A 72,089-nucleotide genomic window follows, 5' to 3' on the forward strand; every position below is an offset into this window, starting at 1 on the left:
ATACAAACAAGTTCTTTTTAGAGTTCCAGTACACTTATAATAACCATAAAATAATAGGATTGTAGCAACCTTTTGTCCTACCTTAGTGACTTGATGTACACACTGGGAATAGTCCTCAGTCTGAGGAAGATCAGTTGAAGTCCTTACTATAAAAGTCCAAATTTTAAGGAAAATGAGTCTCGCAATGAGTTTTCTCATGCTTCAGCCATGTATGGACCAGTCGTCTTCCAGGTATGACTGTTGTCTTCTTCAGAGTCACTTTGCAGAGGTTAGTAATGCTGCTCCTGTCCATCTACCACTCACAGTCTACTGATGTTTAAGCATCGTCTCGGAGGTTGGGCCTGCTAGAATAAACTGAATCCAACACCTCTACACAGTTATGTTCAACTGGGCTCTCTGATACCAGGAGCAAGGTGGTGGGGTTTAGGGTGTTGCAAACTTCGATTTTTATGTGGGGATTTTCACATAGCAAGCTTTGGTACTTGGTTAATCTAGCATTTGTTAACCAATGATGTCCTTTGGTAGTCATTAAAGTTACCACAGCGTGGGGAGCCTTTATATTCAGGTATTGCCTAAGGGTTAGTTTATCTGCTTCTTGTGCTAACAGGGTCATTGCTGCTAGGGCCCTTAGACCTGGGGGCCAGCCTTTGGAAACTCTGTCTAGTTGTTTTGAGAGATAGGCCACTGGCCTTGGCCAAGGCCCCACAGTCTGGGTTAAAACTCCAACTGCCATTTTTTCTCTTTCTGACACATACAGATTAAAGGGTTTTGTCAGGTCAGGCAGCCCCAGGGCTGGGGCCGACATGAGTTTTTCTTTTAACTCATGAAAAGCTCATTGCTGTTGGTTGTAATAGATGTAGTTTATCTAATTAACTGTCACCTACCAAAATATTGACTAAAATCCTGCAGCTATTTGATTTCAAGCTTTAAATTGATCTGGTATTCCTTATGGGACTCCAATTACATCTAAATAGACATGAGAGTTAAAAGTCCCATGAGGGGCTTCTCTCACTTAACGATGTCTTATTTTTTTTCCTTCTGGTTGATGAAATGCCAGGGTGAAAGTGATAGCCAATTGGACTAAAGTACAAATGCCACTCCAGTTATTCAGCAGAGTGCCCAGCAAAGGTCCACCACAATACCACCACACAACCGCTCGGGGATGAACAAGAGCTGACTAATTGATAATGCTCTTGAAAATTCTTAAGCTCACTGCATCCTTTCAGGTCTCCAAGGAACGCTAAGTTTCCTCCCTGTCGTGAGAGACACGAAGTGAACTTAGTGTTAGGAGACGGAGGCTGGTTGGCCCTCAGGGGCTGACCTGCAGAGTGCCGGTCTTTGGGATATTGGCACGACTTAGTACTCCAGGTTGTAGGATCCTGGAAAAGAGCTACCATGCAGCCCACACCTGGTCGACTGAAGGACCACCTTAGTGGAAAGCGGGCAATCTGGGTCTCTGGTCTGCCATGTGCAAAAGCATAACTATTGCTTTTGTTTAACATGCAGATGGAATATTTGATCCATTTTAACCAGGCATTTGCATCTCGGCATCCTGTCTTAATTGCTAAAGTTTGTTTTATGTCTTTAACTTCTATGATCCTCTAGTAAAACTGAATGTATGGTTTTAGGAAATTACAAAAACTGGTTGGGGCAGTCCATCCTTGCTCTTTAGTGGTCCACAGAACGTTGAACCAACCATGGCATGAAAGCTCTACATCGGGGGGCAAGACTCCTGGTTGGCACTGGGGTCTTTATCTAAATCTCCTTGGATTAAATGGTCCTAGTTTACTAATGCCCAGTCTGAGAAGAGTCAGGAGGGACAGAGGTACTTTTCTGAAGGAGAAAGCTGTCTTTGACTAGGCAAGTCCTCACAGGGTATAACAAGGCAAGCATTAAATGCAATAGTTTGAGGCAAAATTGACTTGGTTATGTTAATAACTAGATGGTCAACAATAGAACAAGGAAAGAAGAAAGAGTAATAGAATAGACGAAAAGAGTTAAATTTTTCTTAGCTTTAGTTTGGTAGAGTTTTTGCCTGGGACTATGGCCCATGACTCTGGAGGGGGTGGCGCTTTCTTGACTCGGGTGTGGTGAGTCCATCTTATTTTATTTTTATTTTTACGCTGTACAAACAGCAGCCGTGGTGGTTAGCAGCACAAGGTAGGGTCCTTCCCAGGCTGGCTCGAGTTTTTCTTCTTTCCACCCTTTGATGAGAACGTGATCTTTAGGCTGGTGCTGGTTTACCAGAAATACCAGGGGTGGTACATGTGCCAAAAGACTTTTAGTTTTTGAGAGAAAGGAAAATGGAAGATAAACCAAGTATATAATTTTTAAGAAATTGGCCTTTACACTTTTATACTGTTGGTGGGATTGTAAACTAGTTCAACCATTATGGAAAACAGTATGGCGATTCCTCAAGGATCTAGAACTAGAAGTACCATATGACCCAGCCATCCCATTACTGGGTATATACCCAAAGGATTATAAATCATGCTGCTATAAAGACACATGCACACGTATGTTTATTGTGGCACTATTCACAATAGCAAAGACTTGGAATCAACCCACATGTCCATCAGTGACAGACTGGATTAAGAAAATGTGGCACATATACACTGTGGAATACTATGCAGCCATAAAAAAGGATGAGTTTGTGTCCTTTGTAGGGACATGGATGCAGCTGGAAACCATCATTCTCAGCAAACTATTGCAGGAACAGAAAACCAAACACCGCATGTTCTCACTCATAGGTGGGAACTGAACAGAGATCACTTGGACTCGGGAAGGGGGACATCACACACCGGGGCCTATCACGGGGAGGGGGGAGGGGGGAGGGATTGCATTGGGAGTTATACCTGATGTAAATGATGAGTGGATGGGTGCTGACGAGTTGATGGGGCAGCACACCAACATGGCACGGGTATACATATGTAACAAGCCTGCACGTTATGCATGTGTACCCTAGAACTTAAAGTATAATAATAATAATAATAATAAAATAAAGTCAAGGCATTATTTCTTCTTCTTTTTTTTTTTTTTTCGGCGGAGTCTGGCTCTCTTGCCCAGGCTGGAGTGCAGTGGCCGGATCTCAGCTCACTGCAAGCTCCGCCTCCTGGGTTCACGCCATTCTCCTGCCTCAGCCTCCCGAGTAGCTGGGACTACAGGTGCCCACCACCTCGCCTGGCTAGTTTTTTGTGTTTTTTAGTAGAGACGGGGTTTCACCGTGTTAGCCAGGATGGTCTCGATCTCCTGACCTCGTGATCCGCCTGTCTCGGCCTCCCAAAGTGCTGGGATTACAGGCTTGAGCCACCGCGCCCGGCCTATTTCTTCTTTTAAACAGAGAAACCTTATGGTAATTTACATTTTTGCCACAAGTGAGAATCAATAGGAATAAACTAAGTGTTGATAAACTGACAGTAAATTTTGTGTTAAAGTTATTCTGTCACTATTAAAACAACTTCACATTGGAAAAAAAAAAAAGAAATTGGCCTTTTGTTTTAAATGTGGAGACCTTGGCAGTGGACTTTATAGTCCTTACTGCCTTTTTACTGAGAAATTTCCTTTAGCACCTATTTTTATTAGTTTTTAAACTACAGAGAGCCAAATACCGTTTTACATTTAACAATGCTTCTCGTGTGATTTTTATACCAGATAAGCTAAATTTTATCTTTATATTAGTGTGTTATTAATGTTAAACCTAATTTTAATAAAACCTTGTAGGCATATTTATCTCATTTTTAATGTTTGACCATAAGGTAAGATTTCATAGACTCTTTTCAACCTTTTATAATTTTTGCTAAAGAGCAGGTTGGTGCTTTAAGAAAAACCTGCTATGCTTTCCCTTTAATGTCCAGTTCACAGAAAAACTCGATGATACTTCTTTAACTTTAGCTTATATGTTTACACACAGAATTTTTTTTACAATTAATGTTTTAAAACTTGCTTAAACCTTCAAAACCATCATTTTAAAAATTTTTTAATGTAGGTAAAAATGTACATTCTTATGCCTCCTTATAATCCTTTTACCAAAGGTATATTTTCTTATCTTACACACCTTGCACAAAACTGTTTTTTGTGTTTTTTTTTCTAAAGAGTTTTACATTCCGGAGGCCTAGTTACTTTTAAATTATACAACATTTTTTTTCATAAATTCTTTTTTATAACATTTTTCTCTTTCATGACTTTCGCAGACAATTCTTCGACATGCCTCAATTTTCTGATTACAAATATTTCTTTCTTAAAACAACCAGTTAATTTATTTCAGGACAAGAATTTACTATATAATACTCTTTTTATATAAATTCCGCCCCCCACTTTTTTTCCTTTTTTTTTTTTTCTTAGGATGCTTCTGAATTGGTGAGGTGCGCTCACAATGAGGTTTCCTCTTAAAGTTACTTCTTTTACTTTTTGTTTCTTTGTTTTGGTTTTTGTTAGCAAAGTAGTTCCTGCTACAGACTGAATGCATTTGGGTGCTGATTACTGGGTTAAGGATTTTTGATAGCAAGGCCTCAGTGCTTTCGGGATACACCCTTGTTTACACTGACAACAAAGTGGTATTGAAGTGTTATAGGGTTACGGGTTACGGAGAATACCTTCAATCATCAATTACAGGTTTTAAATTTACCTTGGCTTTTAAAGGAATAGGTAAACTTTTTTTTTCTTAACTTATCTCTTTCTGTCTTTCTTTCTTTGACTTTGTCTCTCTCTCTGACTTTCCTTTTGCCTCTGTCTCTTCCTCTCACTCTCTCTGCCTCTCTCTTTCTCTCTCTCTCTCCTTGACTCCCTCTTTGTCTCTTCCTCTCTCTCTTTGCCTCTTTTCCTCTCTGTCTCTTTCCTTTCTTTCTGTCTGCTGGTCTTTCCTTGTCTCTGCCAGCCGCTTATACTGCTGTTCTCTCAACCACTGTGTGTTTTAGGGGTGGAGGATCTAAAACCAGCTGTAACCACTTGTCTATGTACAGGAACTGGTCTGGGTTCCCTGGCTTACAGGTTACCTCATGCCATACCTTTGAAACAGGGGACTTGTCCAGGCTTCCTTCTAATGGCCAACCTACCTCTGATGCTGAGCAGTCTATCTTACACAAAGTTTTAAGTTTTCCTGGAGTCATAGTACTCCATAGTCTCCTTTAAATTCTTTTTTGAAATTTTTCAACATAGTTCCTAGTAGCGTGGGCTTATTTATGCATGACCTATGCTTCTTCGAGGCAGAACACCGGGCTCACACCACAGGCACACCACAAAACAAAAAACGGCTAAAAAGGCACACACACACTTTTGCAGTTAGCAACAAACCAAAATCAAAACCAAAATCAGAGTATCCAGAAATCCAAGCCAGGTCAAAACCAGAACCAAAGTATCAAGCAATCCAAGTGAAGTCAAAAACAAAAACCAAAGTGCTGGTACAGGCATGCCGTGCGTGATGCGGCCACACATCCGCTCAAATGGAGTAGGCAAATTCCCAAGACCAATCCTGTCAAGCAATTCAAACCAAGTCAAAACCAAAACCAAAGTGCCAATAAAGGCATGCTGTGGGTGATCAAGCCACGCTTCCACTCAAACAGAGTGGGCAAGTTTCAAAGACTAGTCTTACCAAGTTTTAGATGTCCAGACTCCAAGTGCCCGTTCCTTCCCAGTGTTCACATTGATCCTCCACAGGGGTCTGCCACGTACTGCTCTGGTGAGGTGTCCCACCAGGGCAAATGCCTACCTGGGAGCGCTCTCAGGGTCCGCTTCGCTCAGGCTGGTTGGAGTCCCTCCCGGCGATGTTCCACAGGGCAGGCTTAAGTAGTCTAAGGAGCTGCCTCGACCATCTGTCAATCACCTTGCTTTCCCAGTCAGAGAATCAAAAAATGTAGCAGGACAAGCCACAGAAAAACTCCTCAGACACCAAGTTAAAGAAAGAAGGGGTTTATTCAGCCAGGGGCATCGCAAGACCCCTGTCTCAAGAGCCCAGCTCCTCGAGTGAGCAATTCCCGTGACTTTTAAGGGCTCACAACTCTAAGGGGGTGCACGTGAGAGGGTCATGATCGATTAAGCAAGCAGGAGGTACGTGACTGAGGGCTGCATGCACCAGTAATTAGATCAGAACAAAGCAGGATAGGGATTATCACAGTGCTTTTCTATACAATGTCTGTAATCTACAGATAACATAATCGATTAAGTCAGAGGTCGATCTTTAACTACCAGGGTGTGGCACCAGGCTGTCTGCTTGTGGATTTCATTTCTGCCTTTTAGTTTTTAGTTTTTCTTTCTTTGGAGGCAGAAATTGGGCATAAGACAATATGAGGGGTGGTCTCCTCTCTTAATTACAAATGGAGTTCAGAAAATGTGTGACTTCTTCAGAGTTACATAACATATAAATGGCAAAGTTGGGTTCTGAACTGAGATCTGCTAATTCAACATTTTCCTACTTATTTTGCTGAAGAAATCTCTTTTCATAGAACACTTGCAAACATCTTGCAGGACCTGTTTCCTACAGACAACCGTTTGGAAAGCATTATTCTAATTCCAATTCCAATCAACTTCCCATTATACCACAGATGTCCTAAACAAGCTGTGATTAAACTATATTTAAAACAGCACAGAAATTCAGGCTATCAAAATTAAATTAGTCACAGCATTCCATTTTGTTACTTTAGGTGAAGGACTGAGTTAAAAAGATTACTTCAGAAATGTCTATATTTAAACATCCTTAGCTATTTTTATCCCAAACATATTAACTTTCATAATTTGATTCAGAAGTAACTAGTTCTTATATACCTAATTCGTGAAGACTTTAAAAAAAAATTATCTCCTCAGTTACCTCTCTGTTCCCTTAACCATTAGGACCAGATGGTATGGCTGGCAGCCAAAACTAATATGCATCTTTACAAATGTACACAAGATGGGGAAGAGATGATAGTCAACACCATAATCTTAGAATTGTAGTGTCAGAAAACAAGTTCATGAGGGAACACACAAGGACAACAACAAGAGCACAAAACCTAATTTATATGCATATTTTTCCATGTAAATTAATGGAACCTGCCTGAGTTCAGGGCAGGCCTATTGCCTTAGGTCCCTTTAGATTTTGGCATTTACTGTGAAACTCTACTTGTGTGGTGTTGACTGAATGTAATGTAGTGTTTTAAGTGCTTTCTACTTTGTAATGTATTAATATATCCAGGCATTGAAGTAGGTTCTATTATTACCGCTTTTTGACAGGTAAGGATATTAGGACACGGAATACTAAGTAACTTGACCAACATTGCATGATTAGCAAATAGTAGAGTCTGAGTTGAACAATGGCCATCTGCAGCTGGACCCTACTCTCATCCATAGCCACCAAACTGCCTTCCAAGACCTCCAGGAAGTCATTCACACCTTTTTAGTTGTTAATCCCTCCCTTCTCAGAATTCAGATAGATGTTTCTTAAGCTCTCTCTCTCTCTCTCCTATTTTCTCTAGATCTCAAACTTTTTTTTTCTTTTTTGGAGCAGATTGACTAATTTCCTTTTATGTATTTAGCCTGAGCATTATCTCTCACTTAATATGTCTTGAATGAATGGGAGAAGGAGTAGAACTAGAAAGCATGCCTTCCTCATCCTCTCAATGCTTAAAGGAATTTTCTTTTTGCATAGTGAGTTCAGAAGGACAACAGAGCTGACAAATGCAAACAAAAGAACCTATGCAAGCTTTTCCAATTTCTGTAAATATTTCATGTTACATGGACCAAAGCAATGATAATAAGACCGTTTCGATTGATACATTTAGGCATTAGCCTTCTTTTAGTTGACTTAATTCTCTTTTTTCTGGATGACTTAGTACTTTCAAAGCCAAATTTGTCCTTGATAGCCTAAGGATTAATTTTTGCATTGGGAATACCATACTCAAGAATCTAGAAATAGAAGCAGAAAATCTTAAAATTATTGTATTCAAGTCTGCATGTCAACATTTCAATGTTATTTCTTTGATCCATGAGGATTCCAGTATAGGAAGACCATCAGAGATAGCCTCCCTTCCTGTGAACAGTGAGGTATATTCCACTAATCTTTTAAATCTAACCCATAGGCAACTATCTTGGTATTCTGCTCTGATTGAAGTATTTCCTTAGTCTGCTCAGCACTTTCCCAGTGGCCTCTCCCTAGGGGCTCGTAGCTTCAAGGCTATGACTCTTTAGAGCAACTGGTACTCAGTCCCCTTGTTTTCCATTTCTGTGAAGCATCTTATCAAATAGTTTAAGGAAGATATTTTCAGAGATAGTAGCTTGTCGCTAGTTACCTGGAAATAAAGGGCACTTTAAGTATGGAGAAGAAAAGGTGCTCATCTTTATTTCAAGATTATGTCCAGAGACGCAACTCACTGACATTCTGACAAAAGATATTTTGAAAATAAAAGATCAATCACCTTAAATGTGGCCAAGAAATTCCTGCTGCTTGGCTTTCACAGCTAGTGCCAAAATCTAAAGGGGCCTATGGCTTCAGCAGGAAAAAAAGAAAGACACATGCATTTGCTATGTGACTATGGATCCACTGTGTGCAGAATGTCAAGACTTGGGACAAAAGCATTCAGTTATAAAAATGCATTCTTTTGTTTCTCTACACTACAGCCTTGGAGAAAACAATGCTTTATTTTTGTTTGTTTTAAATTTTGTTTTATTTTTTCTTTCTGAGCCAGTATTTACTGAGTGTTTTTACTGGGCTGGGCACTTCATCCAGATTTCTTATTTAATCCTCACAGCAGTGCTCTGAAGAGATAGGCATTCCTATCAGCATCCTCATTACATTACAGACAAGAGAACAGATTTCAAAAGGTTAAATAACTTGTCCAAGGCCACACAATTAATACTGATCCTACCGAAGTTCAGACTCTATCAGCTTAGCACCATGTTATGCTGCTCTCAAGACCCTACTTTGGGACTTAAAATCATTCATCCTTTCTCTCCTCAGAAATTCCTTGGAAGCTCAAGGTGTTCTTCATCCCACTCCTGTCCACTCCTCACGACCACTCCAGCCTTGTTGCTTCCAGGACCTCAGGGCTTACCACAGCTGTTGCTGCTACCACAACAGCCGTTGCTGCCAGAGTGCCAAAGTAGAAGGAATGTTTTCCCTTGAGTGATTTCAGATCTATACTTAAGGCTGCCCACATTCCCCACACGTCCCTCCAAGTAAAATGGTTTCTTCAATTTCACAATCACCATTTTCAAACATACACACAACATATGACCAGCTTCTCAGGACAAATAATCATAATATTATTCTTGAGTGCTTGCCATATGACATTATTTTGTTTAATGTACTCAGCAACTCTGTAGGTTATTTTACATACTAGGAAAGAGCGGGTTGAGAAATGAAAGCAGAAATGGAATATGACCTTATTTTATACTCAACAAAAGCACCTTTCCATTGATTAAAGTCTGGTATTTCCTGTTGGGGATACATTTTCCACTGCCACCTCCTACAGGCTGAGTACCTGCTTTGCCAGGCCGCTTGTCCTCCTCAGAAGTCGACATAAATATTGTTTTCTTCAAGAGTGTCATCTTAATTTTTCAGGAGCCAGTTCTCTGGACTTTCCTAAAAATTAAGCCTATAAAGACCATCTCCTGGTAATATAGGAGCTCCTGGTAAAACAGGGAGCTGCTGACTATTGTAAAATGTATCTATATAGTATCTCCAACATCATAGAATTCGACTACATTGTTCTCAAGTGGATCCCAGATTTTTATATGACCTTGCTGATATAGTTATCAAAATTAGCCAGATGTCTTGCTGTTGAGTTTCTGCTTACTAATCGACTTTCTGATGTTCAGTTTGATTTCTCAAATACCTTAACTATGAGGGAAGTACCCGAATGGTGAATAGGAACACTTCAATCCTTGAAAAGGTCTAGCCTCATTGGCATTCTATTTTGGGGTTTTGAAGATGTTAGTTTTACACCACTTTCATATATTTTACCAAATCTTTATATCACATTTTATTTATTATATATTTAATATTTCATTTTTAATTTACTCTCATATTTGTTTAACTTATATACATATGGCCAAGAGAAAAAAACAAACAAACTTTGGGCAACTACCTAACATCATTTTTTGTGCTAGTTACATTTTTAAAATACATATTTGATACTTAAATACATTTTTTTGAAATGTTTATTAATATACCATTTGAAATCATTCTAGGAACCACCAGTTAGCTGTAAGTACTTATTGCAAAACACAGTTAAAACCTATAAATTAGAAATTAGTCCCTTACTTTATGAACTAGTGTCAGGTGGCTATCAGTAACTTAATGAATTCCGGATTTTTTGGCCAAATTTTGTTTATGCTTATGAAAAGTTTAGATGTAGAGTCTTACTATAGTCAAGCTAAAAGTGAACAGTTATCACTCCATATTTTCATCTCTCTTTTTTCAATTTTATTGAGTTGTTTTCTTACTTAAACTTTGAAAATGTTTTTCAATGTCTATACTATAAGGAAGAACCATCCAAGCTGACTTTACTTCTTATATCTCTTCCCTAACTATCACAGTTTGTATTTTCTCTTATAACTATTCCAACTAATCTGCTATTAAATTACATTTCACATTGTCTCTAATTTCTATGCAATTTTTCACATGTATCAATCCTCATTTTAAAAAATAGTATCTTTCTGATTTTATGCAGAATAAAATTATTTAGTTTTTGCTTTGACAAACCAAACATATACCTCAAAGGTAGCAGCATATATGTTTACCTAGCATTTTAAAAGGCTGTGAGAACTGACGAAAACCATGAGAACTGACATAAATCTATGAAGTTCAACGGTTTGTCTTTCAATTTGAAGCATGAGTTTAGAAGTCAATACTAATATCACCCTGTTTATTTCTTATTTTAGGGTGTTTGTCATTAAATTTCCATTCTCTAGATGGTAATTTATTTTCTTCAAATGACTTAGAAAACAAGTAGTAAATAAATTACATAAATTCTCAGAAGTACAAATAAAGGTATACACATACATACACGTACACACTTGTCTAAACTTAAGAATTGAAAGCTAGAGTTCATGACACTCTCTTGTTATGATTTGCTATTATTATACAAGTTAATCTAATAATTACTAAAAGCCTTTGATTATCAGCATAATTCAATAAAAAAAAAATTTGGCACACTTACTCTGAGAGAGTACCCCATGCAAGCTAGCATTAACATGCTATCAGGACATAATCTGGCTGGATGGATTTTGGAAAAGGAGAATATAGTAATGTAAAAAAATAGCATTGTCATCATTTTTCACATGGGAGGGATTTAAGCCCTTCTTGCTGAAGCACTAAAGCAGGTTAATTGGAGACAGAATACGTCATAGGTTGAGAGGACATATCAAACTGAATTCCTGGAAAAAATTGAGGGTTAGCATACTGGTGTCAGAAATGCTGATATCAGAATGTGGTGTGAAATAGAGGCAATAAGAAGGAATTAAAAGTTAGAACACAGGAGGTATGAATCAGACTGACAAGTTAAACTCATCGTGGGAGTTTCATGATTTCTGACTCTGACCCGAGAAGACAAAACATTTCATAATAGAACATTTTGGCTACTACCTCTAATTCAATAAGTATATTTTGAAATTTGTCTAAGAACTATTCCCATTACTCTCTCTGTTTCCCAAACTGAGTGGATTACATTGTGTAACTCACAGGAGTTTGATGTCTCCAAGGGAAACTCCATTGAATATCAGACCCTGTCTTGTTTTGTGTCTTTTGGTGAACTTGAAAGCTTAGACCAGCAACAACTCCAAGGCCTGTTCTGGGAGAAGAATCTCCTCTCACCCTCCAGAGAGGAGGGACATTACAAGGGATTCTACTAGGGCTTGAAAACAGACACAATTTCCCTCAAATATCTCTTTCCTTCAGGCTTGAGATATCTTTGTCTTCGGTCATTCCTCTATTTTCCATAATTCTTTAAGTTCCTAATGGTTTGGGTCAAATGTCCTTATATGCCCTTTAGACCAAAAGATTGTCACTGCTCAGTACCCTCTGCCCTCTGTAGGCTGGATTCCTGCCCTGAGGCTTGAATCATGTGATGAGAAGCCAATGCCTGAATATATAATTTTACTCTTCCTTCCCATGTGCCACCCAGGGCCGATATCCTGCCTGTTCAAACCTACTTGTTGGCTTCCTTTTCCTGCATGGACAGACCTCCCAGGATTCTGACCTCACACATACTGACTGAATTCCTGGATGTAATGACCCACCCACAGAACTGGTTGACCTTCCCAGTTGTGACTTTTCCTGGAATTCCCCCCTAAACAACACTTTCTGGCCAGATAAGTTTCTTTAACCCCCACGGCTCACACCACCCAATTAAAAATTTCTTTGTTGTATCCCCGTGCAAAGGATCCAGTTTATGGTTGGTGCCAAAACATACATAGACGCACACACCCAACCTGCTGAAAGTTTCTGCTGGTTGTATTTCTAATATGTTGCCGTAGTCTAAAAATCCTAGAAGAAACACCTTATTTGTTCATTTTTTGAAAAACAAAAATAGCTATTTTTATAATCAGTGATTATATAACTTATGTTTATATATTACAAAATTGATCTTATATATTTATAATTATATAATGAATATATAAACATAATTATTTCAAATTATGCAAATAAATTATTTTAATGGGTCAAATTCTTAATTCATTTTAAAGAATAGAAACAAATTGTATTATTGTCACTTGAAGGCTACCCTGAGAGTAGATTCAAGGTGACATGCAGCTTGAGGACTCTACATCACCAAAGAGAGCCCCCTTCTAAATCCTTCTGGATACCTTTATTGGACTGGCAAACAGGTCTCAGCACCAGAAAGCAGGTAGTCTTGGCTATTATTAGAATCCTCTTCTCCAGAATCTGTCAAGAGGCATTGACTCAAATAATAAATCAATCAGTACAAAGTAATTTTTTTCTTTTTTGCCTTCTGCTGAAGCTTTAAGTGAAATATGGCATTCTTCTATACCTATTAGCAGAGAAGAGAAGGAGAGGGAGAGAGATTTCTAAAACAGCTACAGCCTTGCTAATTTAAGATAAAAAGCAATAATATATAATGTAGCTAATAAAATACATTCTGTATTACTTTATTTTATATATTAGATTAGGGACTGACAAACCTTTTCTGTTGAGAGAAAGATGGTAAATACTTTAGGCTTTGTGGGCCATAAGGTCTTGTTTGCAACTAACAAACCATGCTGCTGTAGCATGAAAGCAGCAATAGACAGTATAGAAGCAAATGAGCATGGCAATGTTCCAATAAAACTTTATTTACAAAAAAGATGTGTCTAGCCCTCAGAAGCATAGTGTGATGACTTCTAATATAAACCTATAAAATATTCTACTATATTGGGAAATACATACTTTTAACATACCATGCAATATGTATTTTTACCTGGAAACATAATTTAAAATGGATTCATTGAATAATGTATAATTAGCTATGAAGGAATAGGAATTATATATTCTAGAAAGTATTGTGATTAATTATAGCGTTATGAGCTCTTCTATCCTTCTGTTGTTCTCTACTTCAGTGGTTGAGTGAATTAAATTCAAACCTGTTTGTTTTTTGAAATAAAGCAAACAAACAATAAAGGGACTACTTTATTGGAGATTAGTGCATGCTTTTAGTCATTGCTTCTCTTTTAAACATTTAAATTAACTATGTGATCCAATTACCAAATTAAATAGATAACAATTAAAGGCGTTTTTCCATGTTTGGCTTTAATGGTCTATTTACCACATTCATTTGCTTTTTTCCCTTTTAAACAAAGAGAATAAATTAACTAAACATATCTTAATGGACTGAATATAAACAAGAAACACATTTGTGTGATCATCACATAATGCAAATTAATATACCTTGCAATTTCACATCTGTTGCCCAATAGTCCTCCGTTTTCATGGTACATTCATTCAAGGTCTTGTCTTCATTAGAAGCACTGAGATGTGTCTCAGGCAACCCAAAATAAAATTCTATATACAAAAACTTCCAATATTCACTCTCAAAGTGTTAAATAAAGAGTTGGTCCTTTTTAGTGATCACAATGAGACTGTACAAGCATATGGCTCACAGGATCATGGAATCATAAGTTTTGCAGAGTATCAGATAGAGATGACCTGCATATCATTTGTTCATTTAAGTCTGGAGCCCACCTAGAGTTCTTCAATCCCTCTACCTTCAAAACACATGCTGAAGGGGCAAAGATAGTTATTGATGTTGTGGCTCGGAGAAAACTATTATAATGAGTCACTCTTTTCATTTTTTAATATACACTGCTATTCTTACTTACTGGATCTTCCCCAGTAGGAAAGCGAAGCAAACTAATCTTGAACATTCTTTTTGGTACCAAAATCTTCTTAGAGGAGTTCATATCATTTGCTATCTTCCTTGGATTGAGAGATGCTTACCACCTTGTCTATATTCCTTTGGATTAAAAAAACCGAAAATCAGTTGAAGACCATTGCAAAATTATCCTTATGGTTTTGGAAGTGTTACAGAATAAGAATGGAGTTTAATATCATATTGAGTTTAGAACTGTTGCTACTTTTTCTTTCCATAAATTATTTCCAACAATGTCCTCCATTCATTCTACAACATCACACTTTCAAAAAAGTCTACTTCTCTCACTAGAACTTCAAATATCATATACCTATAAGAATTCCTTTTTGTTCTCTGTAACATACAGAGCAGAGGAGATTAAAACATTCTCACCTCTTGTTCTTCAGAATCTGTCAAGCGGCATTGACCCAAATAATCAATCAATCAATACAAATTATTCTTTCTTTCTTGCCTTCTGCTGATGCTTTGAGTGAAAACATGGCATGCTTCTATACCTATTAGCAGAGTAGAGAGAATGAGAGATTTCTATGTTATTTTAACTTTGGAAGTCACCAACTCTTAATCATTGGAAATCATCTTTCCTCCCACTATACACCCAAACTCATAACTTGAGGGCTCTGAGCGTATCCAGTTCATGTTGGCCAGTTTTAGAGACGGGGTCACTCACTGTTCTACAGTTGCATGTTCTGTCTGGAGCAGAGCTCGGTGCCTACCAGAAGCTGCTTTTTTCATGTGCATAGTTCCCTGCTACAGACAGCATAACGTTGCTGCAGGACACTAGGAATTTTCATTGCATGGCTCCTTCATTTTTCAGACTACACATGGTATCTTTTTGTTTTGTTTTAAACCACTGATACTTCTAGTATCATGAGCGCTATAGGATGATAAGGCTCTATGGGCAAGACTGCTTATAATAGCTGCCAAGAAATATCATTCTCTGGATCCCACTTACAGCAAACGACCTTTTATGTCACATAATAAATGGGTTGGAATAATGTTCCTAAGGACCACGAGAGACCCCTCAGCCCTTCTAAATGTGAGTGCAGCATGAGAAGTTGGTTGTTTATGGAGGAGAAGACCCTTATAAGACACTGAATCTGCAGGCACCTCGATCTTGCACTTCCCAGCCTCCAGACCGGTAGAAAATAACCTATGCTGTTTATAAATCACCCAGTCTATAGTATCCTGTTACAACAGCCAAAATGGACTAAGACAGCAAGCATTGTCTTGTAAGACAACTGACACATTTGAGAGCTCTTAGATGATCTTCAAGCAAGTGGGATCTGGAGGGGTTATGTCTTTCAACAGAGAGAAGCGGGGACACTTGTTCAGGCCCAGGGGTGTTAAAAGAATCTAGAAGTTCAAAAGTTTTAAGAGCATTTCCCACCCAAGTTTCAAGTCCCCATTTATTCTTTATGAGAGGCTTTACTTTGGCAGTATTTTGATAATCTGATTATTCAGCCATCTCTGAAGTTCTACACTCTTATCATTAGGCAATAAACCTAGCTTTTAAATTGGTCATTTCTCAGGCAATAGGGGATGAGGAATTTTAAAGTACTGCCAGTGAGACTCTGACATTCACACGTCTTTCTGAATTTGTGTTTGAGCTCCTTAGGGCCAGTTATTTTCACTTTTCAAATCATGAACAATACTCATCCAATATCACAGTCATCTAGTTACCATTTCCCTCTATCTCTCAAACACCACATATTGCCCAAGCCAGTGCCTCTTTTCCACCTGCATTTTACCTCAGTGATATGGTTTGCCTGTGTCCCCATCCAAATCTCACTTTGAATTGTAATAATCTCCACATGTCAAGGGCAGAGCCAGGTGGAGATACTTGAATCATGGGGGCAATTTCCCTCATACTCTTCTTGGGGTAGTGAAGAAGTCTCACAAGATCTGATGGTTTTATAAATAGGAGTTTCCCTTCACAAGCTCTCTTGCCTGCATCCATGTAAGATGTGACTTTGCTCCTCATTCGTCTTCTGCCATGATTGTGAGGCCTTCCCAGCCATGTGGAACCGTGAGTCACTTAAACCTCTTTCCTTTATACATTACCCAGTCTCGGGTATGTCCTTATTAGCAGCATGAGAACAGACTAATACAGTAATTTGGTACCAGTAGAGTGGGGTGTAGCTGTAAAGATACCCAAAAACATGAAAGTGACTTTGAAAATGGATAACAGAGGTTGGAACAGTTTAGAGGGCTCAGAAAAAAATGGAAAAATGTGGAAAAGTTTGGAACTTTTTAGATAATTGGAGGGTTCAGAAGACAGGATGATGTGGGAAAGTTTGGAATTTCCTAGAGACTTGTTGAATGGCTTTGACCAGAATGCTGATAGTGATATGGACAATGAAGTCCAGGCTGAAGTAGACTCAGATGGAGATGAGAAACTTGTTGGGAACTGGTGTAAAGGACACTCTTGCTATGCAAAGAGACTGGCAGAATTCTGTCCCTGCCCTAGAGATCTGTGGAATTTTGAACTTCAGAGAGATGATGTAGGGTCTTAGGGGAATAAATTTCTAAGCGGCAAAGCTTTCAAGAAGAAGCAGAGTGGCTGGGCGCGGTGGCTCACACCTGTAATCCCAGCACTTTGGGAGGCTGAGATGAGCAGATCACAAGGTCAGGAGATTGAGTCCATCCTGGCTAACATGGTGAAACCCCATCTCTACTAAAAACACAAAAAATTAGCCAGGCATGGTGGCGGGCGCCTGTAGTGCCAGCTACTCAGGAGGCTGAGGCAGGAGAATGGAGTGAACCCAGGAGGCGGAGCTTGCAGTGAGCCAAGATTGCACCACTGCACTCCAGCCTGGGGGACAGAGTGAGACTCTGTGTTAAAAAAAAAAAAAAAAAAAAAGGCAGCAGCAGCAGAGTATAAAAGTTTGGAAAATTTGCAGCCTGACTGTGAGGTGGAAAAAAATCCCATTTTCTGGAGAGAAATTCAAGCTCGCTGCAGAGATTTCATCAGTAATGAGGAGCCAAATGTTAATTGCCAAGACAATAAGGAAAATGTCTCCAGAGCATGTCAGATACCTTTGCAGCAGCCTCTCCCATCAAATGTCTGGAGGCCTAGGGGTGAAAAATGGTTTCCTGGGCCAGGTCCAGGGCCCTCCTGCTCTATGCAGCCTCAGGACAAGGTGCCCTGAATCCCAGATGCTTCAGCTCCAGCAATGGCTAAAATGGGCCAACATAGAGTTCAGGGCATTGCTTTAGAGGATGCAAGAGTCTGTGGGTGCACAGAAGTCAAGAATTGAGATTTGGGAACCTCTACCTAGATTTCAGAAGATACATGGAAACTCCTGGATGTCCAGGCAGAAGTTTACTGCAAGAGCAGAACCCTCTTGCGGAACCTCTGCTAAGGCAGTGTGGAAGGGAAATGTGGGGTTGGAGCCCCAGCACAGAGTCCCCACTGGGGCACTGCCTAGTGGAATTTTGAGAAGAAGGCCACCATCCTCCAGATCCCAGAATGGTAGATCCACCAACAGCTTGTACCTTAAGCCTGGAAAAACCCACAGACACTTGATGCCAGCCCATGAGAGTAGCCAGGAAAAGGGCTGTACCCTCCAAAGCCACAGAGGCAGAGCTGCCCAAGGCCTTGGGAGCCCACCTCTTGCATCAGAATGTCCTGGATGTGAGACATGGGGTCAAAGGAGATCATTTTGGAGCTTTAAGATTAGACTGCCCTGTTGGATTTCAGACTTGCATGAGGCCTGTAGTCCCTCTGTTTTGGCCAGTTTCTCCCATTTGGAACAGGTGTATTTACCCAATGCCTACACCCTCATTGTATCTAGAAAGTAACTAACTCACGTTTGATTTTACAGGCTCATAGGAGAAAGGGACTTACCTTGTCTCAGATAAGACTTTGGATGTGGACTTCTGAGCTAATACTGAAAGGAGTTAAAACTTCAGAGGACGAGTGGGAAAGCGTGATTGATTTTGAAATGTGAGGACATGAAATTTGGGAGAGACCAGGGGTGGAATGTTATGGTTTGGTTGTGTCCCAACTGAAATCTATCTTGAATTGTAACGATCCCCATGTGTCAAGAGCAGGCTCATGTGGAGAAATTGAATCATGGGGGCGCTTTCCCCCATACTGTTACTGTGGTAGTAAATAAGTCCCACAAGATGTGATGGTTTCATAAATGAGAGTTCCCCTGCATAAACTCTGTTCCCTGCCACCATGTAGGACATGACTTTGCTCCTCATTCAACTTCCATCATGATTGTAAGGCCTCCCCAGCCACATGGAACTGTGAGTCAACTAAATCTCCTTCTTTTATAAATTACCCAGTATTGGGTGTGTCTTTATTAGAAGTGTGAGAACAGACTTATACACTCAGTTCACTGTGAACAAAAAATCTTAACAATTTAATTGCTGCAGGATTCCAGGGAATTGTGATTCACAGATTCTCCACCTACCTTCAGTGATGTGGTACTCACTGTCATGTGGCCAGTGATAAATTCAACTCCAAGAGCTATCCTTAGAGACTGCTTGTTAAGGCCACTCCTTGAACCAGCTGTTTTAGATCAGATGTTCTAGAAACAGAGCCTAAAACAGGAATTTTTGGATACATATGTTGTATTGATGGAGTGCTCTTCATGAAAAGGAAAAAAAAACATAAAGGGGTGAGAGAAATAATATAAGTAAGAGAAAGAGCTGAGCAAGGATGAGGTTTCAGGTGAAGTTTAACTTTGACCTGATTCACAGGGTGCTCTGGAGAAAAATCACACCACAGAGTTGACCCACCTTGAGGAAAGGGGGTTGCCTTTGTACCCCATATCAGTATGTCATTTACTATGGGCAGTCATTTGCATGGTGGTGGCATTGGAGTATAACTTTATTTTCCAAGCACTTCCCATGTGGGAAAGGGGTTAAATTTGGCGGATATGCAGCCAACACTTCTGGCAGTGGGGGGATGTGCGTACTAGCCTGTGAAGGAGATCTAGGTGGAACACCAATAGCATCCTACTATACTTTCAAAAAAAAAATGTAAATCAAGCACAATGTTTTTGCACCTATTCTGACTCTAACAGAAATTTTCAAGTAAATGTATATAAAATAATAACATTATGAATTTTTTTTCCTGACAAAAGAAATCAACTAAGAGATCAGATAAGATCAGCTATAGCAGCCACAATTATTCTTTCATGTAATAAATATCCATTAAGTACCTGGCCTGTGTCAGCATTATCTGATATGTTGATTCTGTCACAGAGAAGAGGGTTTTATTACATGTAGTCATATAGCAGGAGTAGTAGATATCCTTGAGCCTGAAATTCTTACGCATCAATAAAATATTTTCCAGAACAAAGTAAGTTTATTGCTACAGTGACCTACATTGAAAATATTCTGTGACATATCTCCATAGTCCAAAATGGAATTATTGAGTCAAATCATCAACATAATACATTTTGCAGAATAGGTACATGACAGAATACATACATTTGTACTTAAAATCAGTGAATGTCTCACAGACTAGCACCAGGACAAAGCAATTCAAATCAGGACTTACTGGAAACAATCCAGAGGTATGTTTACAAGGTGGTCAGTACTTAGAGTCATTATATTGCACTTTAGAAAACTATATGTGAGAAGAAGCATAAATAATCTGAAAGTTGTAAAAACGAATGAACTGCCATTAGTGAATATAGAAGTTTAGCTGAATTCACCAATTTTAGACTGTGGATTGAAGGTAAGGCAGAAAGTTGAAATAGCATTCATTTTTGTATAAAAACAAAATGTTACACCAGTCAGAATTATATTTTGGTAGTATATTACACAAATTTTTCAGATATTTCAGAGACAAAGGGTTAACTCTCATGTGTGCAGTATAATGAATGTGGATCAATGGAGTGGCTGTGAGCTCTGTAATCACTCAAGTTGATGAAAGATTCATCATCCTGTTATGATCTTGAACAGTTTCTATTTCTTGCACTGCAGTAGCCCAAGGAAAATTCTACACTCACTCTTAAGTGCTCGCTCTTGAAAGTGACAAGTGTCATCTTCAGTAAAACCCCTTTTACTCCATCTGTTGACTCCCAAGTCAATAGTAAAGCACACAGAGAAGCATATTCTAGCAGTAGGAGAAGAAACAGAAATATTAATGTTTGTCGGTATGTTCACAGTAAATGGCTTAAGTTTCAAAATTATACTAGTATTCAGACCATGGTCTTTAATAATCATTTTGCACAACACAAGAAATCAGAGATTTTCCAGAAAAGAACTGGTTGAGGTCTCAGACAGGAAATGCACAAAAAAGTCTAGAAAATCTTGCTTTACCAGAAAGCAAAGGAACTATCAGAGACTACTGGGATTTTGTAAAAGGAAACAAATGATATTCCGCTGCCAAATTTAGCATCAATTTAATAAAAACTGCAATAAATTAAAATATATAAAGTATGCCAAAGTCCATGAGTTTCTAAACATACTTAGGTGAAAATAGCTGTTTATCACATTTGGAAGATAGTTTAGAGCCAATTCTCTCTTCTGCTGACTGATTAATAAAGGAAAAATAAGTATTTAACTGCTTTTCTTTTGAGAGTTATACCTAGAGTAAATTAATAATCTGAGGAGATTGTCTTTATAAAAATAGTCCAGTTAATTAAAAGAAAAGTGATGATTTAATTAAAATACCACCATTTTGTTGAACTCTAATAAAATAGCACAACTAGACAATGATCATTGATTGCTCCTAATGTCACAAAAAGAGAAACAATCAAACACTATACTTCCCAATAGAAGACACACGACCACCTGTGGAGGACTGTTACCACAAACTTGGGAGCTGAATCTGAGCAAGCATCTATATCTTGCTAGAAATTTTCAGAAAACACACAAAAACCCCACATATTAATGACTTCACAAGATGCAGTCAGCAAAGTCCAGAATATAAGAAAGTTCTACAGATCAAATGAGCCTATTTATTCGGCAAATAATTTGCAAGGATGAGAAAATGGAAGAGAAAGCATATACATTAAAAAGACTTCAGAGAATATCCATGAGATGCAAAACATGGGCCATATTTTGGAACTTAACTAAAAAAGAATAAACCGAAGAAAAAAAAATAAAATTATGAGAGCAAGTGAAAAAAATTAAAGACATTAAATAATAGATCATATATGGATTGGTAATATTTTCAGCATAAATGCCTTTTGGTTATGTTTAAAACTTTTTTTTATAAAAAGTAATTCAAAATTTCTCTGGAACTAAGGGCTAAATTAAAAATCTAAGGCTTCTCATTTGCTTCCATTCATTGGATGGATTGGTTAACAAAGCTAATAAAAATGTCTCTTTTCTAAATAAGCTCTGTCTGGATTTTAAAAACCTCATTCCAGATTCTGCAATTTATCCCTTTCAGTTTTGATTTTGAAAGATTCCTTGCTCTGCATAAGTTTCATTCTTTCAAAATCTGGTTGCTAACAATTGTAGGAAGAAGTAAAAAGTTTTCATTAATTACCTAAAAAGCATAATACATGCAATTTAATCTAGGTAGGAGGTAGTCCTTTGGACGGTGAATTCCTTTAGCTTAAGGACCATGTCCTATTTACCTTTTTAATCTCAAATAGGTGCTGAAAATATGTAGTCAAAATATGTGACTGGTGTATAGTATGACTGATGAATGAGCAACCAAATAAATAAATAAATAAATAAATAAATAAATAAATGGTTTTAATGAAAGTTCTGCGGTTGACCATTTGCCACAAAACATGACTTCTTAATAGTTGAATTAAATGTACTTTCCCCCTCACCGCACCTCCACTCCATTCCACCTCCGTCTTCCACTTCAAGCAGCCAGAAATTTAATTTAAAAATGACTGACGGAAATATAATTTCCTCATATTGAATTAATTCAGAAAGTTTGAAGAGGAACAATAGAACTCTTCGGAATTACCATGCACATTTAAGAAATGACAAAGAATTATTCAGTCAGTCCAATTTAAGAATGATTTTTAGAAGAATGAACATTTTACTATTTAGTACTATTGTACTAAAAATTGTGAAAGGTATTGTGAGATGTCAGAGGACTGCCAAATCTTAAATGACCTTTATAAAGCACTTATCAATGCCAAACGCATGTAATGGAAAGGACATTTCTTTTTTTCAGGAATATATTTCATACATCTATTATAATATGATAAAGTTACCTATGGAAGTGATTTTATGAAACCAGTAATGCCCACCCTAACATGACCAAGCTGTTAGTGTCCAAGTTACTTAACCACAGGTGACTAAAGCATCAAATCATGATAAGGCTAAAGCCAATGATATGTGTTTTTCTCAATTAACCTTGATTGGTTAGCTCCTCAGGGCTGTTCAGAACCAAGTAATAATGTAGGCATCAAGGATGAAACAGAGAACCATGAAAAGTTCTCTTGTTAAATGGCACAAGTTGTTTCTGATATGAAAAAATGGACATATAAATACCTAACTGATGCATGAAATATAGCATATTTAATGAATAAATGGTGTTAATAAATGGTGTTAATGATGTTCTGTACTGATGCAACATCAGATGCTTCATTTTCCTCCATTTTTATCCATTTTAGTGGAGTGAACACCAGACATATTCCTCCATAAACTATTTAATACTCACTCAGCCTCATGATATTCAACCATACGAAATGTTCATTTCATAATTAATTCAATTGTCAAGCTTTTCTTAATCAGGGAAATCTAATTCCAACAACTCAAAAGATATTTTTGTAACTACACAGATTAGAAAAGTAGGTGATCTTATACATAAAAATCTAAGGTTGATTTGACAAGATGTCGAGTTTTTCTGTCTTTCTACAGAGGCCTAAAATTATTAGCATTTTGTCTCTTAGGCCTGTTGATTAAATGAGCTGGTGACTGCAGTCTAATGAAGAAAAAGATACATTAAAGAGAAGAAACCAACTGTGTTGGCAATCTTAACCTAGAGACTTAACAGGATTGACATACTGAAATCTTCATGTTTTTAGAAGGAAATGGGGTTGGAAAGGTATAAGAAAATGTAAATGTTGGTAGAATATTGCTTCACTCCTAAAAGCAGGAATTAGGCTTACATAAAAGTGGTTTCCAATGTTAATACTCTTTCACCTGAGAAATAAAGATTAAAAATATGGAAACATTGAGCTATTTTAAAAAATGACTCTTCTCCATCATAGCATTAGGTTGGTGCAAAAGTAATAACGTTTTTTGCCATTTTAAAAAAGTAATGGCAAAAGCTGCTATTACTTTTGCACCAACCTAATAATTAAAGTTTTATGTTTGAAATAATAATTAAAAATAAACTTAGGTAATTTCTATAAAAAAGGGAGAAGAAACATTAGATAAGAAAGCACAAGTTACTGTTATGTGTTGAAACAAAATTAACATCAGTATCATAGACAGAAAACATAAAATAAAGGGTATAATCTTATAAAAATAATTAAAACATATATAGAGAGTGATAAGTATAAAACAAAATGATAATTCTGAATAAATAATTGAAAGGAAAAGAGAATTACTAACTCCTGTCATTGACGCACAGATATTTGAAATTCTAGCCATATAATAATCTGATTAAGAGTGCTACTTTTTCACATTTATATTACTATTCTCTTCCAGAACAGCTATATTTAAGAAAATAATGAAATAGAACAAAGTTAAAAATAAAAAAATATAGCGCTCATCTCTTTCCTGTTTAGAAATACAAAAAAAAGCTTAATCATATTAATCAACCTGCTTATACCTCTTTATATTAGTATTCCAGGCCCTTAAAAGTATACGTTAATTGTGTTGATAAATTTTCGATGTTCTTCTATTTCCTGATGCTCATCTCACCCATCACCACAAGTCAGTTTTAGATTTACTTCAAATTAATTCCAAAAGTTTAACATGAAATTGAATTTCAACATGCACTTCAGGTAGGAAAAATCAGCCCTAAGAAAGATCATGTGTATTATTCTTCAGTGAGTGAAAACACAATGGAACAAAACATTAGAGCAACACCAAAAGCTAAAATCAAACTATGCAAATATGCTCAAAGCCACAGTTTGGAATAAGCATTTGCATGTGGACAACACCGCAGAAATCAATTTTATTTGAAAGTTTTTGCTAGAACAAATCTGTACTCTAGAAAGGAGTGTAAATGATGGGCTTTTGCTGGGATGTGTTTTCCGAAGAGCTTATGAACAGTGATGAAGGCATTTAGATACAGGAGTGATACCAATAAAAATAATGACCGAGATGGTCAATACAGAGCTGCTGTCCTTGGAAATATTAGAGACAGAGAGCTGAGGGCAGACAATGTTTTTACAATCTTGCTCAGAGATAATGAGAGCCTAAACTAGAGAGTAATCGAATAAATGAAAGGAGAGGATTTTCAGAAGGTATTACGCAGGAAGTAGAACTACCTACTTGAATTCCAAGTCTGCATAAATCCAGCTCAAATGCCCCTTCCTATCCAATAACCTCACTTTCCAGGTTATCTCACAGAGCACTCATATTGAATTTCTTTTAGTTCATTTTTTTCACAAACAACAGAATTCTACAACTGACCCAAAACGGAATTCATTAACAGGGCTTGGAATAAGTCATAAACTCAATGGCAGTCATGCGTCATGAGATTACTTGATTGCGACTGTCTGTAACAGATTATTTTTTCCCCAGAAGCAGTTCTTACTATGGAAGGAAGAATGAGATGAGTCCATGATATATGTGTAGGGAATGACTTAAAAATCCCGAAAAGGATCCTGAAGGAGAAAATAGGATAAAAAGGGAGAACGATGCCCTGTTGGTCAAGGTAATGTATTTCAAGAGATGGAAGAGTTCAAGACTGCCAAATGCCCTCAAAGTAATCTTGCAACTTGGGGGACTGGGCGCAGTGGCTCAGGCCTGTAATACCAGCACTTTGGGAGGCCGAAGCAGGTGGATCATAAGGTTATTGAGACCATCCTGGCTAACACAGTGACGCCCCGTCTCTGCTAAAAAAAAAAAAATACAAAAAACTAGCCGGGCGTGGTGTGGTCTCAGCTACTCGGGAGGCTGAGGCAGGAGAATGGCGGGAACCCGGGAGGCAGAGCTTGCAGTGAGCTGAGATCGCGCCACTGCACTCCAGCCTGGGCGACACAGCGAGACTCCGTCTCAAAAAAAAAAAAAAAAAAAATTCTTGCAATTTGGCTTGTCACTACCTCATTTATCCATTTCAAAGAGATATGCTTGACTTGATTTGAAAGTGTGACGTACATTTTGTTCTTCACAAATTTTAAATCACATTGTTATATATGTTTCCTGTGTTACATATAAAAATCCTGTGATTATAGGAACCTTCTTCATTTTATAGAAGAGGAAAGTGAGTTATATGGATGGTATAACTCTAAGATTTGAGTGCCGAGCTAGTCATTTCAAATTAATTGCTTTTCCTACTATAATCATCTCTTATAATTTTTACAAATTTTCCTTTAATTATCAAAAGCATGTAGTAAATCTTAATGAATAATGTGTACCTTCAAGACACTTAACTATATGCTAGGTTTTATAAGTTTTCTGGAAGCTGTAGTGGAAGCAGCATGTTCTCTTACAGGTTTTGACTTTCAGATAGAATATACTCTTCATAGAAAAGAATTAATGTAAGATTGAAAAAAAGCTAAAGGGCAGATGAAATGATGTTAATGAAAAGGAGTCAAACGCTAGACTGGAGAACTGGAGTATAAGAAACATTTGTCATTTGGTATTTCTAATAGGTTCTGGTGGTCTGTGGAGGGTTCCCCCAGAGTCCTGCTATTACTGGAGAGAAGAATTTTCTTTCACTGAAGAGCTCTTCATAAAAGCCTCATGGAATGCCCTCGCTGTACTCAAAACTCTGGGGAACAAGAAAAGCAAAATGAGCTCCTTGTTCTCAGGGAACTTAATTCACATGGAGATAAGGCATGCTCCATCTGAAATTGTGAGATGAAAATACGCAAATAAAGGCAAAATCAAAAAGCATTTGTTTTACTCAGTCGAGCGAACAATCAGCATAAATTGCAAAGGGTGGGAACGCTATGTGTGTGAAGCGGGGTGCTTCAGTTGGATATTGATAACAGAGTAGCTTTATCATAGCTGATAATGAGAGCAAAAGAAACACACTTTTTAAAAATATATACTTTGCAATCTTTGACCATGGAAACGTAATTTAATTGCTCTGAGTCTCAGTTTCCTCTTCTGGAAACAAGTTTTGCCCAAGTTCTGAAACAAACAAACAAAAAAGCCTCATGTGAAGCTGGCATAGTTATATTTTGGGGGGAGAGAGGAGATATAATCTCAGGGCAACAAGCATGGAGGAAGAAGGAAAACAAAACACAAAAGGAAAGAAAGTAAATAAAAGGTAGGAAGTTATTGGACTGGCCACAACCTTCAAAGAAAAACAGTCCATTGCTTAGACATTACAAATGTCTCCAGGAGATCATATTGTATGTCTAGATTTCAAAAATCTATCACGTGAAGAAAGGGAGGGGAGGGCATCTTCAGGCTCCTTTCAGTTCCTTCCATCTCACTACGAAAGCTTGTCCCAATGGGTGTTAATACTTCTGCACTTTTAGGTTTTCCATCCAAGTTTCTCTGGTAGGGAAGCCATATCTCACCCTCCATACTGATTCTTTGAGCCCAGCAGATTATGGAAAAAGCACAACCAATGCATGTGCAGTTGGGCCAGACCGGGGGTCCAGAGCCAGTTCTGTTCCTGCATCAACAGGCACAGTGCAGACCCTACTGAAGGGGCAGAGCCCAGAGCCAGAGGCACGCATGCTTACCTTGGGTCGGATACAGTCAAGATGACGACTAAGGCTTTTACCAGTTTTAACATTCTGTGACCATGTAGATCTCTTTGGATGGTGTCTCAGAGGGCCCAATAATTCATCAGCTGAGACTATTCAACAATTACAGAAAAGCTCATTAATTTTCCATTGGCATCATTCCAGTGAATAGCAAGAATTGATTATGCTTTTTTCCCCCTGCAGCAATTTCTGAGTTCCTGAAATCAAGTGGTGAAGTGACATGTGGAATCACGTGCTGAAAAAAAAGATGCACTACAGAAGCAAATCTGGCCTCAGTCCTGAGTTCCATAAAAAGCATCTTATTTCTAACAGCTGTGCTCATTTGGGTTTACAACAGAGCCCCACATTCTCCTATATGTGTAGTGCCATAAGCTGCAAACACATAGCTAGGGCTTTCTTCTATCTACTGGACATTTTGCACCCATTCCTCAAAAAAAAGGTGTTCTTAGATGAATAGATTTTTGATTTTTTTTTTTTTTAGTTTTATAATCCTGCCCTAAACAGTCTTTATGGCTCGCTGTAAATCCTCAATTCTAGGGAATCCCCAAGAGCCATTCCATTTAAGGATTAAGTGGTAAAAACAGAAAGTAAATCCTCTAAGTGTGGTTAATGTCCTCTGTTCTCTTGATTGCTTTTGGTAATGTGCATAAATAATTTCCATAATAGGCCATACTTCTTAATGCAAGGAAAAAGTGGCATATCTACCAAAGGATCTCACATGTGGTTACTTAACTCACTCCTTCATGGATGAAAAGAAGGAGAAGCTGTCAGCCCTGCCGAGTGCATCTATGTGAATTGCACCACTGAGTTGTGCAGTGCTCAACCTGGACAGCCTTTTGGGCAACCTTGTGAAGAAAGTTCACAGGTCCGTAAGGCCAGCATTATTTCTAAGATAGAGATTACTCAGTTTGCAATTGAGGAGACTGATATCCTGAAAAGGCTGAATGATTTGTTCAACCAAAAGCAAGAGAATAGGGAATAGCCCAGGTCTTCTAATTCTTGTCCTGACATGATATTGTGGCTAAATCTTTGGAGAAAAGGAAATTTAATGAAGGGACGTGTATCAGTAAAACATGCAATAGGGATTAGAATTAGCTACTGTTAAAGAGAAGGAATGTCCTGTTTTTCAAGTACACTTTTGATATCTTGTAATTTATATGTATATAATAAATATATATTTTATAATTTTATATCCCAAGTCTTAAGGATCTACCACAGATTACAGTGTTTTATTGATGTCAGATTTTAACATCAAACTAATTGAACTACAGGAATATGAAAGAATTAACAAAACATTGAGAAGAAGAAGCAAAGATAGAAGGTAGCCCAGTTCAATTAACTTGCTCAGGAAAATTAACTTCATTAAAGCATTTAGCATAGGGGAGTTTGGAACCATTAACACAAATAATAATCATGAAAGTAGTAAAAATGCCTATTAATAATTAAAAGCAAACCCAGATTGAATGTTCATTTATTACCTAGCATGGAGCTTTAAGTACATTGTTTTACACAATCACTTTGAGAAACCTGTAAGATGTAGATTATTATTACCCTTCTTTAATAAAGAAGAAATGAAAGCAAAAAGATATGTGTGCATGGGAGGGGGGTGTCATTTCAATTTGATCTACATTTATTGAACGTCTACTATAATACCATGTGTGAGACAAAGAGAAATGAGACAGATCCTCAAATGATTTTCAGCCTAGTGGTGTAAAAAGCTACACACATAATTACAGGACTGTGGATTTAATTTATTCACATTCTCACAATCTCTCTTTATTATAGAAAATGGATGATCTGAATATAAATACTAAATGAATTGTAGTTAAGCCTGATGATAGTTAGAGAAATAAGTAAAATTAATGAACCCATTAAGGACAAGATTTAGAGAAAATTCCACTGGTGCTTTAAATGAAAGCATGCTAATAATTACCCTTTTCTCCTCACACAAAGAAGCAGAAAGAAAAAAAATGTAAAAAGGGAAAATTAAGATGTTAATTTCTCTTAAAGTCATTTCCTATTCCATTACCCAAGAAAAGTTATTAAATAAATGGAAAGCAGACCTAAAGAGGGAGTTTAGGACACATTATATTGAGAAAAACCAGTTTAGTCACCAGTTTGCCGTATCACATATCCTCTAAAAGGTGTTAGATGACTGATGATGACTACTGAGAAATCCTCTTTGATTGACTTGAGACTGTAAGTCTCAAAAAGGTGATTGAGGAGGGAAATGACTCCAGGTTGAACTCTATTCCATTTCAGCTCAGAGTTGCATATATCTGATGAATATTCTTGAGTTCTTAAATGTCTAGGAAAACATTGGCATCTTGGGCTTAGGGCATTTACCACTTTTTGACAGTAGGATAAGAGCCTGTCTAATGTGAATCAATCATCAACAGCCTTAACAATCTTGTTGCATTACCTCATTGCTTTTGATATTTACTGAGGGTGAGACAACTTTACAACTTTTTAAACTGGATTATTTTAAGATTGTATTACTAATTTTGGAAAAAGCAAAGCATGTGTGTAAAAAAGTGGAGAACACTGAAATAGGATTGCAATAATACTAGTGAATAGTAGGATTTTTTTATTTAAGGGAGAAAAATTTGACTGATTCACTAATTGTTTCAGTTAATGTATGCTGTCATAGCTAAACTTTTTTATTTAGCTAGTTTGACTAAAATATATATGTTTTATTTAGATAATCTCATTTATAACTGAGTAGATGAAGCTTATTTCAGTTAACAGCAAATAGCAAGAATGGCAGTTACTGTTTTAGATCAGTGGTTTTCAAAATGTGCTTCCTGGACCAGCAATACCAGCTTCACCTGGGAATTTGCTAGAAATTTCCAGTTCTACCCCAGCCCTTCTGTATCAGAAATGCTGGGGAGGAGGTTTGGATTCGTGTTTTAACAAACTAGCCAGGTGACTTACATGTATGCTAAAATTTAGGAGTCACTGTTTTAGACATTAAACTTTAGAGCTCAGAATTGCAAATTCAAATACTCTGAAAGACCAGGAAGGGTAAACAAATTATTTTGTAAAAGACAATTAAATTGTTAGGCCAGTGGCTCTCTGGAATGTCAGGCCCCATTTAAAAGCACTCACATTCATATTTTGTAAACTTCTATGTTGGTCAAACAAATCATAATTGTGGGCTTAATTTGACCTACTGACCCTTAGTTTGAAAGGCTGGTTCTAACAGCATAAAAATTTAGCAAAACAATTTTGTAAAAGATTTACAATTTTAAGAAAGTTTTATTACAATTTACAAAAGAAGAAAATGTTTTGTTTGTAGTTTACCATCCTGGAATGCACCTTGAAAGCTTACTTTATTCCTTAAAACTTTCAAAACTGTTGATGCCCAGCAGATATTTATAGTGGTTGCATGGTCTGATGATTATAAAGAACTGGAGGAAATGATGGCTCTAATAACCTGTGTATTACGTGATTGATCTAAAAAGACATAATTTTTGGAGGTCAGTGGAAAATAAAATGTGAAGTGTCCAATCCATTGTCCAGTCAAATATCTCTTAAGAAACACAAGTTCAAGGGAAAAATAAATAAGCTTTTCAAGATGGTGACAGCAGAGTGGGGTCTTTCTGAACACAAGACCTGGATGCACATCTGTGAAGTCAACCCTGGGTCCAGTGGTCTTTGCTTTACCTCCTGTGTGTCCTATTTATCTATACCATCTATATATCCTATTTATCTATACCATCTATATATCCTATTTATCTATACCACCTATATATCCTATTTATCTATACCAAAATTAATGGGCAAGAACTAGGGAAACGGTTGTGGAAAGGGCAACTGAAACAACAATTTTATACTATGAGATATATGATAATGTTGCTTGGAGCTTAAAGAAAGAGTCCAAAAATAATAATGAACAGGAAACATAAAATATAGCTTAACACTTACTTCTAATAAGGCTTGCTCTTAGTAATATTTATGTATAGATTACTTCAGGATAGGAACTTTCCTACTCTCAACCATTTCTGTGATATGACTGATACTAACCTATACAGCATTATGCTGAGAATGGCTTTTAGTAATCAAATTTTCCAAATGAATTAATTAAAATTTTTGGAAGCTAATATAAAATTTTCAGGCTATGTCAAGGCCACAGATATCTCTGACAAAGAGTCAATGCATGTTCCAGATTCCTAAAATGTTTCTCAAAATATAGTGTTTGGGAGGAAAAACTATCAAGGGACCACCCCTCATTTAGGTAAACTAACCACGTGCCTACTTAATGAGATTTAAAGGAACATTTTTAACAGACTTACTATAACTTCAGTGTGAGACATAGCTTTGCATGTTGCCTGATATTTCATTCATGGTAGAACCACTAATTTGATCAAGGCAATGCACTGTCAACAAAGAAATACACCCAACTTTACACTATTAGGTAAAAACATTATTTTAGAATTGTCAAACCACTGATTTTGCAATAGCATATCACTGCTCTTAGGACAAAATCCAAACATCTTACAATGGCTTTAAGACATTCTTATAAGTAGGATCCTCCCCACCTTTTTATCCTATTCTCACATAATTTGATCACATGTAGACCATTCTCTGGAAACATTTCTTGCAACAGGTTGAGCCTTGTTCACCCCTGATTTTAATGCAACTGGTTTTTATCAGATTTTTAAATCTAAGCAGAATAATATCTCAGAGAGACCTTCTCTGACCTTCCTGTCTAATACACTGCCTCCATCACCCACCACCAAATCTAGTAACTCCCCATCATCACCATGGTTACCTCCTTCAAGGCAACCACCACAATTAGTGAATCTCTTTTATTTTTATTTGGCTATTTATTTATAAAGAATATAAACTTACTTTAGTCAGGGATCTACCATCTTGTATATTCCTACATCCTCAATGCCTATGGTAGTGTCTAACCCAGAGTAGACATTGAGTATATATTGATAAGTGCTGAGTGAATGAATGGTGAATAAAATATCAGAAAATTATATTCGAGTGGTTCTTTGGAGGGGGAGTTGAAAGTGAAGGGATGTAGGTGAAAGGGAATCATGGAAAGAAAAAACTTGGGAGACATTGTACATCCAGAGGCAACATTGTTAAGGAAGAAAAAGTCTCAGTAAGACTTTCTAAAAGAAGGGCCTGGGATAGCAATGGAAGAGCTGGCCAGGACCTTTGGAGAGAAGGAACATTAAAAAGGACAATTGAGACGAAGCCAAAATGATTGATCTTCCTCACAATATTTTTATGAGTTCAGCCTTATTAAAGTATGACAGTGTTTCTGAGAAAGCATTTTCAAACTACTTTTTCATGTTCAGAGTGTGCATGATGTATTTTCTTTCTTTTCCCTCATTTATTTGTTTAGTTGACCAAAACATTTGTATTTATTTATCATGTACAACACAATATTTTGAGAGGTATACACTGCGGAATGGATAAATTGAGTTAATTCATATGCATTCCCTCACATATTCTTTTTTCTGGTGAGAACACTTCAAGTCTACTCTCTTAGCACTTTTCAAGAATATAATAAATACATTGTCATTAACTACAGCAATCATGTTATATTAAATGTGGACCTCTAGACTATATTTCTCCTGTTTAAATGAAATTTCCTATTCTTTGACTAACATCTTCTGGTGATGTACTTTCTCAGGAATGTGTGCAAATCAAGCACTTTGAACACTGAATAATTAAAAATCAGATACACTGACTAAGGCTAGTAAATCAATAACAAAATCAGGTTTTAATATTAATAGTTGCTCACAGACCTAGAAAGCACTGGTAGTTTGGGGTTGCAGTTATTTTCCAGAAAAGGATATTTTTGTGAGGGTTAAATTTCAAAAGCAAAAGTCATTCTTCATCCACTTTCTTTACACTCAATTAGGACTTTTTAAAAAGCAGTTTTAAGCAGAAATTTGCCTTGTTTAGTCATTACTTGAAAGAATTTATTTTTAGTTTCAACCTAAATCAAATAGTGTTGAACCATAAGCATGTTTTAAGTGGGAGGGGAAATGGAGCAATAATTTTCCCTATTTTAAGAAACTTGAACTCTTTGTGCACTCGGAAAAACAAAATCCCCAATAACCTGAACATGCAAAATTCAAAACTTGGCAGTGTGAGACTCTCATAAAGGAAAAAAACAACCAAAGCCAAAGCCGATGAAAAAAACCCGTCTCATACTTCAAAAGTCACCAGATTTAAATAACATGCCTTGACACGAGGGAGATCATAATTTCTTCCATTAAAAAAAATGTTATCTTTATATATAATGGTTCAGTGAGTGGCAATGAATCCAGAAAGCTTGGTTTAGCATGGTTAAACCATGGTAAATGTTTGTTTACCGTGATTATGACTGTACGAATCAGAACGCTAGAGTTAGGATGCCCAATGGCACTCACACCAAAAAATATTCTCTAATAAGCTTCTCCACCATCCTTTCCCATGATCAACAGGCAACAATCAAGATATCACTTTGATGTTGATTTTGAATGTTAAAGTCTGACTTCAACTGTTAAAATCCTTAAAAATTATCACTACATTGATTGACATTTGGGAAAATCTACCTACTATATCCTGTACTTTATTATCACAAAATTGTGATGTGTTCCAAGAGCCAGTGACTGATTTTTTTTTCACTCTTTTTACAGTTTTTACAGTTGATTTATAAATTGGTATTCTACAAACACTACTGAAAGAATCAAGAGTGGAAATAATCTGCAGTCATATGATAGTTCCTTTCTCAGTACCTGAGAATATAATAGGGCACTTCAATTTGTTGAACAGATTCAAATACCCGTTTTAAAATGTAATCAATATGGGAGAATACGTCCTCTTTGGTTGATGGTGTATTTACTGGCAAATCTTTATAAGCTCATATGCAGGCCACTTTGATAATAATTAAGAATTCAACCTTGGGGGACCCGGAGCAAGATGGCCGAATAGGAACAGCTCCAGTATCCAGCTCCCAGCGTGAGCAACACAGAAGACAGGTGATTTCTGCATTTTCAACTGAGGTACTGGGTTCATCTCACTGGGGAGTGCCAGACAATCGGTGCTGGTCAGTTGATGCAGGCCGACACAGACTGGCAAATTGGATAAAGAGTCAAGACCCATCAGTTTGCTGTATTCAGGAGACCCATCTCACATGCAGAGACACACATAGGCTCAAAATAAAGGGATGGAGGAAGATCTACCAAGCAAATGGAGAACAAAAAAAAGCAGGAGTTGCAATCCTAGTCTCTGATAAAATAGACTTTAAACCATCAAAGATCAAAAGAGACAAAGAAGGCCATTACATAATGGTAAAGGGATCAATTCAACAGGAAGAGCTAACTATCCTAATTATATATACACCCAATACAGGAGCACCCAGATTCATAAAGCAAGTCCTTAGAGACTTACAAAGAGACTTAGACTCCCATACAATAATAATGGGAGACTTCAACACCCCACTGTCAACATTAGACATACCAATGGGACAGAAAGTTAACAAGGATATCTAGGAATTGAACTCATCTCTGCACCAAGCAGACCTAATAGACATCTACAGAACTCTCCACCCCAAACCAACAGAATATTCATTCTTCTCAGCACCACATCACACTTATTCCAAAATTGATCACATAGTTGGAAGTAAAGCACTCCTCAGCAAATGTACAAGAACAGAAATTATAACAAACTGTCTCTCAGACCACAGTCAATCAAACTAGAACTCAGGACTAAGAAACTCAATCAAAACCACTCAACTACATGGAAACTGAACAACCTGCTCCTGAATGACTACTGGGTACATAACGAAATGAAGGCAGAAATAAAGATGTTCTTTGAAACCAATGAGAACAAAGATACAACATACCAGAATCTCTGGGACACATTTAAAGCAGTGTGTAAAGGGAAATTTATAGCACCGAATGCCCACAAGAGAAAGCTGGAAAGATCTAAAATTGACACTCTAACATCACAATTAAAAGAACTAGAGAAGCAAGAGCAAACACATTGAAAAGCTAGCAGAAGGCAAGAAATAACTAAGATCAGAGCAGAACTGAAGGCGATAGAGACACAAAAAACCCTCCAAAAAATCAATGAATCCAGGAGTTGGTGTTTTCAAAAGATCAACAAAATTGATAGACCACTAGCAAGACTAATAAAGAAGAAAAGAGAGAAGAATCAAATCGACGCAATTAAAAATGATAAAGGGGATATCACCACCGACCCCACGGAAATACAAACTACCATCAGAGAATACTATAAACACCTCTATGCAAATAAACTAGAAAATCTAGAAGAAATGGATAATTTCCTGGACACTTACACTCTCCCAAGACTAAACCAGGAAGAAGTTGAATGCCTGAATAGACCAATAGCAGGCTCTGAAATTGAGGCAATAATTAATAGCCTACCAACCAAAAAAAGTCCAGGACCAGATGGATTCACAGCTGAATTCTACCAGAGGTATGAGGAGAAGCTGGTACCATTCCTTCTGAAACTATTCCAATCAATAGAAAAAGAGGGAATCCTCCCTACTCATTTTATGAGGCCAACATCATCCTGATACCAAAGCCTGGCAGAGACAAAACAAAAAAAGAGAATTTTAGACCAATATCCCTGATGTACATCAATGCAAAAATCTTCAATAAAATACTGGCAAACCGAATCCAGGAGCACATCAAAAAGCTTATCCACCATGATCAAGTGGGCTTCATCCCTGGGATGCAAGGCTGGTTCAACATACGCAAATCAATAAACGTAATCCAGCATATAAACAGAACCAAAGACAAAAACCACATGATTATCTCAACAGATGCAGAAAAGGCCTTTGACAAAATTCAACAGCCCTTCATGCTAAAAACTCTCAATAAATTCTGTATTGATGGAACGTATCTCAAAATAATAAGAGCTATTTATGACAAACCCACAGCCAATATCATACTGAATGGGCAAAAACTGGAAGCATTCCCTTTGAAAACTGGCACAAGATAGGGATGCCCTCTCTCACCACTTCTATTCAACATAGTGTTGGAAGTTCTGACTAGGGCAATCAGGCAAGAGAAAGAAATAAAGGGTATTCAGTTAGGAAAAGAAGAAGTCAAATTGTCCCTGTTTGCAGATGACATGATTGTATACTTAGAAAACCCCATCATCTCAGCCCAAAATCTTCCTAAGCTAATAACCAACTTCAGCAAAGTCTCAGGATACAAAATTAATGTGCAAAAATCACAAGCATTCTTATACACCAGTAACAGACAAACAGAAAGCCAAATCATGAATGAACTTCCATTCACAATTGCTTCAAAGAGAATAAAATACCTAGGAATCCAACTCACAAGGGATGTAAAGGATGTCTTCAAGGAGAACTACAAACCACTGCTCAGTGAAATAAAAGAGGACACAAACAAATGGAAGAACATACCATGCTCATGGATAGGAAGAATCAATATCGTGAAAATGGCCATACTGTTCAAGCTAATTTATAGATCCAATGCCAGCCCCATCAAGCTACCAATGACTTTCTTCGCAGAATCGGAGAAAACTGTTTTAAAGTTCATATGGAACCAAAAAAGAGCCCACATTGCCAAGACAATCCTAAGTCAAAAGAACAAAGCTGGAGGGATCATGCTACCTGACTTCAAACTACACTACAAGGCTACAGTAACCAAAACAGCATAGTACTGGTACCAAAACAGACATATAGACCAACGGAACAGAACAGAGTCCTCAGAAATAATACCACACATCTACAGCCATCTGATCTTTGACAAACCTGACAAAAACAAGAAATGGGGAAAGGATTCCCTGTTTAATAAATGGTGCTGGGAAAATTGGCTAGCCATAAGTAGAAAGCTGAAACTGGATCCTTTCCTTACTCCTTTTACGAAAATTAATTCAAGATGGATTAGAGACTTAAATGTTAGACCTAATACCATAAAAACCCTAGAAGAAAACCTAGGTAATACCATTCAGGACATAGGCATGGGCAAGGACTTCATGTCTAAAACACCAAAAGCAACGGCAACAAAAGCCAAAATTGACAAATGGGATCTAATTAAACTAAAGAGCTTCTGCACAGCAAAAGAAACTACCATCAGAGTGAACAGGCAACCTACAGAATGGGAGAAAATTTTTGCAATCTACTCATCTGACAAAGAGCTAATATCCAGAACCTACAAAGAACTCAAACAAATTTACAAGAAAAAAACAAACAACCCCATCAAAAAGTGGGCAAAGGATATGAACAGACATTTCTCAAAAGAAGACATTCATACAGCCAACAGACACATGAAAAAATGCTCATCATCACTGGCCATCAGAGAAATGCAAATCAAAACCACAATGAGATACCATCTCACCCCAGTTAGAATGGCAATCATTAAAAAGTCAGGAAACAACAGGTGCTGGAGAGGATGTGGAGAAATAGGAACACTTTTACACTGTTGGTGGGATTGTAAACTAGTTCAACCATTGTGGAAAACAGTATGGCGATTCCCCAAGGATCTAGAACTAGAAATACCATATGACCCAGCCATCCCATTACTGGGTATATACCCAAAGGAATATAAATCATGCTGCTATAAAGACACATGCACATGTATGTTTATTGTGGCACTATTCATAATAGCAAAGACTTGGAATCAACCCAAATGCCCATCAGTGACAGACTGGATTAAGAAAATGTGGCACATATACACCATGGAATACTATGCAGCCATTAAAAAGGATGAGTTTGTGTCCTTTGTAGGGACATGGATGCAGCTGGAAACCATCATTCTCAGCAAACTATCGCAAGAACAGAACACCAAACACCGCATGTTCTCACTCATAGGTGGGAATTGAACAATGAGATCACTTGGACTCGTGAAGGGGAACATCACACACCGGGGCCTATTATGGGGAGGGGGAAGAGGGGAGGGATGGCATTGGGAGTTATACCTGATGTAAATGACGAGTTGATGGGTGCTGACTAGTTGATGGGTGCAGCACACCAACATGGCACAAGTATACATATGTAACAAACCTGCACATTGTGCACATGTACCCTAGAACTTAAAGTATAATTAAAAAAAAAAAAAAGAATTCAGCCTTAAGCACTAAATTTAAAAAAAATTGAATCTCAACTCTATCACTTATTTACTATGTAAATTTGGGCAAGTTACTCTGGTAGCTTTTGTTTTGTCATCTGACCTTTTGGATTATAAAAATCCATATATCCCTATATAAAATTCTAAAATATAATAAAACAGACAATATCATGAAGTGTGTAGCATAGTTTCTAGCACCCTATAGAATTCAGATGCTCATCTACTTACAATGGGGTTACATTCCAATAAACTTATCATTAAGTTGAAAATATTGTAAGTCAAAAATGGATTTAATACACCTAACCTACAGAACATTATAGCTTAGCCTAGCCTACTTTAAATGTGATCAGAACATTTACATAGGCGGCAGTTGGGCAAAATCTACACACAAAGCCTGGTGTTGAAGATCTCATTAAATTAGTTGAATACTGTAGTGAAAGTGAAAAACAGAATGGTTGTATGAGTACTCACCACGAATATACACAACCGAAAGCACACCAGGCATGAAGAATGTTTAAAGCATTGAAATAAAATTAATTGCTAGATGATGGAAACACTGAAGTGACAGGGTCATCAATTTCTCTTTATTCTGATGAGGCTTGAGAATAGCTGGTAGGAGGCACTGGGTCATCAACACTTGTTGATGGTTGTTGATGACAGGTGCAGTGTTCTTAAGGAAGACATCAGGTAAGAAGTATCGGTTGTTTATCCTTGTGATTGCGTGGTTGAGTGGGAGCTGCAACTTTCTCTGCTTGCCGGCATCATGAGAGGGTATGGTAACATATTTTGCTAGCCAAGAAAGAGGTCAAAATCCAAAATTCGAAGTATGGTTTCCACTAAATGCATATTGCTTTTGCACTATTTTAAAGTTAAAAACATGTGGCCGGGCACGGTGGCTCGTGCCTGTAATCCCAGCACTTTGAGAGGCCGAGGTGGGCAGATTACTTGACGTCAGGAGTTTGTGACCAGCCTGGCCAACATGGTGAAACCCCGTCTCTAGTAAAAATATAAAATTAGCCAGGCATGGCTAAGAACCCACCTCCGTCTCAAAATAAAATAAAATAATAAAGTTTAAAACATGCAATTTGGAAACCCGCTGTAGCAACACACTGATGATAGTAGCAGCAAAAAGTGATCAAGGTAACGCTGGTGGTAGCAGCAGCAATGGTAGAAAAACCTTTTCATGCTACTAATTATAATATATAACATAATTACAAAGTTGTCTAGATTTTCTTCAGGTTGCACTCTACTAAAAATATCTCTTATTATTGAATATTTCAGGGATGTCATTTGACTAAAGTAAATTATACTTTAAAAGACATTTTAGGTATTTTTGTTGTATTCTGATGCCTTGATCGTATCTCCCTTAGGACAGTTGCTTATCTGATTCGTAGGAATTCCATGCATATTATGTTAGTAAAACAGTTTCTCAAACATAGGATGAGAGTTAAGTAAAAGATGTATCATCTGCTATAAGAGATGTAAGGATGAATGAAACACAGTATCTGCTACCCAGAAACTTCCAATACTCAGAATGTGGTGATAAAAAAACTACATAAACAATGAAAAAGTGCAAACTAATATGTGTCTTAAAAGAGAAACACAAAATACAGCAAGGTTAAAAGGAGGAAAATGTACTTGACTGGTGGAGTCCAGAAAAATTTCATGAAGAAGTAGAATTTGAGATGCATCGGGAAAGACTAAGCAAGGAAACAGAAATAGTGGTTAGGGAGGCAATTCTCATGGGTTTCTTACATTTCTGCTTGTCTTTTGAGCACAGGCACCAGCTAGCTTTGTTCCAGATACACTTTTTAAGGATGTTAGCAAGCAAACAGCTTTGGAGGATATATTATCTCCCTATGGACCAGAAGGTAGTTTGGTTTGCTTTCCAATAAAATAAAGATATTCTCTCTCTCTCTCTTTCTCTCTCTCCCCCTCTCTTTCTATCTCTCTCTCTCTCTCCCCCCCTCTCGGGCAAAGCTCAAACAGATTACTTGCAGCCCAAGAGAAGATTCAGATTTCTTAAACTTGGGGTTCTTCGGGTATGGTGCAAACCAACCATGTATGCACCATCCACCCGGGCCTTTCCACGTTACCTCCATTGAATTTGGGGTACAAAAAGAAGCAACACAATGGTGCTTGCTGTGCCGTAAGTAATGCAGTCCTCTGTCATAATTACAGCCTCTCATGCCATATTCCTAGAAGCTGAACATTGCCCAGCAACTAAGTCAGTGCCTTATGTTTTAGAGTTTTTTTAACAGTGCCATACTAACTCTAGTTCTAGTGTCTGAATTAATCGGAATAACCTAAATCATGCTGTAGTAGCAAAACAGTACACAATCTGAGTGACTTAATCCCTTTATAGTTTGTTTCTTGTTCATAGAAAGTTTACTGTGAATCGCAGTGACTATCCAGGACAACCTATTTCCATTTGGTGACCTAGAAATCAAGGATGCTTCAATCTTGTGGCACCTCCCTTGTAACATGATCTTCCTCTACAATTTCCAAGAGATTGCTAGAGTCTCACATAGCAATTAAATGGCTCTTCCTGGATGTGACACACATCACTTCAGCTCCATGTAACTAAAAGGAGACAGAGAAGTAGAACCTTCAAATGTACAATAAATGAAAACTTAAAATGAACAAGTACTAATGTCTCTGCCACCCTGTCTGACCTCAACTTAAAGAGAAAAAAAAAATGGAGATGTGACCTTGGAAGGTATTTGTGAGGGTGGTAAATTTTAGCGTCAAATGACTTGGTCCTTGTTCTGTAGTTTCAATTAGTGAAAGAGCCAGATCTAGTTACTCTCCGAGTTGATTGCTCTTTCTTTTATAAATACCAAGGTTTATTCTACTTCCTTTTGTAACTCTTGATGGATTGGGAGTTGTGTCAGCTTAAGCAGCTGACTGCTTAAGGCGTAGTATTTACTTTCTATTTTGGCATTAAAACCTTGGAACATATTTTCTAAGAAAATCAGAATGCTCTGTGTTAGAAGGAATTTGGCATGATATAACTTAATCATAAATAAAACACTTAGATTGTTTAAAAATTGATCAATATTTTTTGTTTTATAACATGTAAAACTCTACCTGATTGTTTTATAACATGTAAAACTCTACCTTATACCTGATATAAGGACAAATAGTAATTCCAAAAGTCTGTTATCATTTAGTAGAACGTAGTATAAAGCTTGAAGTTGCCTTATTTACTTTATACATTCTAATCATGCACTCCTAAACAATTTTAGTAATTGATAGATGATTAAAATATACTTTGAAGATATCACTTTATATCAAAGGTTACTTAAAATCTTTTTGCAAATCATATGTTCCGACATAATAAATCTATAAAATAGTATTGTTTGTGGAAAAATAAATGTTATGTTTACTCCAAGAACAAATAAATATATATTACATGATACTCAAACACTAGGTTAACCTTAGTAAATATTTTAATTGTGTTTTGAACTTGAAATCAAAGTTCTCTAGAACTAACAGAAATGGATGACAGACACTTCGATTTAAAATGCTGCCTTGGTAGAATTCCAACAAGGGAGATAGAAGAAGGGGGAGTTAATTGGAGTTAAAGAAGCCACAGTTTTTGGCAGTTTGTCTTCACCAGTCTATACAGTTGCCTGGGCAGTAACTAAAGGAATCTGTCAGATACATTGACATCTCTTTCTTTGCAAGAAATTAGAAAATAGTAACAAAGACATTACTGCCAGCAGCTGCCAGCATTTTTATTTCCCAAGATATCTTAATCAGGCTCTCTTTAATGTTTGATATTCTTCATTGTCAGTCTTTTTTAAAACATATTTATTTAGCATGACTATGAGTCTCCGTGTCCATGGCAGTCTTGGAGAAAACTTGAGGGAAATGTAAATACTCTTTCTACATTGCCTGGTATGCTTTTCAGCCAAGAGTCACTAAACAAACGTGATGACTAAAGTATCCATACCTGGTCTCCAATTTCTTCAGTAAATGTTCTTCTCATTTTCCATTCTTCAAAATTAAGATGATGATGATATTGTTCATTGCTGTGATGGGTGTAAAAATTGTACAATATAGAGACGTCCCTGAGTCACTGGGCCATATCTTGGTAACTGGCCATACTGATGTTGGTAGTTGCCATGGCAACAGTGGCTACATCGCCAGTGAATTATATTTGTTTCTAAGGTAAAGTTAGATTTGTTTCTAAGGTAAACTCTAACATAAATCAAGAGAAGGTTGGGGATGGATATATAACTATTTTTAAATGTTACTTCTTTTGATATTTCAGAAATTAGAAATATAATTCCTATTGTGGGAAGAGTATTATATCATTTATCATTATTTTATAGGTTTTAGTTTCAAATGTTAATGTGCATTGGACTATTTTCTGTTCTTGCAAGTATCATGCGGGGATAAGGACAGCAATAGTGTGCTTTACTTGAGGGTTATCATAGGCATGATTAACCAAACCTAATGTTAGTAAAATCTTCACTTTGTTTTATATCCAGTTATATATTATTTAAAGAAAAGTAAATTTCTAAAGCATGCTAATCTACATATATATGTGTGTGTGTGTGTGTGTGTGTATATGTGTGTGTGTGTGTGTGTATTTATTCTTAACTCATGTATTCTGTAAACCTTTTTGAGTATCTCTGTGCCCAACACTGGTCTAGGGTTTGGAAATGAGACAGCAAACAAAGCGAAGTCCATAATGTCATGATGCTTACTTTCTGGTGTGGACATGGAGATGGGAGATAAATAAAAAATATATATATATATGCCATGATTAGAGAAAAACAAGTTTTTGTTTATTGTAGTTTGTTTGTTTTTTTTTTTTCCACAAACCATTCCCTCTACCAGAATGTTCTTCAGAGATCCTCATGGATCATTCCTTGCTTTCCTTTGGCCTTTATTCAATGCCACCTTATCAGTTAAGCTTGCTGATTGCTCATATAATATGCAGCCACATTCACTTCAGCTCTCTTATCTCCTTTCCCCTTTTCACTTTTCTCTGTTACTCTTACCATCTTGGACAAGGTATTTATTCACGCATTTATGCATTTACTTCCCAACTCCCAACTCCATTCATGAATGGAGTTTATGCATTTATGCATTTACCTCCCAACTCCCTCCCAACTCCCAACTCCATTTATGCATTTACCTCCCAACTCTCGGCTCACCACAACATCCGCCACCTGGGTTCAAGCAATTCTCCTGCCTCAGTCTCCCAAGTAGCTGGGATTACAGGCATCCACCACTACACCCAGCTAATTTTATATTTTTAGTAGAGACGGGGTTTCTCCGTGTTTGTCAGACTGGTGTTGAACTCCTGACCTCAGGTGATCCACCAACCTCAGCCTCCCAAAGTGCTGGGATTACAGGCGTGAGACACGGCACCTGGCCGCACTTTCTTTTCTCTGGAGTTTACTTCTGTCCTCCATGTTCCACCTAACTCTTTGTACCTACATATGTGCTTCATGTGAGCTTCAACATACTTGATTAGTTCCCTGTTACCCTGACCATAAGGGATTAGTCTAGTGATCACCTCATCGAAGATTGGCAGGGCCCTTTCCAAGATTCCGGGCCTAGATACAGTTGGTTGTTCAAGGGTGAATATCAGTCCTAAGCTAGAGTATTTAGGGACTATAACAAATAGAGAGACTCTGTCTCTTCTTGTGTGGTTAAAGTTTAGAGAGCCAAGGCTCCAAATATATTGACTGCCCTTTTTTCTGCAGAAAGCTGGGTCAGCTATGAAAAAAACGCGATGAAGCCAAAGACCTAGAAAATACACACATTGGAATCTTGAATCAAAATCCAGAACCTTCATTTTCTCAGGAATACCACAAGCAATAAAAATAGTTTTCCACAAATTCAGGGAAAAAAGACTTTAGCACGTAATTTTTGAGCTGTGAAATATTAAAACATTACTTCATTTGTAATGCTTCCAGTATTTGTCTATTTAGAGGTAAGAGCAACGTGTCCATTTTAATATGGGTATAATTTTTTATACAACTCTCTCACTCTCTCACTAGTTCTAGTTTTAGGTCAAAAGAATTTGGTCTACTCTCAATGGGAATATCAGGCTGTGTATTTTACTGTTGTTGAGAAAAGACTTTTGAAACAACATCTGATGTAACCAGTTGAATGCCAAACATAAGAAGAGAGATTTCATTTCATAGTGATCAAGTTATTTATGGAATTTTGTTTAATCATACCCTGACTTCATGGCTGGAAGAAATAGCTTTAAATGACTATTTCCTTATCTGGTAACAAGACAAAAATACAGTCTAATACTCTTTACCTATAGTGTATAGTAATATGTACTACAGCCTAGTAACCAAGTCCTAGAAGGGTAAGACTAAGACAAATTTTTAATTGGAGAATTTACAAATTAAAATTGGTGGAGAATTTTAAAAAAATTCCTAACATCACAGTAGAGGATGCCTCAATACCTATTTTTCCTGCTCCATAACTTTGCCAAGTTCAATCCATATTGTTATTGCCACTGGCAAATTTACCTTCCAGCCATTTTTATCCATTTTATTTCACTTGACATAAGTTAATCTCTGACCAATGTGCACATTTGCACAACTTAGCCACTCTCCCTTCCCAGCTCTTACACGGAGGTGTTATGGGGTAGAATCTTGTCCACTCAAAATTCATATGTTGAAGTCCTAACCCCCAATACCTCAGAATGAAACCTTATTCTGGAATAGTCTTTACAGAGGTAATCAAGTTAAAATGAGGTCATTAAAGTGGGCCTTAATCCAGTATGACCAGTATTCTCACAAGAAAGGAAACATGGACACACACAAGTAGAGAGGGATGATGAGATGAAGACATAAAAAGATGATGGCCATCTACAAGCCAAGAAGAGAGGAATGGAACAGGGTCTCCCTCAGAAGACACCAATTCTGATGACCCCTTGATCTCAGACTTCTAGCCTCTAGAACCGTTTTTGTTGTTTTTCTGTTATTTAAACCATCCACTTTATTATTGCAGCCCTAATGAACTAATACATTAATCCTTCAAGTCTCTGCATGAGCAACCATTTCAGGCCTCTCTCCTGAGCTTCATGTCCATAATCTCCAGTGCTGAAAACCGTTGGAAGGACCCCACTCTTCTCAAGATACAGACTCTTCCATATTTCATGGCAAGTTCTCCATCAGCTGACCACTTCCTGCCTATTTTGTCTTGCTGTGTGCCATATTTCATTATTCCTGACTAGCATGTTCTACGAGAAACAAACTACTATAACTTTCATTCCATAAATGTTCACTATTCTCGTGGCTCTAAGTTTTTAGGTGGGATTTTTCCTCTACTATGAATCACCGCTTTCCCAATCTTCTCACTCCTTTGTCAGACAAAATTCTAATAATCATTTGTTTTTAGTTTATATAGCTTCATCTTAGAAGGTCTCCCTGGTGCCTAATGACTGACTTACATTTACACAATTTCACAACACAAACAACTTATTCTTCTAGTAGCACTATTGGCTTGTCTTTGTACCTCAGAAGATGATAAGCTCCTTGTAGCCAGGGATGTGTTTTCTTTACCATTGTATCTCTACAACTTAGCACAATGCTAGGCTAGCAGTACACAATAGATGCTCAAATGCTAAAGCACGTACACTTTCATGAAGCCCTAACAGACTTTTTCAGGGCCTACCTTACTGAATACAGCGTAATTTAAATATTTTTGCTTCTACATATTTTATTATTGGTCAAAACTTTGTACAGTATCTCACTTTTCATACACCACTGTTGCTCACATATTTAGTTTATTTATATGCCTAACGCCACTTAACAGTTTTATGAGAAAATGATATAGGCTGTACCTTTTTCATGTTCTGTTGCACATTTTAGTGCACTTCTTGGTACATTATAAGCATTCATGATATTCAATAATAATAAGACAAAAATAATTCCATAAGGAAAACTAAATTTGTACCTTAGTAGGAGGGCTGAAATATCCTTGGAGTGAATCTCTTCTGGATCCACTTTAGCAAAACTTAAAAATATACATCAAGGTGATCGAACTAATCTGAAAGTAACTTAACTGCATACCAACACCAACTTTATACTCTGTAAAGAAACACAGCAGAATCCAGACACTCAACAATTTCACTTGATCCAATCAAAAAATACTAAACATTCTTAGAAGCAAGGGTATGTTATTCATAACAAAGAGAAAAATCAATCAGTATAAACAGACATAAAGATCTTGTAGCTGGGCACAGGTGATCATGCCTGTAATCCCAGCACTTTGGGAGGCCAAGGCAGGTGGATTATTTGAGGTCAAGAATTCAAGAACCGCCTGGCCAACATGGTGAAACCTTGTCTCTACTAAAAATACAAAAATTAGCCTGGCATGGTGGTAGGCACCTGTAATCTCAATTACTCCAGAGGCTGAGGCAGAAGAGCTTGAACCTAGGAGGCGGAGGTTGCAGTGAGCCGAGACTGTGTCACTGCACTCCAGTGTGGGCAACAGAGTGATACTGTCTCAAAAAATAAATAAGTAAATAAAAAGATCCGGTAATAACTACATTTTCTAGCTTCTGTATTTGATGCTTTGCCCTCTTGAGGCCTTGCTGAGTCTGAGGGACTGCCCCTCCCAGAGTTGGCCAATTCCTAGAGTAGTACAGTGGTACAGAGTAGTACAGTACTCTCTGTAAGCATGCCTTTCATATGCAAAATAACCAGTCCACAGGCAATACTCCAACTGTCTTTTTAACCAGGTAGTCACAGGTCTCTGTCATTTAGGGCCACTGTTCCTCTGCCTTAACCACCCCAGGTCAAGTACCAGGTAACTAGGGATAACTGATGTTTTGTAGCACTGTGGAATTATTCAAGCTAGCCAATTTTAAATCTGTTTATACAGCCTCTTCCATTCCTTCCCATGAAAACCACAATAAAAGTTATTGCCCACATTTTCCCCTTGTTCCTTCTGCCTCCAGACAAATCCTGGCTTCACCTCCTCTTGGGATCTCTGAGTATAATAATCTACCTTTTCCATTCCAATTGTCTCCTCATCTGTTGGTCTTGAAATATCTGAATAATACAAAAAGCTACATTTAAAAACAAAGTCAGAGACAATGTAATTAGCAGTCAAGCATGTCAAAACAGCTTTTATAACTTATATTTAAGAACTCCAGTAAAGGAGAACAAGCATAACAAGAAGAAGAGAGGAGAGGAGAAAAGAAGAGCAGAGATTTTAAGAAATGGAAATACTAGTAGAATATATCTGAACTGAAATACAGAGAAAAGCCTAATAAAATGTCATTGAGTCTCAGTGACTTCTGGAACATTAATAAGGTCTAACATCTGTGTAACAACAGTCCCTGAAAGGATCAGGAACCAGAAAAAAATATATAAAGAAATATTGGCCAAAACTTTTCTAATTTGATGAAAACTACCAACCCACACTTGCAAGAATCTCAACAAACACCAAGCAGAGTAAACATACCTGCACACAGAAAAAAGAAATAAGATACAGTTATGCAAATCTGAAGACATCTTTCTGTGTGCATGCATGTTTATCCTGCATACAGAAAAAATAAATAAGGAGGAAAGAAAAGAAGAGAGGAAGAGACCTCCAAGTTTTGTTCTCAAATTACTAAAAACAATGACAAAGAATAAATGTTAACATTAGCCAGAGGAACAAGGACACATTACCTTCAGATGAACGAACATGAAAATATTTGCATACTTTTCAGCAGACAGTACTGAAGACTATGAGTAACATCTTTAACATCCAGAAAGTAAAAGACTGAATGCAGAATTTTATATTCAGTCTTCCATACTGATAAAAGTCAGGCCCCCTAACATTTCCCTGAAAGTTAAAAGGCAAGGGATTATGGCAAATGAGGGTCTCATAAATATATAGTGGAGGAAGGGTAGAAAATACATTTGAGAGCAAATAGCCTACTAGCTTTCAGACAATGTTTTATATAATATTTCCCAAGTCTTTCGTATCATTATGATAATTTGCACAGCAAGTAGATAGAGCAATTTTAATATATTTTCTAGTCTTTGATTTACTCCAACAACAAATAAGCCAACACATCAACTGTGGCACAGTACTTAAATAGCCAAATTTATCACCGTTTTGCATGCCATCAGTTTTTGAAACTAGCTGGGAAATAAAACAACACAAAATCAATGAAGTCATCGGGCGAATTTTTAGTAACTCAAGTCAAAGTTACCTTAACCAGATATCAAATTATTAGCAATAAATAGAGCAGACACATTTAAAAGTTATTATCCATTTTGACTCAAATTTTAAATAAAGCCTGTCTATTATTTATATTAGATAGCTTTAGCACCAGAACAACAAGTTTAGATAAAATGTTCAATATCACTCATCACCAGACAAATGCACAACTGATGGCTATTACCAAAAAGAAAATAGGTAAGTGTTGGCCAGGATGTGCAAAAAAGGAAACTCTGATACGCCTTTGGTGAAAATGTAAATTGTTACAACCATTATGGAAAACAGTATGGAGCTTCCCCCCAAAATTAAAAACGAAACTGCCACAATATCCAGCAGCCTTACTTCTGAGTATGTATCCAAAGGAAATGAAATCAGTATCTCAAAGAGATACCTACATTTAATGCTCATTGCAGCATTATTCACAATAGTCATGATATGGAATTGACCTAACTATTCATTAATGGTTGCGAAACAAAGCGTGATTATCTACCTATCTGCAATAGAATATTACTCAGCCTTCAGAAATAAAGAAGTTCTGTCATGTGCAACATGGATGAAGCTGGAGGACATTATGCTAAGTAAATATATCAGACACAGAAAGACAAATATTCCATAATCTCACATATATGTGAAATCTTAAAAAGTTGTTATTAGGCCCTGGGTGAGGGGGAGATGGAGAGATGTTGGCCAAAGAGTACAAAGTTTGTTAGACAGGATAAATAAGTTCTGGAAATCTAATGTGCAGCATGGTGATTGTTAAAAAAGTACTGTATTTTATACTTGAAATTTTCTAAGAGAGTAGATCTGAAATTCCTCATTTGAAAAATAACTGGGGGAGATGATGAATATGGTTCTTTGATTGATTGCGCTAATCATTTTATAATATATGTATATCAATCATGCTGCGTACCATGAATATATACCATTTTTATTTTACATTAAGCTGGGGGAACAAAAACTTTATTGACAAAAGAAGAGAGAGAGAGAGAGATTCGGTGCCAGACAACTTGACAGAGCCCTCTAACTGCCACTGTAAAATAGTTATATCAGTTTCCCCACCTTTAAATCAGTATTCTCTCTAATTTATGTGATTGTAAGAACTAAATGAAATAATGTTTTAAAATATTAGCATAGTTTTTGTATGATTGTGTAGGATGAATGCCTGGCAGATTACATTTTACTGAAAGCCACGAGCTGTAGACTACATCTTGTGTCTAAAGGGAACTTTGTGTAAAGACTATTTACTCAAGGGGCATTGGTTTTACCAACCACTCCTGTATAGAATTGCATGCAGTATAAGAGTTAAGAAGAAATAAGAGTATAATATGTACAGACAAATAGGAGAAAGAGAAATGATAACAGACTTCACTTTGGATTTCCGGTCATCTAAAAGAAAAGTGATGCACTCTTTACACTTATAAACTGTGACAAAAATGAACCAGAATTGTAAGGAAGGAATCTCAACTTCAGTTTATTTGTACAAACTCTCTTTCAGCTAAATACAGAGGTATTAAATACTTCTTGACTTTTCCAATTCTATTTTAGAGAGGGAAAGAGGAGACATTAGAATGATTATATCAGTGTATATAATTTTCATCAATAGGGAGTAACTGATTGATTCCTGGACAGAATATGATTGTGGGGACTTAGAGAGAAAAAGCCTATGCCACCTTATTGTTTGTAATAACAAGAAACTAGAAGGAAGAAATGACCCAAAATAATTTGCCATCTTTGGGAAGACTAGTTGTAAAATACTCAGAAAAAAAAAAAAAAACCAATTTCATAGCATGAAATTCTGAAAGATAAGATGGTCCAACATATGTAACAAACCTGCACGTTATCCACATGTACCCTAGAACTTAAAGTATAATTAAAAAAAAAAAAGAATACATTTAAAATAATATAATCCTAACTGGAATTACAGGCACTGTCAGTCCCAAATTAAGGGAAAATAGTTTTTTTTTTAAATGGTGTCTCTACAATGAAGTTATAGAAACAAAGTAAAAGGGTGGTTAAGAGTTTCGGCTGTGGAACCCAGCTGCCTGAGTTTGAATCCCACTTCCTTTCTAAATTTAGCCACTGGGTGATACTGCCAAGTTACTCAACTTCTTGGTGCCTCAATTTTTTCATCTAAAATGTAGGGAGCATAATCTTATCCACAGTTTCTTCCCCACATTTTAGGGTTTTATGAGAGTTAAATTAATACATTTAAAGAACTTACCAAACTTACTAAAGTTTGGAATACAACAAGAAAATAAATTCTAGGAATTACTTAAAGGGAAATGTGTAGACTATGGGTAGCAAAGGCTAATACAAACTACTCTACATACACTAAGATCATCAAAAAGGGGTAAATATTTCCCATTGAGCAGAGTCACACAAAGAATATTTTTTATCATTGTGTATAGTTATGCAATACTGATGGATATAATGTAATTTTTCTTGTGAATCATCTGATAAGAATGATCTGCAGATAGAAAGGAATAGAAATGAACATCATTTAAACTCAAGATTCATGAGCAATGGATAAGCAAACAGCTAGGTTGCCTTAAGCAAGTGTTAAGTTGCATGCTTAGAATAAATAGTACATGATTTGATTCAGGTATTTGTGAAAATGTGGATATTGAAAAGGTTCTGGAAAATTAGAGGAAAGCAAATATATTCCAGCATTCCAAAAGGGAAAAAGAAGTGAATTCCACAAATATAGACCAATGATAGCAGTAGTAATAGTAGTAATAGTAAATACCATGTACTTATTACAGGCTAGCCAAAATACATGTTAAAATGGTCAGAGTTATCAGAAACCATCAGAAAGGAAAGTCCAAAACGTTCTCTTGCATTTTAATGATTCTGCTCACAAGGGGAATGTCAAAGTAAAGCCGAAGAGAGAAGAGAGTGATGAACCCTGTAAGCAGAAACAGGCTACAAAGAATCCAGTGGTTTTTTGATCAATTTTAAATCTTAGTCAAAGTTAGCAAGAGAAAAGGCAAAGAGGAAAGACAAACTTTTCAAGAAAGAACTCCGAACTTCCAAGAAACAGATTTGAATACCTAACTTATTCAAGAGAATCATTAAGAAAAAAAAAAGAACAAGTGGAATGTTTACTTTCACCCTTTTCAGCTTATTTCCCTGACATGCATATTAATATGCTCATAAAAAGACCAAAAATATTTTTCTAAAAATGTAATTTACAAAATCACATTGAAGATAATTTTTAAAACCATATGATGTTTGTAATAAAACAAGAATTACAGCTGTTTCCTAAGATTAATTATATAATTGCACAATCCAATATTATGCAATTTTCTATCCTCCATTCTACCAGTTCCCATAAATCTGCAGGTATTACAAAGCACGTGCTTTTTAATTTTTTCTCTGACTCTATTTTTTTTTTTTTTTTTTGAGACGGAGTCTTGCTCTGTTGCTCTGTTGCCCCGGCTGGAGTACAGTGGTGTGATCTTGGTTCACTGCAACCTCCACCTCCCAGGTTCAAGCAGTTCTCCTGTCTCAGCTTCCCGAGTAGATGGGACTACAGATGCAAGCCATCATGCCCGGCTAATTTTTGTATTTTCAGTAGAGACAAGATTTCACCACATTGGTCAGGCTAGTCTCAAACTCTCGACCTCAGGTGATCCACTTGCCTGGGCCTCCCAAAGTGCTGGGATCATAGGCACGAGCCACTGCGCACAGCCCTCTGACTCTATCTTAAAAAGACAGTTGATCTTCCCAGTTAGGTTAGCAGCAGAAGAAAAAAATAGGTCATAAGTCTACAAATCTAATACAAAACATCACTATTCTTAAACCTAACATGGAGCATATTATCTGCTCCAGTACATATAGGGCAAAGATTTCCTTGGGTGATTTTACTGAAAGAGTGTACCTGAAAACTTCAAAATACAAATTTGCAGGCACCAAACCAGACCTACCAATTCAGAGTTTCTCATAGTAGTGCCCAACAAGTCCTGTAGATAATTCTTATACATGCTAAAGATTGAAGATCACCATCATATACTATCCCATAGAGCTACACGAACTTGAAAAGATGAAATAAAAACAAAAACAAAGGAAACGTCAATAGAAACTATTATCTGTTATTTTGACTTTCACTAACCATGTCTAACCAGGTCTTCAAGCTCCCTCTTATTACAGATGATTCACCAGACTGCCTGTGTTTTAGTAGCTCTGGGGGAAACTCTTGGGTATAAAGAAATTTCTAATTAGCTAAAAATTATTTTTCAGTCAACTGGTATTTGCTTGGTAGATTGCAGTGATGATCGGGATAACAATAATTTGTTGGGTTGTTTTTAGTCATTGTTATATGAACTACTGAAAAACCTCATTTAAAACATATCCATGGTCTTCCTGGAGCCTTATCCATTAGGCTAAAGCAATTCACCCAGGTGTCCTGTTCGTTTGCCTATTGTTTATGGCCCCTTTTGAGTGACAAAGTTGAGTGATAGTGGCAGAGACTATAAGGTCCACAAAGCCAAATATGTTTATCTGGCTCTGTGGAGTATAAGTTCGCTGATTGCATTAAATCCGACATACCCAAGAACAAACTGTCTAATTATAATTTTATATTTTTCCTCTAAGGAGAAAACCAAAAGTGCATTCCTAGCCTGGAGTAAATTAGTACAAGATTTAAACTCCAGCAGAGTGAGATTTAATTCCCAATATAAGATTCCAGCTATTTATAACAAACCAGGTAGATTCTATTGACCATTTCTTGTGCTATTTTAAAGACATGAGTAATTTAGGGCCTGCTGGGTGGTGGTCAGAGAGGGCTTGTTCCTAAGAGGACTGTTATTGTTTTGATAAAAAGTAGATGTTTCCCTCTAAGGAAATTATCACACATATTTAAAAACCAGTTTTCACCAATATCAAGCTGTGTTTACCCTACTATCAAAGAAAACACTGAACTTACAAACAAGCATGATAGATTTGATAGATATCAAGTTTCACATTCTCCTAAGATTTGACAAATATGAAAACAAAACATTTTTCCCAAAAAAGTCAAAACCCACAAAAATGGAAAGAACAGAGGAGGATAAGACGATGACAAAATCTGAGAAATTTGAAGGCTCTTGGACAAACGCTATTGGAATTAGCAGACAATAGAAAGAAGACACCTGATCTGGGGTGTCCCCCAGCAAGCCTGGCTCCAATAAACCTGAGAAACTAAAGCCACAGGCAAATAGAGGAGCTGGTGAGGTAGCAATCAGCTGGAATTTTGTTTGCATTTGTTTACCATTTGGGGAGCATGTTATTTATTATTTATCTGATATATATAATTCATAGAAGTCTGAGTCACATCTATTACACCAACAAATATTTTTATAATTGTGAAAGACTTATTAACCCACATTAACGATACTTATTTCTAGAGCTAATCCTTTATAACTTTTACAGATGATAAAATATTTGTGACATCAAATCAGAAACATCACATCCACTTGAATTTATTCTATATGGTGTGATCATTCAAATATGTTACATATTTCTTAAAGTCCACAACAACTTCACATTGCCTTTTAAAATTTCATACGTAGCAAACTGATTTTGCAAAGGGAAAGTTAATTTTACCAGCCAGAGAGTACCAGGGAACTACTTCTAGTTTAGGGGACATGCTGAGAAAAACAGACCCTTTAATTGTGGGTCTTTGCTCCCCGTGTGCACCGAATGAGCCTTAAGACATCTTTACTTATCTGATCTGTTTTGTTTGATGACATCAAATATACTTAGTTGCTTTGAGAGCATCTCAGTTTTCTTTGCTTCCTTATTCTTTTTTCTTCTGTGTCTAATCTGTACCTCTTTTAAGATTCAATAATTTCTAGTCATTTTAATAAATATTTGAATAAAAATCTTGACTTAATATTAAAACATTTTTATTTAAATAATTTTTTGATTAAAATATTTGATTAAAGGACCTCAGATTTTATTTCTCATTAGTAGAGAAAAAGAGAGATCAGAAATAATATATGTTTCAGTAAAAGTCTTCTCCTTCCCCAAATTAATGACCACACAACTGTGTAAATTAAACAGTTAAAAGAAAATAATCTTGCCGTTCATATAACTTCATACTGTATATTCAGATCGTATGGTGATATCATAAAGCAGCCAATTTCTCACTGGTTGAGTGATAAAATAAACATATATAACAAATATAAACCAATAACTTGATAAAGTTTCAAAAATTTGCACAGTGCATGAATAGCTCCTTTAATAGAGGCATTTTTTGCATTAACTTCATAATATTTTTAAAGGTATAACTTTATAATTTGTGTGTAGATTTGGAAAACTAACTAAATGAGTAAAAGCCAACTAAAATGTAATAGGGACTTATTGTACTAAAAGTGGATCCAATACATTAGTGAAAAAGAATGTACGTTTGATCTGTCAAAATTAACAAAAGAAAGAAAAGTGTTTAATGGACAAGAATGCTAGGCTTCTTGAGGGATGCTGCATTTAAACATGCTTTAGCAATCTTAAAACATATCAATGAAATGAGCAGTGTTTTAATTAGGATAACACTAGCTGCAGTAATAAATCAAACTCAAGAAATCATTGGCTTAATGTAGTAGAAATGGATTACTTTGTCACATAGTAGACCAATGCGTGTGTCCCTGGAGTTGTAGACATCTGCTTTAGCCTCTCCTTAGGGAACCAACTGAATTCTATTTTGCATTTTTAATTGTTTACTTTCTAGGTTGTCTATGCATTAAAATCAGGTGATGAGACAGGAAAGAAAATGTGAAAATGGCACACTTTCATGTTAAAAGTGACTTACTCTGCTCACGTTTCATTGGTAAGAACTAGTCACATTGTCCCACAAAAATGCAAAGGAGCCTGGGCAAAAAACAAAAACAAAAACAAATACAAACAAAAAAGAAACCCTAGCTAGGAAGCTGCTTCCTACCAACAACTCAGTACCAAGAATCAAAAACTATAGGCTTGGGTCAGATCCAGCCTCCTGCCTATTTTTATATGACCTGCCAGCCAAGAATGTGTTTTACAGTTTTAAATGGTTGTTATTAAAGTACCTACATAATGTCCCCTATTTTACCTCTTGGTCTGCAAAGTGTCAAATATTTACTTTTTGGAACTTGACCGAAAAATTTGCTGACCCTTTCCTACACAAAGGGAAAAGAAACTGACTTGAGAGGCAGATTACTGCAATATTCAGCCCTTGTAGCCTCTCAGTGCCTATGTGTGGACTCCCTCCCACACACAGAACTCTTACACTTCTCTCTAAGGAACTACGTTAAGTGTTATCCCATTACAGCATCCAGCTCAGAGTCTAGGATCTCTGTCCTCCAATCCAGATAGCGTTCTTGATAAACTAGAAAATAATAAATTATGTTATCACCCACTTCTATGCATTTGCTCATAGTCAATATAAAACAATAGAGCAAGGATAGGTGCCACAAACATCATCATCCATGACAAGGAAAATAGGAGATTCAGTAGCAACATACACAGAAATCATGGAAAACCACAAGAAAGTGCAAATGTCCTAGCACTGGGAGTACTTGAGTAGATCCTAATTCTACTTCTAGGAGAAATATCCTTGTTCATTGTTCTCCGTAGCCCTTAACTCTGCCTTCTGGAAATTTCTTCCTTAAATGTTATTCTCCATGCCACATCTGAAGTAGACATTAGGAAGTAATGCCCTCTTAGCAGGCTTCTCAGATTTCCATGCTCACTTGTTTCTTCTGAAATTTTGGGAGTGGACCCAAGTGTTATTTAAAGATTTTAATGCTCAGAGTATTGAGCTTATGGCTTCTTTGTAATATAGCTCCCTTCAAAATCCTCATGGACCGTGAATTGTGGATGCCAGATAAAACAGAGTGCCCACAGTTAAATTTCAATTTCAGATAAACCACAAATAATGTGTTAGCATGAGTTTGCCCCACATATTGTATACTGTATTTGCTACAGAATAGATTAAAAGGGACATACCTATGCTAAAACATTATCTGTTGTTTATCTGAAATCCACATTTAACCAAGTTTCCTATATTTGTATTTACTAAATCTAGTTGCCCTACCACGAATTCTTTGCATCCATGTATCAAGAATAATACCCTAAGTTCTTTCCAGGTACTGTCCTCAAACCCGGTCTTCTCCTTGGTTTCACTGCAGTAGCTCTCCGTTTCAAGATCATGGTGACTACACTGCTATATAACCATCAGATGGATGAGAAAATCCACATTTTATACCACCTTTGACACAGTGTTGAGTCTTAATGGGCCTTTGAGACTGAAAGCTTTTTAGGCCTTAGGTCTTCTCATGTTGGCAATGGAAGCTTTTCCAATCCCGAGAGGCCCTGATTCCTGCACTGTTTTATTCTCATCTCCGTAAGCTCTCAGTCACACCAATGATTGCCTGAGCTCATCTCTTTCCTTGTAATAACTTGCTCAACTCAGCAAATGACAACCAACATAAGCTATTAATACCTGACTTTTTCCAAACTTTTCCCCCTACAGGCTTAGTAAACAAGTAGTCAGTCTTTCAATGTATTACAGGCCAAATTTTACCAAACGTTTTGCCATAAAAAATGTGGTTGTGGCCGGATGCGGTGGCTTATGCCTGTAATCCCAGCACTTTGGAAGGCCAAGGAGGGTGGATCACCTAAGGTCAGGAGTTTAAGACCAACCTGGCCAACGTGGTAGAGCCCCAACTCTACTAAAAATACAAAAATCAGCCAGGTGTTGCGGCGGGCGCCCGTAGTCCCAGCTGCTTGGGGGTTGAGGCAGGAGAATCGCTTGAACCCTGAGGCAGAGGTTGCAATGAGTCAAGATCTCCCCACTGCACTCCAGCCTGGGCGACAAAGGGAGACTCCATCTCAAGAAAAAAGAAAAAAAAAAGTGGTTCTTTGTGCAACATGCTTCTTCTTTGGTTGCTGCCTGACTGCTAAGCCACTGCCATATATTTTAGGTTTTTATTTTAGCAGCATATGCTGCATATAAGCATGTCTATACAGCTTAGGGTAATGTTATCTGCTCTACAAATGAGACATAGCATCTCAGTGGTTAAACACAGGAGAGGTTATTTCGCATTTACGTAACAGTGCCTTAGAGATGCCTCATCAAGGAGGTTACATGGGGTGAGGAATGCTTCTGTTCTGTTCATTCTCTTAGGGATTCAGGAGGCTTCAGAATCTTCAGTACCGGATTGCCTTGGGCATTCACATCCAGGAGGCAGAAAGGAAAAGAGAATGAAGAAGGCACATGAGCACCTTCCGTGCTTGGCCACAAAAAAAAAAAAAAAAAAAAAAAGCCGCTTGCCAATCATTCCCTGTCATTCTCTGATAAGGAGAGATGATCAAGTGGTCCACTTACATGCAACGGGGCTGGGAGGGACATCTGAATTACATTGCTCTAGAAGTTGAAATATGAACTTTTGATGGACTTTGGGGGGTCTATGCTACAAAGGATAAATAAATCATCTTCTCTCAATCCAGATAGTTCTATGCAAAAACAGAAATATTTTTTGAACATCTGTTATTTTCAAGGTACAGCTATCAATGCTAAAAAATCAAAGGTAAACGAAACCCATGTCCATGCCAAAAAAATTGTTGTGTGATGTATTAGTTTCCTAGGGTGGCGATAAAAAAAATACCACAGAGTGGGGAACTTGAGCCACAAATATTTATTTTCTGACATTTCTGGTGGCTAGAAGTTCAAGATCGAGGTGACAACAGGGTTGGTTTCTTTTAAAAGCCAAGAGAGAAGGATCTGTTCCAAGCCTCTCTTCTTGTTTTGCAGATGACCTTCTTCTCCTGTGTCTCCTCACATGCCATTCCTTCTGTGTGCGTCTGTGCCCTAATCTCCTCTTCTTATAAATGCACTCTAGGCTTAAGGCCCAACTCAACAGTTTTACTCAATCCCTTCTGTAAAGATCTTATATCCAAATATAGTCACATTCTGACCTACTGGAGTTTAGGACTTCAACATATGAACCTGGGGGGAACACAATTCAATATATAACACATCTTAGAAAATAGTTTTCTTATTCCTTTTCTTCTATGGAAAAATTTATACAAATTATTCCTCCAGTTTTATTTTAAAATTATTTTTTGATACGTTGTGAAAACAGTTCTTTTTTCTTTTTCTTTTTCTTTTCTTTTTTTTTTTTTTTTGAGATGGAATCTCATGCTGTTACCTGGGCTGGAGTGCAGTGGCACACTCTCGGCTCACTGCAACCTCCGCCTCCCAGGTTCAAGCAATTCTCCTGCCTCAGCCTCCTGAGTAGCTGGGACTACAGGAGCATGTCACCATGCCCAGCTAATTTTTGTATTTTTAGTAGAGACAGAGTTTCAATGTTGGCCAGGATGGTCTCGATCTCTTGACCTCGTGATCCGCCCACCTCAGCCTCCCAAAGTGCTGGGATTAGAGGTATGAGCCACCATGCCCAGCCAAAAACAATTCTTAAGAATAGTCTCCCTAGATCAGAATGATTGAGTTATAATTAACTCAGAAAGGCATAACAACTATAAAGTTATTGTTTACATACCTTTAGGGTAAAAATACTACTGAAAGATTGCAAACATGTAAAAATTCTCCAGAAACAATCTTTTACTTGTCCACATAGAAAAAAATAAACCTCAGTAATATTAGGTTAGTGCAAAAATAATTGCGATTTTTGTCATTTTAAAAGTAATGGCAAAAATCACAACCACTTTTGCACCAACCTATTTATTAAAATTACTCTTTAATGGGATTGATTTAGTCTTTTTTTTAGTTGGTGCTATATGTAAAGAGTAGACATTCTAAGATTTTATCAGGGGTGATAAGAGATCCCGATGTGTACAATCCCTCTCATGTTAAACATTTCAGATGTTGAAGAGCCTGAGAAACCCCAGGTTGTGTAACTTTCTCTGCAGTCTTGAGTTCTAGCATGTGTTTAAAATGCAGTCATTGTAATAATATCATGAAAATCACTTTTTAAAATTAGAATGGATTACAAAGTTCAGACAACCAATATGTAAGCAATTTGAAAGCAGAGAAATGAGACTGAGAATCCATGACTACACTTAAATTTGCTTTGGAAATAATGTAATTTAATAGCAGTTAGTCCTCAAGTCTTTCCAGAAGAGCGATAAGGAGTATTCATGCCACGTGGGAAGAAACATCGGGCGAGAAATGTAAAAGAAAACTCCAAGGTCTAAAATTTAAATTTAAAACAACGCTGCTGGCTTTCTTGCACAAATGGGCTGTGATTGTCCCACAGTAATTAGGTTATGCATTTTCAGTTATTTTTCCAGTTATATTAATGAGTCTGTCCATTTCCCACCACCTGTTTTCCTTTTACATCCTTGGTCATACTTGTCCACATTTCTGACATGACCCTTAGGTGCAGGTGATAGATCTGGGGCCATAAAATAGTTTTCCTGTGACTGAAGCAACTCTGTTTATTACATAGGGAGGAAACCCACAATGTTGGTCCATGTAAAATAATCTTTAGGGCAAAAGGCTGTTTAACTCAATATTTATAACCCACAAAAAACAAATGAACACAACAACAGAGTAAATAGCTGATAGGGTCCCGTTTATACGGTAAAGCATTTATTCCAAAAATCTTTAAGAAAATCCTGCCTTAAAAGTTCATTGTTCTAACCTATACATGTAAGGGAACGAGATGGGGTTTTTGTTTTTTTTGGTTTTTTTTTTTCTGAGCTAATAGGAAACTGACCCAGAGGTGAACTATAGCAAGGAGTGTGATTTGACACTTAGAAGCTTTTCTGATCATTCAGCCAGAATCCATCTTTTCATTGCCAGATTTTAAAAATAAGGCTTATAAGAGTTACACAGGTGCTGCTGGTGAGCTATTTATAGCTGCCAAGTCAAATGAGTCTCCTCTGGCATCCATTAGGTTCAAGTTTATGATACCTCGACTCAGTTATAAAAATACATCCTCCCATTAGCAAGAATGCCATGTAAAATGTGCAACAGAGAACTAGATGGAGCTTAATCCTCCAGAGTTTGCCAGTTAACCTTGCACCTTCCCAGATTTGGTAACAATAATATTGTCCAAGGATCCACAGATGGATTTATTTTTATTAAAATATTCTAAATAAGGGTTTCTACACCTTAGCACTATTGATATTTAAAATCAAGTAATTCTTTATTACGAGGCTGCCACTTGTGCATTATAGGATGTTTACAGCATCTTTTTTTTTTTTTTTTTCTTTTTTGAGATAAAGTCTCACTCTGTTGCCCAGGCTGGAGTGCAGTGGTGTGATCTCGGCTCACTACAACCTCCGCCTCCTGGGTTCAAGCTATTCTCCTGCCTGAGGTTCCAGAGTAGCTAGGATTACAGGCATATGCCTCCATGCCAGGCTAATTTTTGTATTTTAGTAGAGACAGGTTTTCACCATGTTGGCCAGGCTGGTCTCAAACTCCTGACTTCAAGTGATCTACCTGCCTTGGCCTCCCCAAATGCTGGGATTACAGGCATGACCCACCGCGTTCAGCCAATTATAGCATCTTTGGGCTCTATGAAATAGATGCCAGGAGCATACACCAGCTATGACAATCAAAAACAACTCAGACATTGTCAAAAATCCCACGGGCAGGGAGGTGGGGTGACTGATTCAAAACCACATGTCTATGATAGGCATGCTACACAGGACTGCCTACAAAATGCCCAGGGCTCAATGCAAAATAAGCATGTAGGCTCCTTGTTCAAAAATATTAAAAATTTCAAAGAAGGCTCAAACCAAGCACCAGCTCCTTCTAAACACAAGGTCTTATACTTTTACATAGGTCATAATCTCAGGAAGTTGGCCCTGAGGCTACATTTTTCCAACCCATTGCTCAAAAATCATAATGCTAATAATACACAAGTGTATAGTTTATAAACTCTATTGGCCCAAGCTCACTGCTGTAGACACTTCACATGCTTCTTTCATGTTGTGTATTAGGGAGTTGCTTTCATCACCCTGTTAGTTCCAAACCATTTATTCACATTCCATATCCTGTTTGCCATTCTCCCAGGTACTAACATCTTTACTAACCCTGTCATTTCTGTACTTATGTGGTCATTGGAAAAGACAAGGCCTTCTTACTTAACAGCTGGCTTTCCTTCAACCAGGACTCTGCTGTCAACTCTGTACCCACTACCAAACAATCATAGGCTGTCTTGGACAAATTCTACCCCACTCAGCATACCAAACCCTAGCATCTCCCACAATAGGCCATGTGCATCCCTACATCCCTACCACAGTCCTGCTCTAGGGACTCCAAAATGCCTCTTCCCAATCAGCTTGATAAACGCAATTCCATTAATGTGACATGTTTGTTTTGACCAAAATTGCCACTTACAGAGGATTTTTCTAAGGTGGTAGACCTCAGTGTTTGAAATACTACATCAGCATTTTGCAGATGAAGAAACCAAGGTTTTGAAATTTTTAAAAAACTAAAAAACAAAGCCTGCCCAGGATCACACAGTCAAACTTAGGACCTGAAGCCCTTGACCTTATCCACGACTTTACCCCCTCCTAATGCTTCTCCAGATCACGGAGTATTATTATGATTCTTTCTCATCACAACCATTAGCTGTGAAAAGCATCTCAAAACCAAAGGGACACCATAATTTTAGTAGTTGACCATTCGAAACAAGAAGAAAATAATGTGTCAGGAAAGTCTGACATTAATTCTCTAATATTTTACCATTTCTCAAAACAGAAGCCAAAAGAAAATCAAAGAATGTCAGGACTCGCTTTTTTGAAGATATCATCTTTCTTTAACACAAAAAGTATTTGCATTTATTTTATAACCAATCAGCATTATTATTTACTTTCCAAGTGTATGTTATCATGATCTAACCCAGGATTATTCAAATACTATTAATAGTGAAAGATATTTGAGTACTAGAATTATCAGACTGCCTAAGATTATAATTTACCATCTATCTGATTACAATATTATTTTGGCTGGTCATGGTATCACGTGCCGGTGGCTGAAGCAGGAGGATCACGTGATCCCAGAAGAGGGTTACAGTGAACTATGATTGTACCACTACACTCGAGCTTAGGCAACAGAGCAAGATGCTATCTCTAAAAAATAAATAATATACTTTAAAAAAATTTAATAAAAGTGTTATTTTATTTCATATCTCCATTCTCAAATCTAGAACTTCTCTAAGTAATTTTCACTCCAAGCCTTTCTATTGCCAAAGGAGACCTTTTCCATTTGGAAGTATATATAGATCAATGCTGTGCTAAAATTTATGATTCCCCTGCCTCTAAGTGAACAGCATTTTAGAAATCATTTCTGCTGAAATAAAGTTCTGTATAGCGAGATCCTGTACCACCAATCATTTGTGCTAAATGCCAACCACTAAATTTAGCCATTGTCAAACAATCCCATGAGAAGAAAAAGGGAAATGTAGAATAATGTAATAATGAGCATCTTTGTGTTTTGTTTAGTTTTTTTCATTTTATTGAATCTGCCATAGCCATCTGTAGGTCACAGGCCCTGCACAGGAAAAACACTGCATAGTCCAAGAATGTGTGAGAAAGTAGAACCATTCAATGTCCAGTGTCAGTAGAGTCATTTGTTTTATGCATGTAGCCATTCCAGTATCCTGAGCAGTTGGGAAAATGCTATGGAAAAAAAAGCAATTCTTTTGTCAATTGAAACTGCTAAGTGTGAGAAGAATCTATAACCTTTTGATGAAAAGATGTCGACTCAAAACCTCTCCACTGTAACAAAAAAAGCACAGATGTACGTGTAGAAATTAAAAAATTAAATTTGGGAGACAACTGGCCATGCACTATGTTTTATGAATAAATCATTATAAATAACAAAAAATGCAGTCATATACATCATCATTCACATGATTAAGAATCATGAGAAAGAAAAAAGCAAAAAACTAAAGTGGCCAAGCTATTTCTAACTCTTTTAAATATGTAAATAGAGTTTGAATACAGAAGAAAAATTTCAGTATCACTCTCATGGTAGGGATGTTATTCCATTCACTTTTCCTCTGAATTTTATCTACTTTCATTTTTCAGAAATTGTTGACATTTTTCTCTGAACCTACTTTCTGTTTTGTTATCCCTCTATATCCATGCGGGACTGGTTCCAGGACCCACTGTGTATACTGAAATCCACAGATGATCAAGTACCTTATATAAAATGGTATAGGATTTGCATGTAACCTCTACACATCCTCCTGTACACTTTAAATCATCTCTAGATTACTTATAGTACCTAATACAATGCCTACATATTACTTTATTCATATGGATTCAAAGTAGTATTTGAGGCCATGCATGGTGGCTCACACCGGTAATTTCAGCACTTAGAGAAGCCAAGGTGGGCCGATTGGGTCTCCTGAGATCAGGAGATCAAGACCAGCCTGCCCAACATGGCGAAACCCTGTCTCTACTAAAAATACAAAAATTAGCCAGGCATGATGGCATATGCCTGTAATCCCAGCTACTCGAGAGGCTGAGGTGGGAGAATCGCTTGATTCCAGGCATCACTTGATTCCATAAATATATATATATTTATGATATACATAAATATATATATATTTATGATATACATAAATATATATATAAACATATATATGGAATATATAATATAATATATATAATATAATATATATTATATTAAAATATATATCTATTTATGTATATCAAATACTATATATATATAGTATTTGATACAAAGCAAATCCAAGTTTTGGTTTTTGAAATTTTCTCTCTTCCAAATATTTTCAATCCAGTGTTGGCTGAATCCGCAGATGTGGAACCCATGGATATGAAAGGCTAACTGTAATTGCATTTTAGTTTGCATAGCCATTCAAAAAAAGTTTTCAAAAAATAAGATAAAAGGCCTCCCTCTCTTCTTGTTTGTCTCCTTTGTGGCCTCCTCTGCCTTTGTGGAATAAAATCTTCAAGTTCACCATGGTTCTGACCTTGAGCATCTTCTTTCCTCTCTGTCCACACTCTTCCTGGCCACATACCTTCTAAATGCCTCGACCACCTCCTGAATGCTGATAATCCCTACACTGATATCTCAGCCTCAGCCTTCGTTCTGAGGTCTAGATCTCTATATTCAAACAGACTGATGGACTCTCCTCCTCAGTGTCCATGGGCTGCTTAAACTTAACATGGGACAGAAGCCATCCTCCCGGCCCCCTGCCCACTAGCAGATTATGCACTGTCGCTCGTCACTAGTACAGAGAATGGCATCATCGCCACCCTAGTCACCCAAAAAGAAATATGTTGGTGGTGGAGGGTGATTGTCATCCAAGATTTCTCACTCTCCTGCAAGTCTCCAAACCAATACATTATCTGAGCCACTCAGCCCTCCTTGTGACATATCTCATCTCTCCACCCAGCCTGCCACTCTACCTCCGCCTCTCATCAATCTGGCCCAGATAACTGTGCATTCTATCACCTGTTTACCTGTCTCTGACCTAATTCTCCTCCAGTCTTCCTTCTCTCTAGCTACCAGAGTTATTTTTCTAAAATCCAAATCAGATTACATAATTTGCCTTTTAAAAAAGTTTAAATGTCAGCCAGGCACAGTGGCTCATGCCTGTAATCCCAGCACTTTGGGAGGCCGAGACGGGTGGATCACAAGGTCAGGAGATGGAGACCATCCTGGCTAACACAGTGAAACCCTGTCTCTACTAAAAATACAAAAAATTAGCCAGGCGTGGTGGTGGGCATGTGTAGTCCCAGCTACTCGGGAGGCTGAGGCAGGAGAATTACTTGAACCTGGGAGGCAGGGGTTGCAGTGAGTCGAGATCGCGCCACTGCACTCCAGCCCGGGAGACAGAGTGAAACTCCTTCTCAGAAAAAATAAAAAATGAAGAAAAGTTCAAATTTCCTTTCCTTCCAAATGATGGTGTAAAAAACAAAGCCATTTCTGGCCTAGGTCCTGTGAATCTGTCCTTCTTTATTTTCTCCCACCCTCCAAGCTCAAAGATGATCTCATCTGTGAAACTTGATTCATGCTCATAGACTTCAAACTGCTCATATGTTCTGTATCCCGCAGCTGAGATCAAAGTGTCTAAGAGGCTTCAGAACCTCGGCTGTAAATACTAACCAGCTACTTGACCTTAAACAAGTTCCTTAATCTGTGTCCTATTTGCTCCTTTGTAAAATTGATATAATAATAGCACCTGTCTCGTAAAGTCATTCTGAGGTGTAAATAACATAATTCATGTAAAAGGATTAGCAAAGAGCACAGCACTTAGTAAGAACTCATCAAATGTTAATTGCAAGGATTATCATAATGATTTATGTATGCATCTTTCCACTAGAGAATTCTTCATGCATCCTCTGCAAGTTACACACTATCTGATATATAATTGTGATTCATTTAATGTTTGTTGAGCTAATCAATGAGTGAATGGACAAATGAATCATTCATTTGGAATGATATTGATTCATATATATTGATATGTATATAAATCAATATAATTTCTGGGTCAATAAGTAAGAAGTCAGGTATTTGGCAGGTGCCCAATAAATTATTCTTACACTTCATTATTGACTCCTAAGACTTATTTGAGTTCAGGTGTTCATCCAGTTTTGCCTCCTTTCTGACATCAACTGAGGATGTAAAAATGAATAATGGAAAAAAAGGTAGCCACCATCCTTCTCAGACATTACAAATGTGACAAAATGAGGGTTTAATTAAGATCTGTCAAATATCAGTGATCTTGCTTCCAAAATCTGTATTAGTTAGGGGTCTCTGAAGAAACAGACCAATAGGATGTGAGCGTGTCCGTGCATGCGTGTGTGTGTGTGTGTGTGTGTGTGTGTGTGTGTGTGTGTGTGTGGAGAGAGACAGAGAGAGAGAGAGAGAGAAGGAGCGAGAGAGAGAAATATTTATTTTAGGAATGGTCTTATGCAATGATGGAGGGGATTAGCAAGTCTAAAAATCTACATGTTAGGCCTGCAGACTTTAGACCCAGGGAAGAATTGATGTTTCAGTTTCAGTTCGAAGGCTGTCTGCTGGCAGGTGCTCAGAAGGACCTTGTTAGGGTCTCTATCATCCTTTTATTACGGATGAGGACATTCAAACTAAGACCAATCACAAAGCTGTTGGGCTGGGATTCAGTGCCCCATCTCCCTGATCACTAAATCTTTCCACTGTCCATTAAAGCACAAAGCAATTCTCCAGTGATTTCTAAACTCTCCTAAAGAGAAAAATATATGCAAATAACTTTCACAAATAGCTTTCCAAAAGCAAAGAGACCGTGTGCTTTATTTCCTTTATATAGTCTTTGTTCCTAAGAGAATGGCTATAAAGTGCAGGTTGTGCCTGAAAACAAAGAGAAGCAAAGGAAATATTCCTTCCTCTGAAAGCAAAGGGGAGATGTGTAATGTGTGTCCTTGTGTTTCTGGCATGTGGCATATTTTCTTTAAAAATTCTGACCAAGAATATTCTCAGTTGTGCTTACATGTCCCCTGACTCATCTTTTAGCTTAAGATCCTGAAGAACATTGACCTTCAAACACTGTCCAGAAGGAGAAATTCATTAAGCCTTTGCTGTCATCCAAATGTTAGCATATCAATTACAGATCATGATCCCTTTGTGATAGAAGACAGGGACAAGGCGAGAGTAGAAGCAGTTGAGGAGAAGTACAAGATGGAAAAGTTCTCTGTGTGAGCATTTTGTTGAAGGTCTTATTTTTCCAATCTTTCTCAAATTATGAGGTTTATTTGTACCAACTTCCAATAATGGTTTAAGCCACATTGTTCAAAGCACGACATAATCATACCCCTTCAGTCAACTTGCTTTTCAGCCAAGTCAAATATTTCTGTCTCTACGAGGACTTGGAAATGAAAGCTGGGTAGAGTATTTCAACTTATATTTTACATAGAATAGTTCACCTGTGTATAATATGTCTTTGCCTTTTTCCTTGTGCTTTTTTATCTCTGATATTTGAGGATAGAAGGCTTCATTCTTCTAGCTAGGCAATGTTCTCTGGAAAGCCATTGTTATTCTCATTGACATGAATGAGGAACCATGCAGAGTTTAATCATGAGGTGCAAACTTTAATTCTGAGGTATAAACTAGAATTCAGACTACTGAAGGTGATAGATATCAGAGATAATTACATTTATTAAATGATTAGTCTTTCTAGCAAAATCTTTTCTCTTGCTATTCAAGGGTTCTATGGTTAAGGTTGCTTCCTTGCCACTCAGTTTATGAGTAAGAGCAGAGATTACAAAATATCTCTGAAATAAGCAACTATGTCTGGAAGGGAGTAACAAAAACACAAAGCAAGCATCCAGCTGACCTCCCAAACTTGCAGCCATAATTTGGAATTCTGCACTGAGGGCTGAAAATTAGAAGGATATTAACATAAACTCCTTTCTCCTTTCCAGAAACCTCAGAGAATTTTATTTACATCACTTATGACGAAAGGAAAACCAGGATAGAAAGAGAACACTAGGAAATGAGTAGATAGGTTCCAAATCTCTATTGAGATAGCATTGAGGATGAGCATTTCATCATGTGTGGATAATTGGCTTAGGATGGTTGTCATAGTGAGCCAAGTGCACATGCTGCCTCGTGATCATGGTGTCACAGCAACAGGCCCAGGAACCTGTCACCATGCTGCATGATGAAATGGCAAAATCAAAAGAGGCAATTTCCAGGAAGTATTTCTGACTTCTTGGTCCCACCTCTCTTCTTTCTTTAAATAGTGTGATTAAGCTTTGGCTAGATCTCATTTAACCAACAAAGTAAAATAATTTATTGTGTTCAAATAATGGGGACTTTAGGATTTAATATTCATTCAGGTTTGTTCTTTAAAATCATTGTTTTATGGAGAAATTCAATAAAATTAATTAACAGGCTGTGCTAGGGTACACTGGAGGGACAGAATGAATAGGATAGATAGATACACATACATAAAGGGTAGTTTATTAAGTATTAACTTACACAATCACAAGGTCCCACAATAGGCTGTCTGCAAGCTGAGGAGCAAGGAGAGACAGTGCAAGTTCCAAACTGAAGAACTTGGAGTGCGATGTTGGAAGGCGGGAGGCATCCAGTACCAGAGAAAGATGTAGGCTGGGAGGCTAGGCCAGTCTCTCCTTTTCGCCTTTTTCTGCCCGCTTTATATTCCTTGGCAGCTGATTAGCTTGTGCCCACCAGATTAAGGGTGAAACTGCTTTCCTCAGCCCACTGACTCAAATGTTTATGTATTCTGGTAACACTTTCCAGACACACCCAGGGTCAATACTTTGGATCCTTCAATCCACTCAAGTTGACACTCAGTATTAACCACCTAACTGGCTAAAACAAAACATATGCTCCAGAGGCACTCTATAGTTCAGTAAACCAAACCCTGAACAAGAGTGACTAAGAAATTTTAAAACGAAGACTCTTCTTTAGGAAGTGGCACTGTAGCAACCATTTCTCTTTCAGGAGAACTTTGGACACTGTAAGCAAGCAGGAGACCTAGCTTCTGGAAAATACCCTCTGGGAATGCAACTTCCCTCCTTTTTAGGTATGTTTATGAAAAAGGAGGGACAACAACAATCCATTTCCAAATATTTTAGGGTATTTTTAGTGCAAAAATGTAGAATGTTTTTATGCCTCTCACAGTGGATCCCTTCACAGAAGTAAGCGTTTCTGGACATGGTACAACATAAATGCAGAGTTCTAGGGAATGCAAGGCAAAGCAAGTATGACTGAGACTGGGAAGAAAAGATGTGTCCTCCAGAAATATACATACATTTCCCTAATGCAAGTTCTTGACGAGTATGATGGCACATATACTCCTAACTGCATGGAGTTTTTAACAAGTACAGTGGGATGAATGAATAGATAGATAAATTAGAGAGAGAGAGAAAGAGAGAGAGGGAAAGAAATGCATTCGAATATCATTCATAATATTGCTATGCAAAGCTGTACACACTTTCATGACATCATCTACATATCACGTATTTGGAGTTCTTCTCTGAGAAATGCCTTCCTAGCAAAGTTACTAATTATAAAACATACCTTTTATTCACAAATGCAGCTTCTGACTGAAAAAGAAAACATTTCCCAACTTAATTACTAATTTAGTTTATCAGGCTTTGCTCCAGTCAAATTCTGTATATTAAAGAAAAATCAAATCCATTCTCAAAGACCAAAATATTTGCCAGCTGAAAATATTCAAGAATGATGGGAAAGATGTTTCTGAATGTAAAATTTTATACTTTTTTTTATGATTTAGCAACAGTAGCAGTATCAGTGAAGTAAATGTAACACCTCTTAAAATGATTACTACGAAAACAATCACCACTCATTTAGAAGAGTCTTTACAGCTCAGGGATCAAAAGCACATGCAGGACTTTGGGCAAATTATTTTATTTCTTGAGCTTTAACTTCCTATCAATGATACACACAGCTTATTCTATTTCATGGGATTATCGAATGAGAAAATATATAAATCAGTGGTTTATGACAATGCCACACACCTCCAAAATCTTCAGTAATGTTTCCTACTATTATTTGATAATAGGTGCCTTACAGCTGGCTTATATATAGGCCTACCTTGTTATTGTGAAGACGTATTTCACATATACCATCTATCAAAATTCGTACAAATTATAAACTCTGTAAAGTTTCATATAAGCCACATTTAGTTACTGATAATATGTAAACAAAACTGAAAAAGCTGTTTTAAATCCAATCAGCTGAAGTTTGAGAGTGGAACCATGGTTCTTCCTAAAATCTGAAAATGAGCTTTCAAGTACCATGTTGTGACTGCTGGATTTTTCAGGAACTGGCATGCATTATAAACTGGACTTTGTTTACAGATTTTTTTGTCCTTATTTAACTATCTATATGCTCTAACTGTGCAGTGCTTCTGGACTTGCATGCATACACATTTTGTTAATTAGTCATATTTACTCATACGTGTCAAGTCATTTTTTAAAACTCAGAGAGTTCTGTGAGACAGGTTATGAGAAAGAGTAGATGCTTGAATTTTCACTATTTTTGGCCTCTCCAGAAGCAAACATATTAAACTCTTTTAATGGATTACTTTGTATTTGTATCTGTGATGGTTAAAAATATGCATCAACTTGAAGGGGTCATGGGGTGCCTAGATATTTAAACATTATTTCTGAGTGTGTCTGCAAGGATGTTTCCAGGTAAGATTAGGACATGAATTAGCGGACTGAGTAAGGGAGATTACCCTTTGCGGTGTGGATGGGCATCATCCAATCCGTTGAGTGGCTGGAATACAACAAAAAGGCAGAGGAAGGAGAAGTTGCTGTCTCTGCGGACTATGTGAACTGGGACATCAGCCTTCTCCTGCTCTTGGACTGGGACTTACATCATCAGTGCTCCTGATGGTTGATCTAGGCTTGCTGTGGTCTTGATACCTCTTTTGCATCTTCCTACGAATTTACTTTGCCTCCCACTTCTGCTACATCTCATGTTTTCCTGTTTCTTGGTTTTCTTCTTGACTTTAGCAGAACACAACTTCCTGAAAAGGTGAAAGGATAACAGACTATATATATATATATGTTCTTAAATTATCTTATCCATAAACCCACACTAGATATTTGGCTTAACAGTTTTGTTGTAGATTATTTGTGCTAAGAATGTGAAAATATTTCTCCTGTGTCTTCAGGTTTCCAGCGTTCTATTAAGAAATGTGATGGCCTTCTCATATTTTATTCTTTGCATAAAACTCTCTCTAGAAACTTGTAGAGGCTTCTCTTTGCCTCCATTATTCTAAAATTTTAATTATGTTTCTTGATCTGGGTCTATTTGCATTTATTGTGTAAGACATTTGGGACTCTATTAATTAGAAAAAAAATTATTTTATTTGTTATTTTTAGAGACAGGATTTCTTTCTATTACCCAGGCTAGAGTGCAGTGGCACAATCACAGCTCACTGAAACCTCAAACTGCTGCACTCGGGAGATCCTCCCTCCTCAGCCTCCTGAGTAGCTGAGACTACAGGTGTGTCCCACTCAGCCCAGTTAATTTTTTTTGTAATGTTTTGTAGAAATGGAGTGTCACATTGTTGCCCAAGCTGGTCTCAAGCTCCTGGCCTCAAGCAATTCCTCCACCTCAGCCTCCCAAAATGCTGGAATTACAGGTGTGTGCCACCACCCCTGGCTTAAAACTCACTTTCTTTAGTAACGAATATATTTTAAAAATACATTTCTATGGTAATTTTCTTATCTCTGTTTTCTCAATTTTCTCATTCTGTTACTCCTGTTGTTAGGATCTCCTAAGAAAATCATCTAATTTTCTTATCTTCTTTTCTGTTTTCTATCTCTGTTTGCTCTGATTTCTAGCTATCTTCAATGTTATATTCCACTTCTTCCACACAGTTTTTCATTTATATCAGCATATTTTTAGCGTCAAGAGCCTTTTATTTTTTTTCCCCAGAGTCTTGCTCTGTTGCCCAGGCTGGAGTACAATGGCACGATCCCAGCTCACTGCAACCTCCACCTCCCAGGTTCAAGAAATTCCAAGAGCTTCTTCATATTTAATGAAGTGCTTCATAAGACACCTTTCTTGGTTCATGTTTTGTTTTCCCTCTTGGAATATTAATATTTTTGAGATATTTTTCTACTTACACATTGCTTATTAACTATGTATCTTTCTGATTTCTTTTTCCAAAATGTTATTACTATTGTCTGCTACCCTCTTCTATTTCTCATTGTAGGTGTGTTGTTTTTCAAAAAATTTATTTGGCAGCTATTTT

Source organism: Theropithecus gelada, chromosome 3 (genome assembly GCF_003255815.1).
Source record: "Theropithecus gelada isolate Dixy chromosome 3, Tgel_1.0, whole genome shotgun sequence".
NCBI classification, from domain to species: domain Eukaryota; kingdom Metazoa; phylum Chordata; class Mammalia; order Primates; family Cercopithecidae; genus Theropithecus; species Theropithecus gelada.